A 52,904-nucleotide genomic window follows, 5' to 3' on the forward strand; every position below is an offset into this window, starting at 1 on the left:
TCTCTAATAACAGTTCATGTCCCTGTTGCTACAGGAGTGGGCTTGTGACACAAATCTGGCCAATTACAGTGTCCCTGCCTCTTGATGACAATGATGGGCCTAGGAGGTGGGAACATGATCCAAGGAAAGACCAATGAGAATCTTCCCCTGAGATTTACATATTTAGATATCAGGAGAGAGAATCTGGTGTTGTCTTGCTGCTACAAAGCTTGATGGTTCTCTGGCCCCATGAAGAAGGCCTTGTGCAATAGGAGAAAATGAAGCCAACATACAAAGAGGGGCAGAGATGAGAAATGAAAGGAAAGCAAGGGTGTTCTAACAGTGTCCAGTTCCTGAAGCTCTGGTTCTTGTTGCTCTTCATCCAACAAATCCCCCTTTTTGCTACAGCCAGTTTGAATTGGGTATCCATTTCTTATAACTGAAAGTAGCCTCACTGGGTCAACAAAGAGAAAACAGTTCCTTGACAGCAGACCCTGTTATCACTTTAATATGTGAATAGACCTTCCAAATAGAGTCCCTCCTAATAGAGGGACCCTCCTAAATAGAGGGTCAAATATGCAGCATTTTCTAATGGAACCCTTATTTCACCTGGAACCCTTTTTGCTCTGAGTACCTTGTAAGGCTAATATTCTGAAAAGCATAATTCTGGAGAATTAGAGTCCCCCAGAGACCCCAGCTCCACCAGAGGCCAGAGCTCCCTGAGCCTTAGCCCCCACCTTCTTGCCTCAGGGGCCAATCAGCTACTTCTATGAAATACACCAAACCTGTGGTTAGAAAGTGACAGTTGCTGCCAGGATCAGCTACACAGTTTGCAGAATCCAGTGCAAAATGAAAATATGAGGCCCCTTTTTCCAAAATTAGTAAGAATTTCAAGATATCAAAAGCACAGCATCAAAGCAAACACAGTGCCCTTCTAGGCAGGGGGCCCCGGGGCAGTTGCACAAGTCATACACCCATAAGGCTGGCCTTGCCAGCTGCCATCAGTGCCCACGTTTAACCTCTAGAAAGCATTTTTTGTGCCCTCTCTGGCTCCCAGATCTCTTTTAAATTTCTTTTTCTCTTGAATTGGAGGAAGAGAAGGAATAATGTATGCACTCACTGGCTGGAAATTTGGTTACTTTATCTAGAGGTTTTAACTTGATTCTCAGGAAATCAGCCATTTCCTTGTCTTCTTCTTGCTCCCTGTGAAGACAGACGTACAAAGATAAGAGGTAAGCAAGGAAAGCATCAAGGAACCTATGAAATCAGGCAAGCAGCTAAGTGCCTGGGACCATGCATCAGGCTTTGTGGATGGTGCACGTATGCTGTTGTGTGCTATGTGTGAGTAGCACATGTGGGTTGTGTGTTAGGTATGGGTGGTGTGCATATATTGTTGCATAGTATGTGCATCCATTGTGCTGTATGATCCCGCTCTGAAGCAGAGACACATATCAATGATGGAGTAAATGTCTTCCTGGGGCTAGGGAGAGACCCCAGGGCAGAAAGCAGGCCATTACATGACTCAGCCTCTGCTGGTTCACTGAGCTGGGAAACATCTGATCCTGTACCTTTAAGTCACTCTAGATACCGGTGCTTCCATAAGGTACATGGCAGGTGTCAGAAAACAAGTCACCTGAGCTCTGCCTAGGGTCACCAGAGGCAAAATTGCGGGGACACACAGCCTACTCACCTTAACCATTCCACCTCTGCATCGTCTACCAGGAAGTCTCTCTTCTGCACCAGTCTGTGGATCTTCTGGATTAGCTCATCCTCTCTCTGCTTCTGTGGCTTCATTTTTTCTTTTTCTGGGAAGGAAAAAACAACAACAAAGAAACAGTTGAGTGGAACTGTTGAAAGTCCTCGAGTCTGAGGGGTCAGGGCTGGAATCCTAGCTCTACCATTTTATTCGCTTGGTGAACTTGGAGAAGCAACTTGACCTCTTCAAGCCTCAGATCCTTCTTCCATAAAATACACACAGTGAGGCTTAAAGGTCGTGATATTAGTAAATGGCTTAGCATAGAGCTTGGCCTGTGGCAAGCACTCAGCAAATGGTAATGATGCAGCCCGGGGTTCAGAATGCCAAAGGGAAAACAAGAGAGCCAGGGCTGGAAATAAGGATTGAGAAAATGAGGAGGGCCAAAACAAACCCACTTTGGGCAGACCCCTCTGCTCAGACCACTGATAAAGATAGCAAATGTGGGGCATATTGTCTACAGGCACCGCCCTCCTGCATCCAGGCTGTATGCACCTGTGTGTACGTACCACCACTTACTTGATGAGGTGACTCCTTTGCTTGCCAATATCACCCACCCACTTGTCAATGAGAGCTGCCAGTTTTCCAGCTTTACCCCTGCTTGCTCCCATCACACATCTGATTCCTAACATCTCCACGTGCTTGCCAGTGTAACCCTCCAACTTGTTTCTCATGTCCTCCAGGACACCTCCATAGCCCAGACCATCTCTGCTATGGCCTCCTGATGGTCTTTCTGGCTGATGGCCCCCTGTCACACTGTGAGTCCTCGCTGTAGAATCAGACAATTGTGCTTTGATGCCCCAGCCCCCTCCTCTCCCTAGCAGTGTGGTTCTGGGCACATTCCTCAGCCTCTTTGAGCACGTGATCTCCCAGCACATAATGTGAGGCTGTTGCAAGTTTTCAGCCAAGTAAAATACTAGGCTCATTGCCCGGCACATAGTAATGGCTCATGAATAGTCAGCTGCTCTTATTATAATGACCTCCAAATTAAATATTCACAGAAACATGTACAAAAGAAAGAAATAGTAATGAAGGAAAAGCAAATCTCATAGCATAAGTGTGTAAACAGTAAGTGTTTCATAGATGGCCGTTGTTATGGTTATATTTGTATTCCCATGAGCTTTGCATTTTCCTTTATTTGAGGTTTCTCAACCTTGGCACTATTGGTATTTGAGACTGGATGGTTCTTTGTGGTGGGGGCCATCCTGTGCACTGTGGGAGGGTTAGCAGCATCCCTGGCTTCTACACACTAGATACTAGTAGCTCCCCACCCAAGCTGTAACAACCAAAAATGCCTTGACATTGCCTAATATCCCCTGGGGCACAAAGTCAACCCTAGTTGAGAACCACTAGGTTAATCCTTTCCCACAACACTAGGAGGAAAGCACTATTTTTATATCCAAGGAGTGGGTACCACGACCTCTGCAGCCAAGTCTCAGCATCCCAGTTCTGAGGTGGGGGTGGTGGCAGTGGAGGTGGCATGTGACATCTGGGCTTGTCCTTGAGAAGCCCTTGGGACAGAGACAGTCCCACACCTCCTCTCTGATCACACTGACCATCGGGGAGCCTGTGAGTTATTTTCTGACCCTGGCTGGAGAAACAAGATTCTCTTGATTTTCTCGAGTGTTGTCTTTCCTTAATACTTTTATTGATGTGTTGCTGGGAGCAACATTGTTTTACCCTAAACTCAGCTAAATCCATCTAGAAACCTGGCCCAGAGATTACACAAAAAGACTTCCAACAAGGTGGGGAGAGGCAAGTAGGAACACAGAAGAAAGAAAATTTGAAATACCTGATTTTCTGTACCAAGGTGATTGGGGTGGAGTGGTTTCCAGGAATCAAAGTGACTGGTGTTAAGGACCCAGACTTTGCTGCTGATTGGACCTATGACCTTGTGGGAACCCAGTTTCTCAGCAGGACAATCAATGGCATTTTGGGCAGGACACCTTCTTCCCTAGAACTGTCCCCACACTGCAGTTTTAGCATCCCTTGCTTCTGCCCATTAAGTATCAATACTGATCTTGTCTTTATTTAAACTTCGGGTATTTTGTTCATTGCAGATTTTTTTTGCATGCATTTTGATATTTTAAATATTGCACTGAAATATTATTTATCCTGATGACTGGATTTTCTATGTTTCTGTCAAGTGCCTTGTTTTTCTCCTCACCGTCATCCCAGTCCTGGTCAGTCATGCAGCCCAGTGACTGTGCCAACCTAAGACCTCTGCTCCCGCCCATTTCCACCAGTGCTCTAGAGGCTGCTAAACATCCCAGTGCATAGGACAGCCCCCAAAACAGAATGATCCAGCCCCAAATGTTCCTGGTGTCCCTGTTCTAAAGCATACTGTGTTTTATTTGCAGCTCCATAAGAGCCACCACTTACCAGAACCCACTGTGTGCCAGGCCATCGCCTTCTACCACCTGTGAGCACCTTAGAATAGGGAATAAATTCCCTTCATCACTGCATGCCCAGCACCTAGCTCAGGCCTTGTAGTAGTGCAGCTGCTTGAAACGTACTTATTGAAAGGGTAGAATGGCAAAAATGTTCAAGTAAAGGCCAGCGGGGGTGCTTGTCTTGCCTGTGTTGTTCTTTGCTAAGGCCAAAGCAATATTCTTGAGATGGAGTTGTGTGTGTTCATTAATAAACCTTCCCTTAGCACCTACCAGGCCCTCATTCCTGCCCTCAGGGAGCATGGAGTCTACAGAGGAATCCGAATGAGTCAACACTATTTGGTAAGTAGTTGATAAGAGTGAGCCCTGCAGAGGGTACCTAACCCAGCCTGAATGGGCAGGGAAGGCTTTCTTAGGAGAAAGCACCAATAAACGACCACCTGAAGAGTGGGTAGAAATTGGTTTGGTTAATGATAACAATAAGAATACCAACAATCAATGAAGCACTTCCTATAGGAGGGGAACTGTGCTAAGCACTTACATGTTTTGCCCTCATCAACCCCGCAACCACCTTGTGAGGCAGATACCACTACTGTCCCAGCTGACAGATGAAGAAATTGAGTTTTAATGAAGTAACTAGCCCAAGGTCATGTCATTAGTAAGCAATGGATCTAGGTTTGACTCCAAAGTCAGAGTCAAAACTCTGTAAGCACCATACTCTGTTTGTTCCCAAACAGGATAATAATAGTAATAATTGGTAATTCACTGGACTCTCACTTTGAACCAGATATCAAGCTAAGTACATAGCTTGCATTGTTCCCTTTATCACAATGAGATTTATGCCTAGTAGTACTATTTCTATGACTACTCCACTCGTAGAGGAGGGGAATCAAGGCCCAGGGAAAGAAAGTGACTTGCCTGAGGTCAAGGAGGTGACCAGAATAAGGACTTGAACCTGGGTCTGCCTGACTGGAGTTGTATTTGAACTACGTGATCAAAGAGCACCGTATTGCAAGAATGAGGCCACATTAGGAGATGGACTCCGTTGTCCAGACCTAAGGGGTACATCCGGGCCAGCTGGAGGCTCTGAGCGGCTGCCTAACTGAGGTGGAGACCCAAATGGTTACCTGGGATGGCCACCAAGTTCTGAAGCTCCTGCTTCAGGTCCATGATGTCACTGCAAAGCTGGATGTCATCCATCCTGGGGAAACAGGACACCGCACAACAGCAGGTTACACTGATGGAACATTCTATACCCCGAGTGCCACCCCACTTTAAACCAAGAGTTTGTAGGACTGGCTATCTTTGGTGAAGGTCACACATGCTCCTTATAGAAGTTTTCCCTTCAAGGAAGAAAAACCAAAAGTCCCCATTATCCCATGATGTAGAAATGATCAATCAGTATTAATCAGTCCTTGATAGAGTCCCTCCAGGCTTCATATCCTAGCTTCTGTTTGCTTGTATGAGCGAGCTCATGTTTCAGGGTCCGTGTTTTATCAGCTATGTTAAAAAATGTTAGACATTACAGAAATTCACAGTGTAGAGAAAATCCCCCTCTATCCTTTAGAGAAAACCATTGTGAATGGTTTGGCATATAATCAGCCAGAATTTTTTTAATGTTTATGCTTATACTAGCATATATGACATCATTGTAATACAAAAACATTTTTGCAATTTGTGTTCTTTTTTTTTAACTTAATGATGTACTTGGGCATCTTTCCATATTGGTACCTGCGAATCTCATTTTGAATGACTGCATAGTATTCTGTTATTATGATATACACTGTATATGTTGATCACAGATTAACTATTCCTAGATTGTTAAACATCTGGGTTGTTTCCTAATACATTTCTGGGATAAATTCCTAGAAATAAATCCCTAGAAATGCAATCACAGGGTCAAGTGACATGAACACTTGCATTTTAATAGGAACTTCCAAATTGCCCTCTGGAAGGGTTGTGCATGATACTCCCTCCCACTAACCATGGGAAAGGCTGTTCCTCACTATAATTTCAGTAATTGGGCTGCATGTACAATTTTGCATTATGTACTATAGTTTCATGTGTATGTGCTTCAAATACTAACTCATCTTACTGCGAACAATATTTGCAATTGCTGCCTGGAATTTCACCAAGTCAATTTATCAAGGCTGTTTTAATTATGCCCTTGATTACCTAAGTGGGTTTTTCAGACTGTTTAAGCCTCTACAGGATGAATATGGATTCATAATAAGGCTTTTTCTTTATGTATGATTATTTGGGATGAGGGGCTATAAATTCTCAGAAGTGGAACCACTGAGTGCACAGGGCTTGACGTGTCTACAGCCATTGAAACATAGTTTCAAATTGCTTCCCCATGGGGGAAGTGTGTGTGTGTGTGTGTGTGTGTGTGTGTGTGTGTGTGTGTGTGTGCGTGCGCAAGGGCATTGCATGCCTTCATTTTGCACGTGTTTATTGAGCATTTATGTCCACCACTTTCTGCTTTCTTGAGCTGAAATTTAGGTTAAGGGTGGGAACACCGGTGAATACGAATACAATAGCATGTCAAGAGGCTCTGAATGCAAGCTGGGGATGGAGCAGCCAGTTTGGACACATCACCCTGTCCCAGGAAGTGACCCAGGGAAGCATTCATATTCTTAAAGGACCCTACTGAGTCCACACAGCAAGTGGGAGCGGGACCAGGACTAGAAACTGACTTAGATCTGAGTCCACTGACCTTTATGCCTCCTTCCGCAGGGTCCTCATCAAGAACCTGATCTGCTGCCACCGTTCGAAAGTGCCACCCACAGACCAGCTTGGGCCTGCCTGCCATTTGCTGGCCAAGAGCTACCCACGTTACCCATTTCAATGCCAGCATCCAGCTCCAGGACAAGCGGCATAACTCAAAGCATTTGTCAAGCCCTGCCCTGGAATGTCCTAACAGGTAGCAGCTGCCTCCAGTGAGCTTGGGGGCCTTGCCAGAAGGGCACATATTGTTCCCATGGGTTCCTATCTGCAATCATTCAACTGGAGAGGCTCTGGAATCCTTTTCCACATCTAGCACAGAAATCAGGCTACACCAGTGGCTCTTAACAAGGGCAGTTTTGTTCCCCGGGTACCTCTGGCAACCCCATAGTTGGTTGTCACCACTGGGTGTTGGGGGGAGTGCTACTGGCATCAACCAGGTAGAGGCCAGGGACGCTGCTGAACATCTTGAAATGCACAGGACAGCCCCCTCCTTAGTGAATTATCTGGTCCACAATGTCAATCATGCTGAAGGGGAGAAATCTTGGGTTATAACCACAGAATTGATCCAAGTACCTGATTGATTAATGTCAATAAATTTTGAAAGGTGAAAGAAGTAAAGAAAGCTAAAGGAATAAAAGAGAGGCAGGGAGTGGTTAGAAACAAGAATATTGGCATGGAACTGCTCTAATTCAAAGGGGCCACATGCCAGGGGTTTAACTTCTCTGAGTCCCATTTTCCTCATCTTTAAAATGGGAATGATGATGATACTACTTCCTAGGATTATTGTGGATCCAGTGCTGAGCACATGCCTGGGACATACACAGTAAAATGCTCAGCAAATGGTATCTCCTATGATCACTAGCTGTTAGGAAGAAGCAGGGAGAAAAAGAAAGAGAAAATGCCACTGGGCAAACAGTTGATCTGACAAGTGGACCTAATGTGTTCAACCTTAAAAAAAACAAACACACATACACCTTTATTGATTATATGCCTCTCGATAAAAGTTTTAAAATAACATGCTTATCGGATTGTAGAACACATTCCGGATCACCGCAGACATTTTGGAAAATACAAGCAAGTATGGAGAAGGAACTGAAAATTATGCATGCATGATCTTGCCCGAAGGGCTGTGGTACAATTCACGCCAGTCCTTTTCATGTAATTCAGATGTGGTGGGCTTGCCCTGGGGGGCCTTGGCCGTCACCCTCTGTCAATCTCAAAACTGTGCTTAGCATGATTTTGAGTCCTGGGACTGTCCAGTTTTAGCCCTGAAAGTCTCATGTCCTAGAAAAACCCTCAGTCCCAGGCAAATAGAAGCCATTGGTCCAGCTAGATTCAAGGCATTATTAATCAGTTGTTCTGTTACTTGCCACTGAAGACATCTTTGCAGATACATGTGCATGGGTATGTGCATTTTTAATAAAAGCAGGAGCAAACATATATACACCCCTGCTCATGGCGAGCATTATGTCGTGATGAATCTCCAGTGCCACAAATAATATTGCTCAGAAAACATTTAAATAGTTCACGAAGCGCACTTTTGAAGCTCAGCTGGAATTTCGAATAAGTCACATCCATCCAGTTCTCTGCATGTGTAGTGCTGAACCCTGGAAAGCAAACAACCGCTGCCAGCTGGTTCTGGAGAGAGAGTGGTGGCATCTCCAAGAACTGGATTAAATGCAGGAAGGGGAGGAAAGGCAGCCCGCGTCATTCTGCATCTCAGCCTTTCACACTGGGACGATGGATAAAATCGGTCATTGTACTGGCTTGGGCGGGGAGAGGTGATCAGGCTGTGTCAGAATAATGGTGCTGCTGCTTTACAAAATTTCTTTGAAAATGACATGGTCCTGGAGCCTAATGGAAACCCAGCAGAGACTGCAGTGTGGAGGCAGAAGTAGATTGACAGGGGTGACTTGTTAAAATAATATTTATTTGGTTCATTCTATAAGTCATGGAGGAGGAACGCTGATCTGGGATGTGGAGCCTGGATCTGAATCCTCTGTGACTAAGAAAAACTGTTTTTCTATGCGCTCTACGCTGCCATCACCAAATGTATGAGTTTTTCAAGCAATTCTCCAATTCTTGGTGGACACCAACTGGGTGTCCTACTGAAACAGGGACCATGGGTTTAGACAGAGTAGGGTGAAGGCCTCCGGAAAAGGCAAGGCAAGATAATTACAGTCAGAGCAGAGTAACAATATGCAAGGAAACTCCCTACCAAAACTCCGGGTTAAGCATTAAGCTCTAGAGTCATTCTTCAGTGATACCAGTTAATATTCCCCAGAGAAAGGAAAGTATCTCAGCATAGCCCATGTTTTTATCATGCTAATCATTTATAATCATGTGTAAGATCACTTTAGCATGCTAAAAGGCCCAGGCCTATGTGCTGTTTTTCCTCCTTTAGACCTGATCATGTGATTTGCAACCTGGGCAATTAATAATGGCAAGCAAGCCCAGCCATAAACAACATAGTAAAAGCAAGAAAGAGTCCATCTTAGATTGCCTTTAAATTCTTTAGCAAAGACAGATAATAACTCAGCCCACCTTGAGGGCAGGGCAGGCAGTCTTGATTGATGATTGATATGCTCCCAGAAAAAAAGCTATTATCCCAGGAAAGAAATCTGCAATAAATTTCTTATGTTAATTTTGCAAAATTATTGGGAAGATTGATAAGAAAAAAGACTTAATGTCTCCTCAAGGATGAACATTTTAAGACCACTTAACAGGTCCACAGCCCCAGCCCTTTATCACATTATAAAACCCCTAGACAGTGCACAACCACGGACTCTCTTGTCCCCTCCCGACTTAAGCCAGGAGCTCTTTCCTCTTACTTTATCTCTAAATAAAAGCGTCTCATTTGCTCTCCTACTTTGAGTGTTTATGAAGTTCAGTCTTTGACTCTGTGAACAAGAACCCCAGCATCACTACCGTTTAATTCAGTTTGATACTTACTGCCTGGCGTTAGCACAGACATCACGGGTTAAGGTCTTGGTCCCATGCTTCAGACACCAATTGCAAGTTCAGACCACCTGTACTTCTAGCCAACTGTCTATAAATCAGAGATTCCCATGATCCCCTCTTCAGTTCAATAGTTTGCTAGAACTACTCATAAAACTCAGGAAAACATTTGCTGGCTTATCATAAAGGACACAGATGAGCAGCCAGATGAAAAGTTACATGGGGCAAGGTATGGGGAAGGGGTCTGGAGCTTCTGGGCCCTGTCCATACCTGTCACCTTGGAGCGCCTCCATGCGTCCTCCAACTTGGACATTTCCCAAATATACTTTAGGGATTTTTATGAGGCTTCATCAAGTAAGCACAATGGATTATTAAGTCAACCTCCAGCTTCTCTCCCCTCCCCATAGAATTGGGGCGGGGGTGGCTAACACTGAAAGTTGCAAGTTTCTAAGTCTTATCATGCTGGAAAGCCAGGTTATTGGAAGCTCTTGTGTCCAGAACCAGGGTCCAGGACCAAGAGTAGGACAAAGAGGTTCCTAGCACACCTATCAGGAAATTACAAGAGTTTCAGCAGCTCTGTGCCGTAAACTGGGGACAAAGACCAAATATATTTATTACACTACAGTTACTTTGGGCAAATAATTCCTTAACCCAGACCTGTTTCCTCAAGTATAAAATGAGGGGTTTCCATGATCCCTGGAGCCCTTTCTGCTAGCACATAGAGGAAACCACATGCTAGTCCAGCCAGATGTGGGTGTGGATCTCAGCTCCTCTCTTTACTGGCTGTACGATGAGGGCAAGTCCCCCCTCTGAGACTGTTTTAGGTCTCAGTGCCTTCACTTTTGAGAAGAAGGAATAATTCCTTTGTCTTGAGGTGGGGTAGGGATCCCAGTGCTTGGCACACACACAGCAGATGCTTGGGAAAGGCTACTTCCATCCCCCCTTCCACCTTGGGTAGGAGGTGAACAGCAAGCTGGCAGCTGGCAGAAACTCCTGAAAAATCTTAGCCAACATTCCTGCATCAAAGAATGAGCCTCACTTTTCACATGCTACTTCAAGTTCCTCAAGTCTAATGGCACCGAGAGTGTGTGCATTTGTTTAGCGTTCTTGGATTAATGAGTTCAAGTGCTATCCCTGGGAGAGAATAAATATTGAGCCATTTCCAGTGAGCCCCTGAGCTCAGTCATCTCTCAGCATCATGCTGGGGACCAAGGGACCAGAGAAGTTCCTGCCAGCAGTTCAGGTGACACATCTATGTGGGACAACGGATGCCTTTGTGACACATCACTGAGGATCCCACTGCCTGTTCTCTCCCTGAGGTACCATTAATGGCCTGCATGTTACCTGGCTTCTCCCTTGGATAAAACCACACTCTCATTCCTGGATATGATATATTTTGAATAAATACAGTCTCCTGGTAAAAAATGTCAAGCAATACAGAAGTATAATTGTAGCTGGCATTATTAATGTGTTTGTAAGTATTGGTGCCTGGCTCTAGGCTAAGAATTTTCCACAAATCATCTCAATTAACTCTTGCAGCAACTCTGTGAGCTGAGTATTATTATTATCATCCCTCAGAAGGTGTCAGGAACTTGCTCAAGGTCATAGAGTAAGTGATAGGCAGTCTGATCTCACAACTGGGAATATGAAAATCCCACCCCACGTGGTGGATCGAGTTCAGAGAAGACAGAGCTCAGAGTAGTTTTGGGGAAAGCTTCCAGCTTGAGATGTCACAAGACAGACACAACTCGGATGGTCCAGGAGAGGGGTACCAAGCACTCAGGCAAAGGGGGCAGCTCAGTCAAATGTTGATGCTAGAAAGGGGTGTGGTGTCCCTGGGTATGTCTCTATATGTCTGATAGAATTCAGTGGTGAATCCATCTGGCCCAGGGGTTTTGTTCTTGGGTAGTTTTTTTATTACAGATTCAATTTCTTTGCTGGTAATTGGTCTGTTTAGATTTTCTGTTTCTTCCTTGGTCAGTCTTGGAAGGTTGTATTTTTCTAGGAAGTTGTCCATTTCTTCTAGGTTTTCCAGCTTGTTAGCATATAGACTTTCATAGTATTCTCTAATAATTTTTTGTATTTCTGTGGGATCCGTCATGATTTTTCCTTTCTCATTTCTGATTTTGTTGATGTGTGTAGATTCTCTTTTTCTCTTAATAAGTTTGGCTAGAGGCTTATCTGTTTTGTTTATTTTCTCAAAGAATCAGCTCCTGGTTTCATTGATTTTTTTCTATTGTTTTATTCTTCTCAATTTTATTTATTTCTTCTCTGATCTTTACTATATCCCTCCGTCTGCTGACTTTAGACCTCATTTGTTCTTCTTTTTCTAATTTTGATAATTGTGTCTTTAGACTATTCATTTGGGATTGTTCTTTCTTCTTTAAATATGCCTGGATTGCTATATACTTTCCTCTTAAAACTGCTTTCGCTGCGTCCCACAGAAGTTGGGGCTTTGTGTTGTTGTTGTCATTTGTTTCCATATATTCCTTGATCTCTATTTTAATTTGGTCATTGATCCACTGATTATTTAGGAGCATGTTGTTAAGCCTCCATGTGTTTGTGGGCCTTTTTGCTTTCTTTGTACAATTTAGTTCTACTTTTATACCTTTGTGGTCTAATAAGTTGGTTGGTAGAATTTCAATCTTTTGAATTTACCGAGGCTCTTTTTGTGGCCTAGTATGTGCTCTATTTTGGAGAATGTTCCATGTGCACTAGAGAAGAATGTGTATCCTGTTGCTTTTAGGTGTAGAGTTCTATAGATGTCTATTAGGTCCATCTGTTCTAGTGTGTTGTTCAGTGCGTCTGTGTGCTTACTTATTTTCTGTCTGGTGGATCTGTCCTTTGGAGTGAGTGGTGTGTCTCCTAAAATAAATGCATTGCATAATATTTCCTCCTTTAATTCTGTTAGTATTTGTTTCACATATGTTGGTGCTCTTGTATTGGGCACATATATATTTATAATGGTTATATCCTCTTGTTGGATTGACCCCTTGATCATTATACAATGTCCTTCTTTATCTCTTGTTACTTTCTTTGTTTTGAAGTCTATTTTGTCTGATACTAGTACTGCAACACCTGCTTTTTTCTCCTTGTTGTTTGCCTGAAGTATCTTTTTCCATCCCTTGACTTTTAGTCTGTGCATGTCTTTGGGTTTGAGGTGAGTCTCTTATAAGCAGCATATAGATGGGCCTTGCTTTTTTATCCATTCTATTACTCTGTGTCTTTTGATTGGAGCATTCAGTCCATTTATATTTAGGGTTATTATTGAAAGATATGTACTTATTGCCATTGCAGGCTTTAGGTTTGTGGTTACCAAAGGTTCAAGGTTAGCTTCTTTACTATCTTACTGTCTAACTTAACTCACTTATTGAGCTATTATAAACATAGTCTGATGATTCTTTATTTCTCTCCCTTCTCATTCCTCCTCCTCCATTCTTTGTATGTTAGGTGTCTTGTTTTGTTTTTTTTCTCATGCTCTTTTGTGTTTCCTTTGACTGCTTTTGTGGGTAGTTGATTTTGTTTTTTGCTTTAGTTAGTATTTGATTGTTCTGCTTTCTTTGCTGTGATTTTATTTTCTCTGATGACATCTGTTTATCCTCAGGAGTGCTTCCATCGAGAGCAGTCCCTCTAAAATACCCTGTAGAGGTGGTTTGTGGGTGACAAATTCCCTCAACTTTTGCTTGTCTGAGAATTGTTTAATCCCTCCTTCATATTTAAATGATAATCGTGCTGTATACAGTATCCTTGATTCAAGGCCCTTCTGTTTCATTGCATTAGATATATCATGCCATTCTCTTCTCGCCTGTAAGGTTTCTGTTGAGAAGTCTGATGATAGCCTGATGGGTTTTCCTTTGTAGGTGACTTTTTTCTCTCTCTGGCTGCCTTTAATATTCTGTCCTTCTCTTTGATCTTTGCCATTTTAATTATTATGTGTCTTGGTGTTGTCCTCCTTGGGTTCCTTGTGCTGGGAGTTCTGCATGCTTCTGTGGTCTGAGAGGCTATTTCCTCCCCCAGTTTCCCAGTTTGGGGAAGTTTTCAGCAATTATTTCTTCAAATACACTTTCTATCCTTTTTCTCTCTGTTCTTCTTCTGGTACCCCTATAATGTGGATATTGTTCCATTTCAATTGGTCACACAGTTCTTTTAATATTCTTTCATTCCTGGAGATCCTTTTATCTCTCTCTGCATCAGCTTCTCTGTGTTCCTCTTCTCTGATTTCTATTCCATTAATGCCCTCTTGCATCTCATCCATTCTGCTTTTAACTCCTTCCAGAGATTGTTTTATTTCTGTATTCTCCCTCCTTAGCTCTTGCATATTTCTCAGTAAGTCCATCAGCATGGTTATGCCCTTTATTTTGAATTCTTTTTCAAGAAGATTGGTTAAATCTATCTCCCCAGATTCCCTTTCAGGGGAGGATGTCTGCTTTATTCTGGACTGGATCAAATTCTTCTGCCTTTTCATGGTGATAGAGGTAGTCATAGGCAGTTGGTGTGTGTGTCAGCTGGGAGAACCAAGTCCCTTTCCACTTGCTCCTGGCCTTCCTTTCCTGGGAGAATGGCAACCCCTAACAGCTTGTGCTGTGCAGTTGCACGCAGACAGGGTCTCTGAGTCTGGCCCAGCTGCTGTAGAGTAAGCTCCATGCAGTTGCTGTGGGCGTGGTGCTTTCAGACTGCTGCTCTGCTATGGTGGGGCCGTGCTGAAGGGGAAACGGGTTGGAGGCTGTTTATCACCATGAAGGGTCTCAGAGCTGCCCTGCCACCCCAGGGGTTAGTGCACCTGGAGTTCCCTGGGATTCCCAGCTGCTGGGCTGAGTGTGCCGGGACACTTCTGTCCAGCTGTGAGGTCCCTGTCCCTTTAAGACTTTCAAAAAGCACCCGCTTTTCTTTTGTCCCAGGGGTGCTGGCTGTAGGGACCTGCTCGCAGGTTTTACTGTTCCTTTTCCCTAGTATCCAGCACACCATGCACTGTGTGTCTGTGCTCCCAGTGTGGATGACTAGGGCTGGGTATTCAGCAGTCCTGGGCTGCCTCTTCCTCCCTGCTCTGGCTCTTCTCCTCCTGCTGGGGAGCTGGGATAAGGGTGGTACTCAGGTCCTGCCAGGCCGCGGCTTGTATTTTACCCCGTTCGTGAGGCTCTGGGTTCTTGCGGATGTAGACGTAGCCTGGCTGTTGTCCTGTATCTTCTGGTCTCCCTTTTAGAAATAGTTGTATTTGTTGTATTTTCAAAAATATATATGTTTCTGGGAGGAGATTTCCACTGTCCTACTCACACCACCATCTTGGCTCCTCCTTATTAGTACTTTTAGTAGATTAATTTCCACAGATTTTCATTTGTACCTTATACATCTTATATTAAAAAGATATACAGCATTTTGTAGTTGAAGCCTACTGTGAGCATTGTTTAATTATTTAAATGTTACTTATCCTGATTTCATTACATGTAGGGTTTGCTTGAGGAGTTTTTTGAAATTGAAAATATCTTTTTCCTGAGTGTTTTCTGGTGAGGCTTCCTTAGTCAAAAACAGAATTTTGGATCAAATAAAACATAATTTTAATTCTAAGTCCACTACTTACTGACACTGCTTAAATATCTGAAGAATCCCAATAGAAAGATGATGTGAGCCACTTATGTAATTTGGAATTTTCTAGGGGCCATATTATAAAGTAAAAATACTCTTAATCATATATTATTTCAACCTATAATTAATATGTAGAGAAGGCAAAAACAGGAAAACTAATTGTGATATTTTGAGTTCAATTCTTAGAGAGAAGAACTAGAAAACATCCTACCCAGACCCTGAGTACATCCACGGGGCTCAAGCAGGGCAGGGCCAACAGATGGAAATTCTTTCACCTGCATCCTTCCCAGACCCTTGGGAACATCCACTTAGCTAAAGACTGATTAACATAAAACCCCAAAACCTTTTCCTTTCAGGGCTGTAGTCTCTCCAACCAAGCCCTTCACTACCTCTGTAGTGAAGGCTTCTATTAAATCTTGCTGTCATCAATCTGGACTCCTGCATTTCCTTGGCTTTCATGACCTAACATAACTAACTTAAGGAGGTAGAATTAATATTGATTGCATGTGGGGACATGAGGATGTGGTCTAGGATGGTTTTCCTGATTTCATGCTTGGGCACCCGGAGGGAAGGGTGTTGTCTGCCATTTAGTGGGCACTCATTAAATTTGTTCAGTATTTGTTGAATACATGTAGGGATAGGAAATAATTTGAAAATAAGGAAAAGGGTCAGATTGTAATGAATCATCAATTTGAGTTTTAAAAAGATGAGTTTGAGTCACCACTAAGATACCTCCTAAGACCTCAAGCTTTTCTTTCACAGCCCTCATGACAGTATGTAATTATGTATTTATTTGTGAGAATATATATTTAGTGTCTATTTTCTCCACTAAGACTATAAGTTGCAAGAATTCAAGTCTCATGTCTACTTCACACATATCTATTACCTGTAGTATCTAGTAGAGAACCTTGCACATAATAGAGACACTGTTTACAGAATGAATGGATGAACCCAGATGGAAGATGTCCAGCAGTCAGTTCAATATGAAAAGCCAGCTCTCATGATAGATCTGGACCAAAGGTAGAGATTTATGTGCATGTGGTTAGCACTCAGATCAGAGTTGAAGTTGTTACTTCAAACAAGGAGGGTATGCACAGTGGGAAGAGAAAGGCCAAGAAAGAACTCTTAAGGATAGTGACGTTAAAAATTGGGTAGAGGAAGAAAAGCCAGCAAATGACTATGAAAACAAATAGAAATAGAGTAGGAGAGCTAGAGAGAGTGGTCTCCAAGGGGCCAAGAGAAGAGAAAGTAAAGAAAGGGTTCTGAAGGATTCTGATACCAATTCTGTCACAGGTTGGGTTTGTTCTTCTTGGTTCTTATCCCCACTGCAAAAAAGAGTTGAAAAGCAGAGATACAGTTATGAAGCAGAATGAGAGTTTTATTTGAATACCCTCCAAAGGATAAGCAGGCCAGAGTCAAGGTAGATAAAGGCAGGTTTATTTGATTACAGTCCAAGGGAGGAGCAGGCCAGAGTCAGGTACACAAAAGCAGGCTGCTTACCATGAGGCTTCTTTTATGGGGTTTTTGTCAGGGCAGAGAAGTCCTTGATTGACATTCTTTGTCCTTCGGAGCTTGATGTGATTGGAAGACTGAAGATATGAGCTACACTCTGACATTTTTTTATCTGGGGAATTTTTGCTATCTGGGGAGTGCCTATATTCTGAGGTTTTTATCTGGGAAGTGTCTGTGCCCTTCAAGTCACTCTTGGTCCCTGTGGCTTCATTAATCCCCTAAATTGTCTCTGGCTCTCTAGTTTTATCTGATTAACTCCCTAAGTTCTTTGTGGATTCTACCCTCTTTTCATCCTGCTCATATTTGTCTTTCTGTCTAAAAATTCCAGTGTGTGAAAGGTGTTTCCCCATGTAACTCTGGGGGAAAATCCCAGGGCAAAATACCTTTGAAACTGAAATCAGTCAAACAGAGAAATAAAGTAAGAGAAACCCATTTATTGCTTACAAGCCATTGCCCACTTCTGCTCTCCTGTGTCTCTCACCACCAGCAACAGAAAAAGGGGCCCCACCCAACCTCTTTGTCCCGATTTGTGCTGGCTTGCCCTTGTAATTACCTATTGATATGGAGATGGAATACTCCTCTCCACCTCTTGGAAACACCTATTAATATGGAGATGCACTAAGTCAAGGTGAGAGATTCTGGAAATATTGGAATTTTACCCACACCCCACAATCAAAACCAATCCTTTGGACACCAGCTGGGTGTCCTACAATTCAACTGAATTCTGACACTATTAACCTTGAGATAGCATCAGATTCCACAAATTAAGGTCAGTCCCACAAGATAGCCCCCTACTTCAGAGGCCAATCACAAGCCCAGGTTGTTATTTGTGCTTCTAACCCACTGGCTATAAATCAGAGGATCCCACAACCCCCTCTTTGGTTTCATTAATTTGTTAGAGTGGCTCACAGAACTCAGGAAGCCTATTTACTGACTAGACTGCCAATTTGTTATAAGGATATTAAAGGTTATGAATCAACAGCCAGATGAAGAGATACATGGGGCAGGTATGTGGGAAGGGGCATGGAGTTTCTATGTCTTCCAATAGTCTTCCTGAATCTCCACATGTTCGCTGACCTGGAAGCTCTCTCTGAACCTTCTCCTTTTGGGTTTTTTATGGAGGTGTGGAGGAATAAATTTCCTCTACCCCTCCTGGTTCTGCTAGCTAATTTAAGAATCAAACTGACATGAGGCATATTAACAGAAGGAAAAACCAAAGCTGAATCACGTACACAGAGGGATGCCACAGGCATGGGTTCCAAAGACAGTCAGGGAGAATGAAGTCTGTGTGTCATCCAGAACCTAGGAGAAGGGGGTTGAGGCCTGAGACTTCAACAGAAAAGGGAAGTAATTCACAGAAATATGAAAAGAGTAAATGCTTGGTAAACAAAATACTTGTGCCCACACAGAAACAGTGGGGCACAGAGAGAAATTTCAACAGGCTCAGCCACATCGCTCCCTACTGCCCCCAGCTGAATGTGGATAAAATTGTAATATTTCCAAAATATCTCACCTGGCTTTAGTACATCTGCATATCAATAGGCATTCAGAGGTAGAAAGAAATAATGGCTTTACTGCATTTGCATCACTCCTCAGGGGTGGAGAGAGGTGCATCTCCATATCAATGGGTAATTACCTGGGCAACAGAGGGCTTATCTGTACCTGAGAGGTGAGGGGTGGTGGGGAAGCTGGTTTTGCTTCTGCCAGAGCAGGAAAGACCAACAGCCCCAGACTGCAGTTTGTAAGCAGTAAATAGATTTTAAACTTTATTTCTCCCTTTGACTGATTTCAGTTTTAGAGGTATCTTGCCCCAGGATTTCCTCTCCCCGGACTTACACTGACACTGTAATATAGCTCTCTCTAGGGTGATAGCTCTCCTCCTGGAGCAGGTTCTCCATCTGAATTCTTTTTATGCAGTTGTGGGTAGTGGAGGAAGTCAAAGTATCTTCCTGAGTTTTTGAGCCTTGATGTTTTCAGTTCAAAATAATCTGCATGCAAAAGTGGCACATCTTGGGCCTGTTTGCCCTTGGACCCCTGTTTGCAATGGGATAAATCGCAGAATTTCCAGAATCTCCCGCCCCAGCCTTGTTTCATTTACATATCAATAGGTGTTTACTGCTGCAGCCTTTGGGGCAAGGGGTAGAGAAACAGCCATTCTCTTCTCCCCTCTGTTCCTGGTACATAAATGGTCTGGCATCTGCCAGTCACCAAAGACCTGCCTAAATAGTTCCTCCTGGAAGAGGTGAGCAGGGAAGTGAGTGGGCCCTGTGGCTACAGAGACACAGAGCACCAAGCAGTCTTTGCTAGTGGGGACCAGGGAGAGTGCGTGGTAGCCAGAGGGGATGAATGGAGCCAGGCCTCATTGTGAGCAATAAAAAGGGTTTCTCCCATCCTGCTCTTCCCTTTGCCTTACTTTGGTCTCACCAGATTATTTGCTCTGGGAAGGGGACCCCTTTCCCCCACCCCCAGCTACAGTCCCTTCAGTATAGAGTCATAATTATATAACCAGGGGTGATTGAACTCAATAACCAGCCCCTCTCTCCTCCTTGGAAATTCGGGGATTGGAGTGAAAATTCCAACTCTAATCAAGATTTGTTCCCCTGGCAACCAGCCCCCATCCTTAATTGATTTCCAAAAGTCATCTCATTAACATAAACCCAGTGTGGTAAAAAGGGACTTGGCATGAATAATAAGATACCCAGTTCAGATTTCAGGAACTGAGGACCAAGGGCCAAATATTATAACAAAAGATGTTCCCATTGCTCTAATCACTCAGGAAATTCCAAGGGTTTGGGAAGCAGTGTGCTGGGAAGGTAGACAGATGAAGACCAAATATATATGAAAAGGTTATTTTGGTCATCTGAATGACCAAATACATATTTCTTATAAATCATAATATTACATACTGATATATGCTACAATATGGATGAAACTTGAACACATGCCAAACAAAAGAAGCCAGTCACAAAGGGCCACATATTATGTAATTCCATTTATGTGACATATCTGTAATAGTGTAATTCTGGGGGGGGGGGGAATCCTGTGGCAAATACCTTTGAAACCAAAATCAGTCAAAATGGAGAAATAAAGTGGGAGAAACTCATTTATTTCTTACAAGCAGTCATCCACTTCTGCTCGCCCGAGTCTCTCACAACCTGGCTGCAGAAGAAGAGGCCCCCTCCCAACCTCTCCAGTCTAGATATTCCCTGGCTTCCCCTATAATTACCTATTGATATGGAGATGGACTAAGGCCATGTGAGAGATTCTGGAAATATTTCAATTTACCCACAAATAAACAAATCCACAGACTTGGAGAGATTAATAGTGAGTACTAAGGACTATAGGATTTTTTTCTGGGGTGATAAAAGTGTTCTGAAAATAGACCTAACAAGGAAAATTACATTTTTCAAACATGGCTGTGTAAGAATGGAAATAAGTTAGCATAAGCATAGCCATCTTAAGGGCCTAGAAGCCATTTTCTGAGTATGTGACTTAGAAAAAAAACTGGAACTGGGTAAGGCCTTGAAAAACAAGCTAATCATGAACACCAGGTGGTGGGCAGCTGTGAACCTTGGTCAGCTAACCTTGGTCAGCTAATCTTACATACCAAGCTTATCATGCAGAACCTCCCTAACAATTGAAGAGTGGTCTTCTCTTGCTCTCGCTTAACCCCAGGATGTATGACTTGCAAAAATAATGTGCAGCTGTGGAAAATTACTATGAGTTAAGTGTTTTGAAAATGCTATATGAACCCTTGGCTTTGAGTGCTCGGGGTCCTTGTTGAAACCCGCTGCGTCGGGTAGACACTTGGACCCCAGCTAGCTGGAATAATAAACCTCTTACTTGTTGCATCGATCTGCCATGGCCTTCGTCTCCTCACTGGGGGGAAGTGCAGACCGGAATAAGGCCATTGGGTCTTACATTTGGAGGCTCATCCGGGATCGCGTGCCCCCCCCACCGGAGGAACGACAAGCCAAGGATCAGAGGCTTGCCCTGGCCAGGTATTACTGTGTTTGTGTCCGTGTGTCTCTTGTCAAACCTGTAAGAACATTCTGTGTTTAATAAGAAAGTGCCTTGCCAGATGGTGAGCGCACCCAGTGTTTTTGTTCGCGAACAAGCAGGAAACCTGTATAAAGCCTGTGGGAGCTCCAATCTGTGTCTGGGTCGGCATTGACTTAGGCAGATGCGCTGGCAGGTCACTGGCCAAGGGTCTTGGGAGACGTCCCTTGCCCCGGTCTGGAGGACGAGGTCCTCATCTGTGAGGAAAGTCAGCTGCCGCTGCAGTCCGACAGGTCCTCAACTCAGTTTCAGTTTTGCCTCCGTGGCCGCGGTAGATTCTTTTCTGTAGGCACCTGTTTGTTAGCTATTGTGTTTATCCTAGTTTTGTTGCTGATGGAAGAAATGGGACAGATGCAGACGACTCCTTTAGACTTGACTTTAAGACACTGGGGGGACGTAAAGAGTAGAGCAAATAATATGTCTGTTCTTGTTAAAAAGGATAAATGGAACACTCTGGCCTCAGCCGATTGGCCGGCCTTTCAGGTTGGCTGGCCTCCCCGGGGGATCTTTCTCTCTTCCCCTTATACAAGCAGTCAAGAAGAAAGTTTTCGATACCGGATCCCGCGCACGCCAAGACCAGACTCCTTATATTCTTGTTTGGGAAAGCTTAGTCACAGAACCCCCCTCTTGGTTTCAGCCCTTCTTACCCCACCCACCTTCACAGGTTTTTGCGCTTGGCAAAGACCCGAAAGAACCTAAGAAAGTTCTGCCTTCACCCCCCGATGCAGATCTCCTCCTCCTCGATTCTCCCCCTCCATACACTCCTACCGCTCCTCCCCAACCTGCTGCCCCCCCGGTCCCTATTCCTTCCCCCCCCCTCTCTCTTGTTCCTCCTGTCCCTCCCATTCCCATCGTTCCCCCACCTCCTCCGACCCCTCAGGCCAGCGGAGGGCAGAACATTGGCCCAGCCAGAGGGACAAGGAGCCGCCAGGCCCCCTCACCAGGGGCCACTGTGGCACTTCCCCTTTGAGCCCTCGGCCCCCCCCCAAGGATGGCCAGCAACTCCTACAGTATTGGCCTTTTTCTTCCTCAGACCTATACAACTGGAAGGCCCAAAATACCCCTTTTTCAGAAAATCCCAGAGGGTTGATCAATCTGATTGAATCTTTACTTTTTACCCATCAGCCCACTTGGGATGACTGCAACCAGTTGTTACAGGTCCTGTTTACCACAGAAGAAAAAGACCTGATCCTCCTAGAGGCCCAGAACAATGTACCGGGGGCCAATGGGCAACCCACTCAGAACCCAGCCATTATCGAGGAGGGGTTCCCCCTGACCAGACCTGATTGGGACTTCAACACCCTGGAAGGTAAGGAGCACCTGAAAGTCTTCCACCAGGCTCTGATGGCAGGTCTCAGGGGAGCAGCGAGGCACCCCACCAATTTGGCTAAGGTAAGGGGAGTCCTTCAAGGACCCGATGAATCCCCCTCAGTATTTTTAGAAAGACTCATGGAAGCTTTTTGGCAGTACACTCTGTATGATCCAGTCAGTGAGGAACATAAAGCCACAGTTATTGTAGCTTTTATAGATCAATCTAGTAAAGACATCAGGAGGAAATTGCAGAGGCTAGAAGGACTGCAGGACAAAACCCTGCAAGACTTAGTACAGGTGGCAGAGAAAGTGTATCATAATAGAGAGACTGAGGAGGAAAAAGAAGGTAGGAAGCTGCGAGAGACTGAGGAAAGAGAGCTGAGGAAAGAAAGATGGCAAGAACGCAACCTCCATAAAATCCTCACCACTGTTGTGAGAGAGACCAGAGAACCTAAACCAGGGCCAGGCGGCAGGAGACAACAGCTAGATAAGGATCAGTGGACATACTGTAAAGAGAAAGGACATTGGGCCAGAGAATGCCCAAACAAGAGAAAGAAACCTCAGCAGTGGGAAAAACCCGTTGCCCACCCTAAGATTCTGACCATGCACGAAAACAGTGATTAGGGGAGACAGGGTTCGGAGACCCTCCCCGAACCTAGGGTAACCCTAACTGTGGAGGGGAAACCTACTCGATTCTTAGTAGACACCGGGGCACAGCACTCAGTATTGCAACAAGCTGATGGACTGCTCTCAAATCGGAAATCATGGGTCCAGGGAGCCACGGGAAATAAATTGTACTCTTGGACCACCGCATGGACGGTAGACCTGGGAACAGGATTAGTGTCTCACTCTTTCCTCGTGATCCCGGATTGCCCATATCCTTTATTGGGAAGAGACTTGCTCACAAAAATGAAAGCCCAGATCCATTTCCTGCCAGAGGGGCCACAGCTTAAAAGGCCCTCAGAGGACCCCATCCAGATATTGACTGTGATGTTAGAAGATGAGTAGAGACTCTTTGAATTTGAAAAAGAGAACCCAGGCTCCAGAGACCTCAACCTGTGGCTAAGAAAGTTCCCTCAGGTGTGGGCAGAGATAGCAGGAATCGGGAAGGCTAAATATAGGCCGCCCGTCTATGTTGAACTAAAACCACAAGCCACCCCCGTAGCCGTTCACCAGTACCCTATGCTGAGAGAAGCCAGAGAGGGAATCTGGCCCCATATCACCCGATTCCTCCAGTTGGGGATATTGTGCAGATGTCAATCTGCCTGGAACACCCCCCTTCTTCCTGTCAGGAAGCCAGGCACAAATGAATACCGCCCAGTCCAAGACCTGCGAGAAGTTAACAAGCAGGTAATGGACATTCATCCCACGGTTCCTAATCCTTATAATCTTTTAAGTTCCCTGCCACTTCTCCGAGGCTGGTATACTGTTTGAGACTTAAAAGACACCTTCTTCTGCCTCCAACTTGCGCCGAAGAGTCAAGAGCTTTTCGCCTTTGAATGGAGAGACCCGGACGGAGGAGTGACGGGGCAACTCATGTGGACCTGGCTCCCACAGGGATTCAAAAATTCCCCCACCCTCTTCGATGAAGCTCTCAACCAAGACCTGGCGCTATATCGAGAAGCTAACCCCCAGGTAACCTTGTTGCAATATGTTGATGATCTTTTGCAATATGTTGATGATCTTCTGCTTGCAGCCAAAATGAGAGAAGATTGCCTGAAAGGGATGGAGAAACTTCTGGCAGAATTAGGAACTCTAGGGTATTGGGCATCAGCCAAGAAAGCACAAATCTGCAAACGACAGGTAAGCTACCTGGGCTATGTGTTATGAGAAGGGAAGAGGTGGCTGTCAGATGCAAGGAAAGAGACTGTTCTCCATATCCCCCCACCTGAGACCCCTAAGCAAGTCAGAGAATTCCTGGGGACTGCAGGATTTTGCAGGCTATGGATCACCGGGTTCACAGAGATGGCAGCCCCCCTTTACCCTCTCACCAAAGCTGCACTGTTCTCTTGGGGAGAGAAAGAACAGAAGGCGTTTGATGCCATTAAGTTGGTATTAATGTCTGCCCCAGCTCTGGGACTCCCCGATGTCACAAAACCCTTCCACCTGTTAGTGGCGGAGAACAGGGGGATAGCCAAAGGGGTGCTGACTCAGAAGCTCAGACAGTGGAAAAGACCCGTAGCATAACTGTCTAAAAAACTAGATCCAATAGCCACCAGCTGGCCTGCATGCTTAAAAATAATCGCTGCAGCAGCAGTACTGGTAAAAGATGCGGACAAATTGACCCTAGGGCAAAATCTAACCATGACTGCTCTGCACGCACTAGAAAGCATAATCCAGCAGCCCCTGCATCGGTGGCTTACGAATGCTCAGATAACTCACTACCAAGCCCTGTTGCTCAACTCCGACCGGGTGACATTCTCTCCGTTGACCAGTCTCAATCTGGCCACTTTGCTGCCAGACCCTGATCTTGAACCCCCAGTGCATGACTGTCAGCAAGTGTTAGCCGAAGCCCATGGGTGGTGTAAAGACTTGACTGACCTGCCTTTACCAGACGCTGAAGCCACCTGGTTCACAGATGGAAGCAGCTACCTAGACCAAGGAAAGCGTAAGGCAGGAGCGGCTGTGGTAGATGGAGAAAAGATAGTGTGGGCTCAGCCCCTCCCCGAGGAAACCTCGGCACAGAAAGCTGAGCTCATTGCTCTTACGAGAGCGCTAGAACTGGGGTCCGGAAAGAAAATTAGCATCTATACAGATAGCAGGTACGCCTTTGCGATGGCCATGTGCATCTACCAACAAAGAGGACTCCTCACCTCTGAAGGAAGAGAAATAAAAACAAGCAGGAAATCATGGCACTCTTAGAAGCTCTGCACAAACCAGCCAAAGTAAGTATAATTCATTGCCCCGCTCACCAACACGGGAGGTCCTACATCGCCGTAGGCAATAATATGGCTGATCAAGCTGCCCGAGAAGTGGCCTCAAAGACTGTAGAAATCTTCCTCTCTGAAACTCAGCCTGAGCCAAGTCTGCCACCCTATCAATATAGCCCAGCAGATTTAGAATCTCCAAAGATCGTACTCACTATTTTGATGAACAGAAGAGAGCCTGGTGCACCCAAGATAGAAAAATCATCTTGCCCCAAGCAACTGCCAAAGCCATAATCAAACAGATGCACCAGTGGACACACTTAGGAGCGCACAAACTTACTCAGACTGTTTTAAATTCTGGGTGGTATGTGCCGAACCTGCAGCAGATAGCTGAATCTGTAGTTAAGCCGTGCGTTCCTTGTCAAGAAACAAACTCGCCCGGGAAGAAGAAATGGACTAGAAAATGGGCAAGGGGGAACCGGCCTGGAAAGTTTTGGGAAATAGACTTCACTGAAATTAAACCAGAGAAGTATAAATTTAAGTATCTCCTAGTGTTTGTAGATACCTTTTCAGGATGGGTCAAAGCCTTTCCAACAAGGCAGGAAACAGCTGCAGTAGTAATAAAGAAAATATTAGAAGAAATATTTCCTCGGTTCGGGATACCTAAGGTAATAGGATCTGACAACGGACCCGCTTTCATCACCCGGGTAAGTCAGGGAGTTGCTAAGTATTTGGGGACCGATTGGAAATTACATTGCATGTACAGACCCCAGAGTTCAGGGCAAGTAGAGAGGATGAATCGAACCCTAAAAGAGACCTTAACTAAATTGACCATAGAGACTGGCTCAGACTGGGTGGTGCTCCTTCCCCTGGCCTTGTTCCAAGCTCGGAACACCCCTACTCAACTCAATCTAACCCCCTTTGAAATCTTGTATGGCTCCCCCGCCCCACTTACTTGCCTGCATGACCCCCTCCCCGTTACCCAGACTGACAACTGCGATTTATATAATAGGTTGAAAGCTCTCCAGGCAGTCCAAAGAGAAGTGTGGACCCAACTAAAAGCAGTCTACGAGCCCAGCACTCCAGAAGAAGCCCACTCGTTCCAAGTTGGAGACTTTGTGTTTGTAAGGCAGCACCGAGCGCAGACCCTCGAGCCACGGTGGAAAGGACCCTACTTAGTGTTGCTGACTACCCCAACAGCAGTCAAAGTCAACGGGATTGCCGCCTGGATTCACGCATCTCATGTGAAACCCGTTATCTCAGCCGAGACAGCTGACGACCATCTCGCGTGGAGAGCCCAGTCTCCTGAGAATCCTCTCCAGCTTAAAATCACCAGAAGACCCCTAAAGTGACCAGGTGCACGTCCGGAGACACCAGCGCCATTCAGCTGACCCACGCACCGTTCCCAAAAACTCTATTCCAAGATGACCACGTCAGCTGGAAAAAGACAATTTACAAAAGCTAAGACTGCGCTGCTTATCTTATATATATTGTGCCTTTCCCCTATTGCACTCAGCGACCCTAACCCCCATGTCCCCTATCGGCTCACCTGGGAAATAGAGAACTGGGAAACTCATGAAATATACAACCACACTTCCCACACGACCCCCTTAGGCACGTGGTTCCCTAACCTGTACTTTAACCTAGATAGAGTAGCAGACTTAGAAAAGAGAGGCAGAAAGGGCAAGAGTCAGCATTCAGGCCCCCCTCTTCCCTGCGCCCCTCAGTTCTGTCCAGTTGGAATGGGAGGGGGAGACTGGCAAGAAAAGCAGCTCCGAGTCTCTGTGAGTCAAAATGGGTTTAATGCGTGCCCGGGGTTTCGAACAGGACCAGAGAAGCGGCAGTGCGGAGGGGCCGAGTCCCGACACTGTGCACAATGAAGTTGTGTTACCACCAATGATGGAGAGTGGAAGTGGCAAGTAACCCCCCAGCTCGTCACTCTCTCATTTGTTAAACCATGTACCCAAACCAGGTACAATCCAGACTGTAATCTGCTCAGGCTCCAGTTCACAGAACAAGGTAAAAAAGACACCCGATGGCAGTCAGGGTTAATCTGGGGCCTATATCTTTATCAGACCCCTCCTTTTGGAACCCTTATCCGAGTCAAATTAAAAGTTGAGCCAATAGTTGAGATAGCCTTAGGTCCAAATAAATTATTGAAACCTGAAGCACCCAAAACCCCTAGACAGCCCCTCAAAGTGACACAGCCCCCTAAGTCCCTTCCCCAGAGCCTGAGCCCAGCTTGGACACCAGCCCCCGCTATAGCAAGCCAGCCAGCCCGGCTTCTTAGTCTAATCAGAGGCGCTTTCCAAGTTGTCAACAACTCCCATCCCGAGCTAACTCGCTCCTGCTGGTTATGCTATGATGTTGCTCCCCCTTACTATGAAAGTATAGCGTTTGTTAATGCTCTCAACCAGTCTTCTGACCCCTCCCAGTGTAGATGGCAGCAGAAAGGACCAAGACTCACTTTATCCTCTGTAAGTGGGAAAGGGACCTGCATTGGGAAAGTTCCTAAAACTTACACCTCCCTCTGCAACAAGACAGAATTAATAAGCACAACCCCAACTTATTATATTCCCCCATCTAACGGGTAGTGGGCCTGCCAAACCGGAGTCACTCCATGTGTTCATTCCCAGAAGTTAAGAGAAACGTCTGACTTTTGTGTTCTAGTACAATTAATTCCCCGCCTTATTTACCATCCTTATGATGAATTCCTGTCCCAACTAAGCCAGTCTTCGCTCCGAGTCAAACGAGAACCCGTGAGTCTGACTATCTCCCTCTTACTAGGCCTCCGCCTAGGGGCAGCAGGGGCAGCCACAGGAGCATCCTCACTAGTTCTCCAGAACCAGCATTACCACAGTCTCAGAGAAGCCATAGAAGCAGATTTAGAAGAAATAGAGAAATCCATATCCACCCTGCAAGACTCTTTAACTTCTTTATCAGAAGTAGTCCTGCAAAATAGAAGAGGGTTAGACATGTTATTCCTCCAACAAGGCGGACTGTGCACTGCCCTTAAAGAAGAATGTTGCTTCTATGTAGATCATTCAGGAGTAGTAAAAGACTCCATGGCCAAAGTTAGAGAAGGGTTAGCTAAAAGAAAAAGAGAAAGAGAACAAAACCAAGGGTGGTTTGAGTCCTGGTTTAACTCCTCTCCATGGTTCACTACCCTCATCTCTACTTTAGTAGGGCCACTAATAATCTTAATATTGATTCTAACTTTTGGCCCCTGCATCCTAAACCGCCTAGTTACCTTTATCAAAGAACGCATTAGCACCATGCAAATCATGGTGTTGAGACAGAACTATCAGAGTGTTGACCAAACAGATGACCTCTAGTTTCATGATTGAAATAGATACAAGAAGAAGAGGGGAATGTAAGAATGGAAATAAGTTAGCATAAGGGTAGCCATCTTAAGGGCCTAGAAGCCATTTTCTGAGTATGTGACTTAGAAAAAAAACTGGAACTAGGTAAGGCCTTGAAAAACAAGCTAATCATGAACACCAGGTGGTGGGCAGCTGTGAACCTTGGTCAGCTAACCTTGGTCAGCTAATCTTACATACCAAGCTTATCGTGCAGAACCTCCCTAACAATTAAAGAGTGGCCTTTTCTCGCTTAACTCCAGGATGTATGACTTGCAAAAATAATGTGCAGCTGTGGAAAATTACTATGAGTTAAGTGTTTTGAAAATGCTATATGAACCCTTGGCTTTGAGTGCTCGGGGTCCTTGTTGAAACCCGCTGCGTCAGGTAGACACTTGGACCCCAGCTAGCTGGAATAATAAACCTCTTACTTGTTGCATCGATCTGCCGTGGCCTTCGTCTCCTCACTGGGGGGAAGCATAGACCGGAATAAGTCTGTTGGGTCTTACAGCTGATAGGGCTAACAGGAGAATCTCAGCCCCCCAACACCACCTTGGGGCCCTTCTGGGTTCTTCTTCCACCCTGCTTGCCATGCACACCAAACTGCCACATATATGGAAGTAGAAAAGTATAAATTGCTTCCCTTGCCTGTGCTCAGGGATCAGAACTTTGGAAATCACTCTTCTCTGAGACTGCTGCTGTGAAATAAATCTCCCACCCCCCAAGACCTCCAAGTGCCTCTTGGTTCTTCCATCAGGCGATCCAGACCAGGTTCAGTGTCCCGTCCAGCGGGACCTAGTTATTTGTGGGGACGAGGGGGATCCGACCTGAAAGAAAATGGGGGCGAGAGAAGAGCGAAGGCAAGACAGTATTCTGATCAAGCCCTCAAATTTTATTGTAAGACGGGGGTAGATATACACCAGTGTTCAGGGGCAGAGTGGGCCATAGGATACTTGTAAGCAGGGGATTGGCTGCATAGCAGGGATGGCGCAGCGAGTTACATTCTGATTGGTATATGATAATGGGGAAGGAGGGGGAGAAGAGTATCTCTTGGCGCGCGCGGGCTTTCTTGTTGGCGCGCGCGGGCTCGCAGCTAATCTCCAGGAAGTGAAGCAGGAACCTCATGAACTGTGGCCGTCTTGTTGTTTCAGTGGCCATCTTGTTGCCTTTGTGTGGCTCCCAACATCTCCTCCCTTTCTATTTATTTCAGAAAGGTGGGCCTTAATCGAGTGAGGGAATAGAGGCCTGGCTCCTCCAGCAGGGTAACATTTCGCAAATGCTCTCGGTATCTTTTAGGGAGGAGAGGCAGAGCTGAAAGCTACATTGATCTTAATATATCAAGGCTTTATGTACATATGGATACCAACCTCTATGCAAGCCAGGCGTATTCTCAGGGAGGACCAGAGAGGTTCTAGGAAGAACCCTCCCTTGCGGTACTTTGTCTCGCACTCATCTCGATGCCCATACCCTCATAGTTAGGGGTATGTCTGGTTCTGGCTGACCAGCATATGGGCCACATTAAGTACGGTGCCAGAATCGATGGTACCATGGTTGAGGCGCCTGTAAAGTTGAGAACCGGAGACCGGGAGCATTGGTTGGTTCGGTGTAAGACTCTTCATCACAGGCTGTAAGTCTGTGATAATGAACAGCAACCGCTGGCTTGACAAGCTGGTCAACCTGCTCTCGAATAAAAACTGTCAGTTTTCTTAAGGCCCAAGGGCCAAGAGACACTAAAAGGAAGAATCCTGCCAAGGGTCCAAGGATGGTGGGGATCAGAGTAGTTAACCAAGGGGTGGCAGAGGTCCAGTTTTTATACCAGGCCTCATCCTTTTCTCTTTGTTTTTGCCTGGCTTCTAGGTTTTTCTTAACCTTATCAATGCTATCTTGCACTAACCCTGTTTTGTCTTTATAGAAGCAACATTCTTCTTTAAGAGCAGCGCAGAGGCCTCCTTCTTTCAGGAAAAGGAGGTCTAACCCTCGGCGATTTTGGAGCACTACCTCAGAGAGAGAGACAACAGATTCTTTCAGGCTGTCTAAACCTTCTTGCAGATTTTGTATGTCTTTATCAATAGCCTGACTAAGAGCATAATATTGTTGTTTAGAAGTAATTATGGAGGCAATGCCTGTTCCAGCCCCAGCTGCTCCTAATCCTAATATTACAGATAAGGTAATGGCGGTTACTGGCTCACGCTTAGTGCGAGTAGAGCCCGAGTAATATGGAAGGAGGTCTTCGGTGGGATGTATGGAAATCTTGGGCATGAGCATGACTAAAACACAATATTCATTGTTAGATATTAGCAAGCGCGGGTTAACAGAGGGCGTTATGCCAAAGGAGCAAGCAAAATAAGTACCGTTGGGCGCGACAAGGAATTCATAGGACAGCGGGGGTGAGAAGGAGCTGTTACAAATGGGTATTAGCTGAGGGGGTAGACGCAAGATGGGGCTATGTATACAGAGGCCTATTCCCGAAAGCTGCGTCAATGTGAGACCCGGAGAGGTCTCTGAAAAACGGGAGGGGTCTGACCAGCGAGTCTTGCTGGAGTCATTGGTAAGTATGAGGTCTGCTGAGGTGTTTACTAAAACTGCTATCCCTTCGTAAAACGGGGGAACGGGGGAGAAACATAACCAGCACTCGCTATATCCAGTGGAGTTAAGGGATTCTGCAGTCACATTAGCCAGGCCTTTAAGGATTTCGCCTGTAGAGGGTAAAACTGGGGGGAGCAAGGCCTGGAAAACAGTACTAGTAGACAGGGGAGAAGGGTTAGAAGGTCTTGGGTCTCTTGCCTTAGGGGCAATAGGGCCAAGGACAACGTGCTTGTTGGCGTTTGGAATGGATCGAATTAATTTGATTTTAAAAGTGAGCCCAGGGTCCTTCCCTGAAACATAAAGCCTTAGCCCCCATTCATGTCCCCTGAGCCATCCATCAATAGGGGCCCTTTTTCCCTTGTCAGTAAAGGCAATGGAGAGCGGTGTACATCGCCCCCTTGTGGATTGGGTGCTTTGACATTCTGGGGTAACAGTTGAGTTAGGCTTGGGATTCCAAGCCCTACTTACAGTTATATAATCCCAGGTGGAGCTAGGCTTCCAACTAGCATCTCCTGTAGTCTCACACCCCCAGGAGTCACAGAAATAGGAGTCTCTATATCCACATTTATAGTTAAGGGCTCGATCTCTATGAGCTCCCGGGCAAACATAAAATTCTGTTTCTCTGAGGTAGGTTCTCTTAGGGGTGTTGTTACACCCAGGAGAGGTGGTAGATTGTCCCTCAGGGTAGGTCTCAGGGGAGGTGGAAAAAGGAAAGTAAATGTCTGGGGTCCCCCAGGCCGCAGAAGCTCTAGCGGCCAAGTCACAGAGGTCAGGGGCAAGAACAGGCCATGGGGGGGAACTTGCTAAAGTGGAAGAACTGAAAACGACGTCTCCTGCTTCACTGGTGACTGTCCAAGTGAAATTGAAAATCTGATGGGTCCAAACGGGGCGAAAGGTCATGACGAGGGTCAATAGTGTACATATCTTCATTTTTGCCTCCTGAAAATAAACAGAAAGGGAAGGCTTCTCAGGGGTTAATATGCCCTGGACTGGAATTATTATTGTTTTTGCCTCTATTTGTGTCTAGAAGTTTAATGAGCCTATCTGGGAGCCATCGGGCATTTTGTGCCTTAGCATCATATATACAAGCATGTCCTTTCCCCCATATGAGCACAGGGTCAGGCCCGTGCCATGTGTTGGTCATCGGATCTCTCCACATAGCCTGTGCATAATTATCTGCCGTGGAGGGATGCCAAAGGCGATCAGCAGCGGTTTTACCCGCGGAGTCATAAGTAAGGAAATTAAGAACAAACAGTGCATGATTTAGGAGTGTCTTTGCATTACCTGTTTTCGGATAGAGTACTTCTCCCCCCGACTGAAATTTGAATAACATGTTTTTAAGGGTTAAGTGGGCTCTTTCAACAATGCCTTGGCCTTGCGGATTATAGGGAATTCCTGTTATGTGCTTAATACCTAACTGCGCACAGAACTGTTTAAAGCTAGAGCTGGCGTATCCAGGCCCATTGTCAGTTTTTAAGATTTTAGGTTGTGGTAGATATGCCAGGCATGAGAGAACATGGGTAATAACATTTTTAGTTGCCTCTCTCGTTTGCAAGGATGCACATAGGAAACCACTACATGTGTCAATAGACACATGGATATATTTTAATTTACCAAAGGGAGGGTAATGAGTGACATCCATTTGCCATATCTCTCCTGGAACCAACCCCCGGGGGTTGATTCCGTTATGAGGCTCTGGGAGGAGAGTTAGACATCCTTGACATTGCCGAACTATTTGGCGGGCCTGTTCTCGGGTGATTGAAAATTTGAGTCTAAGAGTGTGAGCATTGAGATGATGTAGTTCATGAGCCCGTTGGGCTGCAGCCAAGGGTGAGTCTGACGTGACAGAGGCTACTAATTGAGTCGCCAGATCAACTCTGTCATTGCCTTTGGCAAGCGGCCCTGGAAGGCCAGTGTGAGCGCGTATGTGCCCGATGAAAAAAGGGGCCTCGCGGTTTAGAATTAATTTTTGCAATTTTGCGAATAGGGGGGAAGCATTTGTAGAGGGACGTATGTAAGGCACTGTCTCTAATAGGGGAACAGAGGTTGCTACATAGGCACTGTCAGTGTAAAGGTTAAAGGGGGCATCTATTAAAAGCTCAAAAACTTTGATTATTGCAGTTAGTTCAACAAGTTGTGCAGAAGAGAGGTCTGTCTGTATTCGGGTAACTTGCCCATTAATACTGAAAGCGGCTATACCGGAGGAGGACCCATCAGAGAACACCATTACGGCCCCAGCAATTGGCGTGGTTTTAGTCCTTTTGGGAAAGACAACCGGGGTCTTTTGAAGGAACTGGACTAATCTGTCTGCAGGGTAATGATTATCTATTGTCCCATGGAAGGAGGTGCAGCTAATTGCCCAATCATCATCATGTTGAATAAGCCATTGTAATTGAGATGTATTGTATGGGAGGGTTATAACTTCAGGGTCTCTCCCAAACAACTTGAGAGCTGCCTCTCGGCCTAAACGTAAAAGGGCAGCAACTAATTGAGGATAGGTAGCTAAGACTCTAGGGGGGGAGGCTGGCAAATGAACCCAAAATAGTGGATGGTTTTGCCAAAGGACTCCTGTAGGGGAGAAGGGGGTAGGGAAAATGAGCAGCCACAAACTTAGATGTGGAGAGAAGTAGCTAATGGTCTGTTCAGAAATAGCCCGCTCTACAATGGTTAATGCCCTTTGTGCTTCTGATGAAAGCGAGCGGGGGGGAGGAAGGATCAGGGTCTCCACGTAGGACATCAAACAAGGGCTTTAACTCTCCGGTGGTCAGCTTTAAATAAGGCCTGAGCCAGTTGATGTCTCCTAGCAGACGCTGAAAATCATTAAGAGTGTTTAAGGAGCTTCTCTTTAACTGAATTTTTTGAGTGAGGATTTTATTAGAAAATAATTCAAAGCCTAAAAAAAGTTGGGGGGGGTGGACCTGGACTTTTTCTGGGGAAATTTGTAGTCCTCGATCTCGGAGGGCAGTGACTAGCTGTTGACTGGCCGCATAGAGCTGCTGCTGGTCAGGACTGGCAAGAAGAATATCATCCATATAATGGATAATATACAAAGTGGGGAAGAGCAACCTAAAGGGGTCTATAGTCTGGGCTACAAACTTTTGGCAAAGAGTAGGACTGTTGGCCATTCCTTGTGGGAGAACTCTCCACTGAAACCGGGGAGAAGGCCCTACACAATTGGTAATGGGTATACTAAAGGCAAAACGTTTGCAATCATCAGGATGCAAAGGTATGGAGAAAAAGCAATCTTTTAGATCAATTACTAATTTGACATACCCTTTAGGGATGGCTATTGGAGAGGGAATTCCCGGTTGTAATGCGCCCATAGAGACCATAGTCTTATTAACCGCCCTGAGGTCTTGTAGGAGCCTCCACTTGCCTGATTTCTTTTGGATTACAAAGATTGGGGTGTTCCAAGGGGATGTAGAAGGTTCAATATGTCCAGCAGCCAGCTGTTCCTGCACTAACTCTATGGCTGCATTTAATTTTGTAGTGGTAAGGGGCCATTGATCGATCCAGACAGGAACATCACTTTTCCAAGTAATCTTGTCTGCCTGGAGTGCAGGAGGAGCAACGGCCCTTACGAAAAATGTTTTTCAAACCCTAAACCTGAGCGGTCTATCTTAGGCGTGGCCAGTATCGGGTTGGGATCTCCCTGTTTTAGTTTGCCCAACCCCTGACCAGGGAGGTAACCCTGTGAAAGCATCTGCTGTGTTACAACTTCATTAGGGCTACACATGATGACCTTCATTTGAGAAAGGATATCTCTTCCCCAAAGATTTACCGGCAACCCAGGAACTACGAAGGGTTGAATGAATCCGGTATTTCCTTCTTCATCTTCCCAGTTTAATAACTGTGAGCTCTGTAAGGTGTTTCTTGACTGCCCAATTCCTTGTAGATGGGTCAAGGAAGCGTGTAAGGGCCAGCTGGAGGGCCATGAAGCCTGAGATATGACCGTAGAGTCGGCCCCCGAATCTAAAATTCCTTCAAATACTTTTCCTTGGATCTTAAGTTTAAGAGTGGGGCGTTCTTTAGTAATAGCTTGGATCCAATATAAGTCTGAAGAACCTGGGGTAGAGGAGCCTCGCTGCTTATGAATAGCAGGGTGAGATGTACTTAAAGGGAGGGGGAGCGCCTGCGCAAGGCGCTGACCTTTCATAATGCTGACAGGGCACTGGGGGGCACTAGCAAGAATTTTTATTTCTCCAGTATAGTCATTGTCAACTAAGGAAGGGTGGACAATAAGGCCGTTTATTGTGGTGGAAGCTCGCCCTAAAATTAGAAAATAAGTATCTTTGGGAGGTGGGCCATAAATTCCTGTGGAAATAATTGTAATTCCCTCTTCAGGCGTTAATATTGTTGAGGAGGAGGCACAGAGGTCAAGTCCTGCACTCCCGGGTGTGGCCCGATAGAGGGCGGGAGTGCTACAGCTAGGCTGTTCCCCGAGGCCGGCTGAAATGGAATTGGCTGGGGGGCCCGGGGCTGGCCCCTCAGCCCGTTTCCCTGAAAAGGGGGGGTGAAAGGATTTGTGGTACTGTAAAAAGGATTTGTTGGATTGTTACGGCACTCTTTGGCCCAGTGCCGCCCCTTATGGCAGCGAGGGCAAATACCGGGGACTGACCCAACTCTAGGAGGAGGAGCTGTGGTAGGGCATTGGCGAGCGAAATGGCCTGGCTGTCCACATTTAAAGCAGTTACGCATAGGCGGTGCGCCCTTGGGGAAGGAAGGAGGATAAGAAGCCGGGGGAGTTTGAACAGCGGCACCTACAGCTAAAAGGGCTTGGACTTTGGATGTAAAAGGATCGACATCTCTACACATTCTCAGCATTTCATCAAGAGTTTTGTCTCGAGTCTTACCGCGGAGGACGGCTCGACATGCCGAATTGGCGTTTTCATAGGCTAGCTGTTTTACAATCTTATCATTGGCAGCCGCGGAACCAAGGGTCCTTTCGGCGGCCTCTAACAGTCTGCTAACAAATTCGCTATAGTCTTCTTGCGAGCTTTGAGTGATCTTAGTTAGAGGAGTGTTAGCAGTCCCGGAAGCAGGGAGTGATATCCAAGCGCCCAAAGCGGCATCTTTCACTTGAGATAAAAGACCAAGGGGAAGGCGCTGCTGCCTGGTTTCAGAGATATATCTGCCCTGTCCCGTAAGCTTATCAAAAGTCTAGGACGCTGTTGGGGAATGAGGGTCTTTTACATTGGCAGCAGCGATGGTCTGACAGCGGTCAGCAAAATCTGCCTTCCAAGTTAAAAACTGACCACGGGTAAGCACAGCCTGGACTATACGCAGCCATTCACCTGGGAGTAAATGTCCTCCTCGAGACAGCGAATCAAGAACAGAAAGGGTAAAAGGGGCATTGGGGCCATAAGCTTTAACGGCCGCGTTCAGCTCTTTTAAGCTTTTGAAATGGATTTTGTGAAATTCTCTAGGGCCATCAGCAGGCTCGGCCGGCTCTGGCTCAGCCTGCTCCTCTCCCTCACTTTCTATTTCCTGAGCAGCAGGGGCGTCTTCGCCGTCGCTTTCAAGATCGCCCTCCTCCGGGCTATGTGTTGTGGAGGTGGGGCCAGAGCGGGCGGAGGCCCGGGTAAGAACAGGAAAGAGCAGTTTTTTAGGTTGTTTTTTAGGTTTTGTGGCTGTAAGCGGTTTCTTAGAGAGGCCCCTTTGCGAATATAATGCGGGACGAACTGGTTGGGAGACAACTAATTTTTGGAGATGGCAAGTTATTCTTTGTTCTACTATCTGTGCTATTAGGTCTTCAGTGCTGGTAGGGGGGCTAACAGGACCGGGAGCCGGAGGGGGTAGCGGAGGGGCCGACGGGGGCAAAAAGGCCGGGGCGCAAACATTGGGAGGCTGAATAGAGGGAGTGTAAGAGGCTCTTTTCAAAACTGGGGGTGTGTAAGAAGGGGGGTTAAGCGACGGGGCGGCAAGGGGCCAATCTGGGTTGTGATACCTGGCCGCCTCGTCTTCTAGTTCAGCCGCGTCTCCCGGATCTAAAGGTTCGCCATTTTGGCTCTTAGTCACGACTGGAAAAACCTTTTGTGTATCGACAAAGTCCGAATCTCGAGGGAGAGGCGGATAAATGCAACATTTGGGAGGGGTATCATGGAGGGCACCGAGCAAAGATGGTGTCGGGCTAGGGGAGGGGGATTTAGCTGATTTTGGGGCAGGGGGATTACTCGAAAGAGACGATTTTGAGGCCGCCCGAGATAGGGGGCGGAGGCAATATTCTGCCACTGACAAGAGTTGACGTTTATCAGGGTCAGTATTTTCAACAATATCTCTGATAAGACCCCAATAGGAAAATACTGAAACAGGAACAGAGTCAGGGCCGTTTTTGATAAGATAATCATTTAAATCTCTACCTACTTTCTGCCATTTTTTAGGATGAATTTCGGGGCCATTAATGATAAACCACGGACAGACTTCATCAACAAAAATAAAAAACTTTACCAAGTCTTTCTTTTTAACTCGAACTCCTCTCTCCCTAAGTGAACTTTTTAGGTCTCTTATGAAGACCGCTTCTTTACTTAATCTAGTTCCCATTTTCTTGTAAGGCGGCTGGTACTCACCAGGGACGACGACCTCCGTGAGCGGCGAAAGGCGTCTCCTATTGTTTCATCAAGAAGGGGTCTGGCCAGACGATATCTTACTCGGGGGTCCGCCTGCGAAGGATCCGCGCCTCGAGCCCCACGTTGGGCGCCACTTGTCCCGTCCAGCGGGACCTAGTTATTTGTGGGGACGAGGGGGATCCGACCTGAAAGAAAATGGGGGCGAGAGAAGAGCGAAGGCAAGACAGTATTCTGATCAAGCCCTCAAATTTTATTGTAAGACGGGGGTAGATATACACCAGTGTTCAGGGGCAGAGTGGGCCATAGGATACTTGTAAGCAGGGGATTGGCTGCATAGCAGGGATGGCGCAGCGAGTTACATTCTGATTGGTATATGATAATGGGGAAGGAGGGGGAGAAGAGTATCTCTTGGCGCGCGCGGGCTTTCTTGTTGGCGCGCGCGGGCTCGCAGCTAATCTCCAGGAAGTGAAGCAGGAACCTCATGAACTGTGGCCGTCTTGTTGTTTCAGTGGCCATCTTGTTGCCTTTGTGTGGCTCCCAACAGTTCAGTAACATTTGGTTCCCTGACTGGGTAACCTAACCTCACTGGCCCATTGTTGCCACCAGTTTGGGGCAATGGCAGGGCGGTGACAGAACGGGCGATTGTAACGGAGAAGTTGCAACACGCATAATCTTTTTGCAGCCTCCCACTAAGTCGCCTCGGACCAGCCTCACTCTGCTGTTACTGCTGGACTCAAGAAGACTTGGCAGGTGAGGAACTGGTTCCAATGTTGTATTACGGAAAGGCCTGGGGCCCCTGACCCGGTCAGACACACCTGACAGGGTGGAAGGGGAGCCTGATTACCTCCCAAAGACCACTGAGAGGTCTCACAGGTAGGGATTCCCAGCGAAGGAATGTTTAGAATCTGGCCTGAGTGTGCAGGGCGACTGAAACCATTCAGTTTGTGCTGAATTTGTGATTCCACAGCCTGTGCTACAGAATCTGAGTGGGTCTTTCGATGTATTCGCGGTCAGCCACCACAACATAATGGTGACTCAGCTTCAGCTGACCTGGCCCAGGACTTATACGGGTGCATCTTAGACAAGGCTGACCAAAGTCTCCACGAGGAGCACGAACAGATGGGCATCTAACTGGTCTCCTCTCTAGAGGGGGCACCTCTTCCTTGTCTGTTGTCACAGCACCATCCACGGACACGTCATGGGGTCAGGACACAGCAAACCCACAGTTCTCAAAACCATGATCAAAAATTTCAGGAAGGGATTTCCAGGGAACTAAGGAGTAAAAATGACCCCTGGCAAGTTTAAAAACCCGAGCTGAATCCAAATGGCCCACCTTTGGTGTAGGATGGCTCCGGAAGGAACTCTAGATGTCCCAATGGTCCACCAAGTCTGGTGGATCATCACTGGAGATCCAGGTCACTCTGATCAATTCCCATATATTGACTCCTGGTTAGGAGTTGCCCAGACCCTTCCCCCTTGGGGTGTGATTCACTTGCAACAGGCAGGGATAAGGTAGGGTCTTATTCTCCTCCACAAAGCAGCCAACAAAAGACCAACAGAAGCCTGAGCCTCTGCAAATTCTTGCTGGTGATCCAGATGAAGAACCAGTATTGCCCCCAGCTTATGTGTCCCCAAGGCCATCAACACCCAGCCCCCAGGCCCCGGACACTGTGCCACTGTCGGTATCCCCGCCACCTCCACACCCAGTGGACTGACTCTCCCCTGGATGAGCAGCCAGACTGCGCCCTCAACCAGTTGCAGGCACCCTTCAGATGCTGGTACGAGAGACAGGAGCCTGAGAGGCGTGATGAAGACAGGACTATCCAGCCAGTCCATGTTTTACTATCAACCCTTCTCCACGACTGACTTCAGTTGGAAGCACAACACCCCATCATACTCAAAGAAGCCACAAGCCCTGGTTGATCTCATGGAATCCCTCTTCCAAACCCATCAGCCAACCTGGAAAGACTGCCAACAGCTTCTCTGCACCCTATTCAACCTGGAAGAAAGAAGGTGGATTATCAAAGGGGCCCTCCAATGCCTGGAAGAACACACACCAGCCAGGGTCCTTGATATGGGGTGCATGGGCTGAAATCACCATCCCCAAGGAGCACCCTGGGTGGAACTTCACCACCCCTGAGGGACAGCACCAGATCCGCAGATATCACGACGCCCTCCTCCAAGGGATCAAAGCTGGGTCCAAAAGGCCCATGAACATGACTAAAATATCTTCAGTCTCTCAACAACCAGGAAAGTCTCCTGGGGACTATTATGAGAGGCTGTGTGAAGCTTATCGTATCTACACCCCTTTCAACCCTGAGTCACAAGAGAGCCAACAAATGGTCAACACCTCATTCATGGATTACACTGCCCCTGATATCAGATGGAAGCTCTAGAAATGTGAAGGCTTCGCCAGAATGAACATCACCCAGTTGACTGAAATTGCCAACAAAGTATGAACAGAGAAGTTCAGGCCAACAGGGAGGCTGAAAAATGAATGAAGAGAAAGGCCAGCCACCTGGCAGCAGCCCTAAAGGAAAGGGGTGACCAAAGGCAGAAAGAAATCGACCACCAAGAGGGGGGAAGCCTAGGACCCCCCTAGCCAGGGACCAGTGCACTTACTGTAAAAAGAAGGGGCATTGGAAGAACAAATGCCCCAACCGAAGGAAAGCCCCAAAGCCTAGTCACTCCTGGGAAGAACCTCACAGGGAGAAGCTCATTGGCCTGGCAGGGACAGACTCAGATTGACAAGGACCTGGCTCTCTCTCACTCTCGGCCCCCATGAGCCCACAGTCAAAATGAAGGTCGGGGGTGCCAAAACATGATTTTTATGGTTGACACAGGGATGGAACACTTGTGGTCACTCTCCCTGTAGCCCCCTTCAGTGGAAGGACTGCAACTATTCTCTGGGACAAAAGCAGTTCAGCAGCACTCCTGCCAAGCCCGTCAATGTAAACTTGGGGGCCACAAGGTCTGACATGAATTTCTCTACCTACTTGAGTGCCCCATTCCCCTCTTCAGCCAAGATATACTCTTGAAACTCAGAACCCAAATAACTTTTGAACCAACTGGATGCACCAGCCTCAAACTAAACCCAGGCCAAGAAGAGCCAGGGTTCCTCATACTGGCAATAACCACACCCAGGGAAGAGAAATGGAGGCTATTCTTTGCCCAGGCCCCCTCAGATAGCCCACCTGAATTCAGAGCTCCCTTCCCCTCAGTATGGGCTGAAGACAACCCACCTGGACTTGTCCATAACCGAGCCCCTGACATTGCAGATTGACTCCAGGGGCCCAGCCACAGAGACAGCAGCAGTAACCCCTCTCACAAGAGGCGAGAGCAGGCATCCAGGAACACCTGACCAGACTCATAGAAGCAGGCATTCTAGTTGAGTGCCAGTCACCTTGGAACACCCATCTCCTACCAGTCAAAAATCCAGGAGGAGGATACTGACCATTTCAAAACCTGTGAGCCATCAACAAGGTGACTGTTTTTTTGCACCCAGTAGTTCCAAACCCATACACCCTCCTCAGCCAGATCCCAGGGTCTGCCAAATGGTTCACTTGCCTGGACTTAAAGGATGCCTTTTTCTACCTCCAGCTGGCCCCCCAAAGCCAGCACCAGTTTGCCTTCAAATGGACTGAACTGGATACTGGGCAGCAGATGCAGTTAACATGGATGCAGCTTCCACAAGGGTTCAAGAACTCATCCACTCTCTTTGGAAAGGCATTGGCTGCAGACCTTGCCAGTTTTCCGAGAGAAGCCACACTCTGCGCCCTCCTCCAGTATGCAGATGACCTCCTCCTTGCCAGTGACACCCAAGAGAACTGTGCAGAGGGCACGAAGGCCCTCCTGCAACTCCTGTCAGGCTCAGGATACTGAGTCTCATGGAAAAAGGCACAAATCTTTCACCAACAAGTCCAGTGCTTAGGCTTCTCCTCACCCAGGGGAAGAGGGCACTGGGGCTGGAGAAGAAAAGAGTCATTACCTCCTTACCCCAGCCCCAGAAAAAGAAGAGCCTATGAGAATTCCTGGGGGCTGCAAGGTTCTGCTGAATCTAGATTCCCAGATTCTCAGCAATGGCAAGACCCCTCTATAGCCTCCTAGGGGGACCAGGCTGAGAGCCCCCTGTCTGTACAGAAGAGGCTAAAGCCACCTTCCTGTAAATAAAGCTGCTTTATGACAGGCACAAGCCCTATGCCAGCCAGATATAGAAAAGCCCTTCAATCTCTTTGTACATGAAAGGAAAAGATGGCCCTCGGGGTTCTCACACAGACTGTTGGCCCCTGGCAGTGGCTGGTCACATTCCTGTCAAAGAGTCTGGACCCAGTTGCAGCAGGATGGCCACCCTGCCTCAAGGTGCTGGAAGCCACAGTTCTACTCATTAAGGAAGTAGACAAACTTACAGTGGGACAAGAACTAAATGCCAAGGTCCCCCATGAACACACAGGGGTACTGCTTCCTTTCCAGTTCTTGACTAGTATAATACCAAGGGCTCCTCTGTGAAAACCCATGGGTCACCCTTGAAACAGTACGGACACTGAATCCAGCGACTTTCCTCCCCACCGAAGAGGAGAAACCAGATCGTGACTGTTCCGAGGTAACTGACAAAGTCTACAGGAGTCATCCAGATCTGCGGGATCAAGCAATACAGAACCCAGAACTCGTGCTATTCAGTGATGCCAGCAGTTACTTATAAGAAGGTATCTGGAGAGCAGGTTATGCAGTAACCATTGCCACTGAGGTCTTAGAAGCTAAAGCCCTACTGGCCGGATGGTCAGCACAACAGGCCAAATTACATGTCTTAATCTGAGCCCTCACCATCAGCAAGAGCAAGCGAGTCAATATCTACACTGACTCCCAATATGCCTTTGCCACTATACACATACATGGAGCAATCTATAAGGAAAGAGGTCTCCTCACTGCAGCAGGAAAAGCAATCAAGAACAAGGAAGAGATACTGAAACACCTCGAGTCTGTTTGGCTGCCAAGAAAAGTAGCAATTCTACATTCCAAAGGACACCAAAAAGGAAAATGACCCTATAACACCTGGCAGATGAAGCAGCTAAAGCAGCAGCCAGTAAGGAGACAGGTGAAGCTCCTTCCCTCACCATGGCCCTAGATACCGCGTTCGCCCCTTGTGGCAGTGAGGACAGCGATACGTACACAGACCTGGTTCACTTCAGTTCTTTATTGTTGCTCGGAAGGCCGGGAGAAGGTGAGTGAGAAGAAGCAACAGCCGGGGGGAGCGAATGAGAAGAAGAATGAGGGGAGAGAGGGAGACAGAGATTGAGAGAGTGGGAAAGAGAGTGAGTGCTTCTTTCCTGCTTATGCCTTATATAAAGGAAGCTGGCCTATGGTGATCAAGCCTATAGGAGCAACTTCCTTATGCTAATGCCACCAAACCAGGCAGGGTGGCGCCCAGGAAGCGTGCGCCATCTTAGGGCATTGGTCAACTACAGTGGAAGGGCGGTGTTTAGCCATAGTGGGACTCAGCCTCGGCCGTAGGCCGGCCCCTACATCTCCCCCTTTTTTGTTTTTTAACACAATGAGGCTCGGGGACCATGCCTGTCTTAGGTTGTCAGGGAGGTGCAGCATCCTTACCCGTCATAGGGCAACAGACAGCTAAGGTCTGCGCCCTGTCTTAGGTTGGTATGCGTACCTCCTGATCTTACCCGTCTTTGACTACTGGTCCAACATATTGTGCTACACCCTAGGGGAGATGCCTTCTTCTATAGCTGCCATGGCCTGCACCAGAGCCATCCGCACTTTCCGATGTTGCCATTGCATGGAACAGAACACCCATGCCTGACCAGGCTTTGGTGGCATTTAGCACGGCTTCAGCAAACTGAGCTACAGACAGCGCCTCTACCTTTTAGGAACTAACATTCAGTATTTCTAGCCATAGCTGAGCGGTGAGCACGTCAAACTCACTGAACCAATTGGTGGATAGCATCTTGCCTAATTCCCTGGACAGATTGGCAGCTTTAGAGAGGTTATGAAAAGAAATGCCAGTAACACATAGAGCTGTCAAAAGGCAGATATGGGAGATTAAGTGTACTATAGGTAGAGAAAAAGGCAGGAAAGGTATGTGCAGTTTCAGTCACCGGGAGTGGAATAGGCCAAGCCTTCACCAGACCCCATAGTTCTCTGGGTTCCGCTATCGCCTGCTGAAGAATCAGTAGCAGGATGAGCATCAGTGGCATCGGCATCTCGCACTTCCGGTTCTGGTCTTGCCACTCTCCGTGTCAGGCGTTCAGGCACCCAGATGGGATTGTTTCGGTCCTGTGGGAAAACACAAACAGAGCCTCGGCTCCAGATTAACACTGGATCCGGGCCTTTCCATGATCCTTCCAATACATCCTTCCACATAACTGCGGGCATGTCTTTAGGCCTGGAACGGCGATTATGCCGCTCTGCTGCACTGTGGCCATCTTTGTCCAATGTCAAAAAATTTAAAATGAACAATATGATGTTAAGTTTGTCTCTGGGGGATCTGAAGTCTGCCCCTATTCCCCCTTTTTGTTTATAGAGAGTATTTTTAAGGGTCAGGTTGGTGCGCTCTACCACGCCTTGCCCTTGAGGGTTATAGGGAATGCCCGTGGTGTGGGTGATATCTATTGTTTTTAAAAAGCTGAGGAGCGACTGGGATGTATATGCTGGCCCATTGTCAGTTTTTAAATGTTTGGGCTTTCCCCAGGCCGAAAATGCCTGGAGGCAGTGAGATATGACATCTCTAGATTTTTCTCCTGTATGGCAAGAGGCAAAAATGATGCCTGAGCAGGTGTCTACAGACACATGGACATATTTCATCTTACCGAATTCTGGAATATGGGTAACATCCATTTGCCAAATGTGATTGGGGAGTAGCCCCTTTGGATTAACTCCTTCTGAGATGGAGGGTAGGAGTGTGACACACCATTTGCAACTGACTACTATGGCTCTTGCTTGGTCTCTAGTAATATTATATTTTAGGCGAAGGGTATGTGCATTGACATGGAATTGTTTGTGAAATTGAGCAGCTTGTTCTACATTGTCAAAAAGAGATTCTCTAAGATGTACACAGCATTCACTACATACTGACTATCTGCTAAAAGGTTAAAAGGTTCCTGTGAGAAAAGCGTAAAGGCTTGTGCTACAGCCAACAGCTCTGTTTGTCGGGCTGAAGTGGCTGGAAAACTGAATGTCCAAGATTGGTCACCAGTGACCACAGTCCCATTGCCATTCTTTGACCCATCAGTGAACACCACCTTGGCTTTGGGTATGGGATTACATCTTGTGTTTTTAGGAAAGATGACGGGATTAGAGAGGCAGAACTGTAGCCAAGGATGTTTTGGGTAGTGGTTGTCAAAGGAAGCATTGGTGATGGTGTAAGCAACAGCCCATGCATCACAGCATGCAGTAAGACATTCAATCTGCTCAGCAGTATAAGGTGTTATTATCATGTTTGGGGGAATCCCAAATGTTTTTATAGCTGTCCTGATTCCCTTGATGATCAAATCAGCTATACTCTGAGGATACCATCTTAATGTTTTTCCTGGAGAGTGGGCCAGATATACCCAGAGAATTGGCCCTTCCTGCCAAAGTACCCCTGTTGGGCTATTATTACTGGGTATCACTATAAGGAATAGCAATTTGCCATAGTCTATTCTATCTACCTGGGCAAGCTGCAAGCGGGATTGGACTAGGCTCAAGGCATCCTTGGCTCGCTTACTGAGAGAGCACGGAGATGATAAATTAGAATCGCCCTTCAGTGTCTCATATAATGGACTGAGCTCTTCATCTGTAAGCTTTAGGAATGGCCTTACCCAATTTATATCTCCAAGTAGTTTTTGAAAATCATTAAGGGTTTTTAATTGATCTGTTGTTATGGTCATTTTTAATGGCCTAGCAATAGTATCTTCCAATTTAATTCCTAAATACTGTTTGATGCAAGTTGCCTGTATATTCTCTGGTGCTAGTTCCAGACCCCATATCTTAAAGTGTGCTTGCAAGAAGCAGAGGGCTTCTTCTACTTTACTATTCTTTTCATGACATAAGAGAATATCATCCATATAATGATAGATAATTACATCAGGGAACTTTTTTCTAACTTCTGCCAGGGCCTCATGCACATACAACTGGCACCTAGTAGGGCTATTTGCCATGCCTTGTGGCAACACTTTCCACTCATACCGCTCATCTGGGCAATCATGGTTGATGGCTGGTACAGTGAAGGCAAACTTTTTACAGTCCTCAGAATGAAGAGGGATGGAAAAGAAACAATCTTTGATATCTATTACAATTGATTTCCAACCTTTTGGCAGGGCCATAGGCAATGGTAAACCTAATTGCACTGATCCCATGAGAATCATCTGATTATTTACAGCTCTTAGATCATGCAGCAATCTCCATTTTCCTGACTTCTTTCTTATGACAAATATGGGTGTATTCCATGGGGAAGTAGAACTTTGAAGATGCCCTGCGGCAATTTGCTCTTGCACTAATGTGTGGGCTGCCTCTTTTTTCTCTCTGGTAAGGGGCCACTGAGGAACCCACACGGGCTCCTCTGATCGCCATAATTTCAGGCAATCTCGCTTTAAATGACCCATCTGCTTGCAATAGAAGCATGCCCCGGAAGGGGTAGCCCTGCTGCGTGCATTTTGCAGTCCCTGAGTTATGGCTGCAGCCATTACCTGTCCTTGCACTACAGTGTCATTGATGTCCCTGCAAACTTTGAGGTACACATTTAAATCTTTATTTTTCCAAGGCCTGATAGCCTCCTTGCACCATTTATTTGCTTGCTCATAGGCCAACTGTTTTACTAGGGGCATTGCTGAGTCAACATCTCCAAATATACGGCCTGCAGTTTGCATCAACCTTGCCAAGAAGTCTGCATAAGGCTCATTTGGTCCTTGGAGTACTTTAGATAATTGACCCTGTAAATCACCAATGCCCTGGAGTGTTTTCCAGGCCTTGACAGCTGCTGTAGCTATTTGCATATACACAGCAGGAGGGTAATTTATCTGATTATGCTGTCCTAGGTAAGGTCCTGTGCCCATTAGCATCTCTAGGTTCCACTGATTGTTCCCTGCGGCAGCGTTGTGCCAGGCAGTGTCTTGAGAAAGCTCTGCCCACGCAGTTTTGAATAGCAGGTACTGACCTCCAGTAAGGCATGCTCTGGCTACATTAGCCCAATCATCTGGTGTTAGATTCTGAGTGGCTAATGACTCCACTATGGCCACAGTGAACGCTGCTTGCACTCCAAAGGTGGTGGCAGCTTCCTTTAGGCTTTTAACAAGCTTAAAATCTAGGGCTTGATGGTATCTTTGCTGGGTGTTTGGATCTTCTATTACTGGGAAGGCTGCATTCCCCTCCATGGTTAGCCATTCCCTCCATCTATTCTTGCCCAATTGTTCTTGGCACCCCTGGCCACCACAACATGAGTAACTCTGGTAAAGGGGTGGCTCTGCTCTATAGGTTGGGGAGCAAAATGGATAATTTGGGGCGGTTGGCACAATCTCTTCTACCTTACTGCTCTTATTGGGGAGAGGGGCTGAGCTAGTCTCTCCTTCCTCTCTGCTTATTCTCAGTCGGCTCAGTGAGGAGCACAATGTGGGCCGATGTCCTCTCTGAGCAGCCCTAGCCTCTAACTCTTCTCCTGATAATTCTTGGTCCTCTTCCTCATCAGAGGACCCCCCCTGTGTAGATCCACTTTCAGATGCTCTCGCAGAGTCTCTTTCCTCTTTCACTTCCTCAAGAATCTCCTCTCCCTCCCTTATGGCTTCTCTATAACTAGGTTTATTCTCCTTTAGGCAGCTCTTAACCAGCCCCCATATGGGGAGCGTCCCAGCCGGGAGCGGCTCCCTGCGATCTGCGTTGCGCAGATCCTCGCCTAACTTTTCCCACACGGGGGTAGTGATTCTTCCTGCATCTAGGAACCACGGAGCATGCTTCTCCACCGTGTGGAGGAAAGCCCTTGCAGTTTTTGTTTTTAATGAGGTTCCGTTGGCCCTCAGGAGTGCTCTCAAAGGCTCTTCTACTCTAATTCTAGACTCTTCAGATCCCATGTTAGCGATTAAAGGATAAAAGGCTACTTCTAAGTTTATGGGTAAAGGGTAGGTACTCTTATCGCTAACCTGCATTCGTCGCTATACCGCGAACTTTCCTTGCTTTGTCGCTATCCCGCGAACTTTCCTGGCTTCGTCGCTATCCCGCGAACTTTCACTGGCGCCCTAACTTTTCATAACATTTTTGACAAAACAAAACAGTACAACAAAGAACACTATGACGGACAGACAAAACAGAAATCCCCACCACAGCCGCTTGCTATCTCCTTTCCTACTTCTACATTTGCTGTCCCGTCCAGCGGGACCTAGTTATTTGTGGGGACGAGGGGGATCCGACCTGAAAGAAAATGGGGGCGAGAGAAGAGCGAAGGCAAGACAGTATTCTGATCAAGCCCTCAAATTTTATTGTAAGACGGGGGTAGATATACACCAGTGTTCAGGGGCAGAGTGGGCCATAGGATACTTGTAAGCAGGGGATTGGCTGCATAGCAGGGATGGCGCAGCGAGTTACATTCTGATTGGTATATGATAATGGGGAAGGAGGGGGAGAAGAGTATCTCTTGGCGCGCGCGGGCTTTCTTGTTGGCGCGCGCGGGCTCGCAGCTAATCTCCAGGAAGTGAAGCAGGAACCTCATGAACTGTGGCCATCTTGTTGTCTTTGTGTGGCTCCCAACATCTCCTCCCTTTCTATTTATTTCAGAAAGGTGGGCCTTAATCGAGTGAGGGAATAGAGGCCTGGCTCCTCCAGCAGGGTAACATTTCGCAAATGCTCTCGGTATCTTTTAGGGAGGAGAGGCAGAGCTGAAAGCCAAATTAATCTTAATATATCAAGGCTTTATGTACATATGGATACCAACCTCTATGCAAGCCAGGCGTATTCTCAGGGAGGACCAGAGAGGTTCTAGGAAGAACCCTCCCTTGCGGTACTTTGTCTCGCACTCATCTCGATGCCCATACCCTCATAGTTAGGGGTATGTCTGGTTCTGGCTGACCAGCATATGGGCCACATTAAGTACGGTGCCAGAATCGATGGTACCATGGTTGAGGCGCCTGTAAAGTTGAGAACTGGAGACCGGGAGCATTGGTTGGTTCGGTGTAAGACTCTTCATCACAGGCTGTAAGTCTGTGATAATGAACAGCAACTGCTGGCTTGACGAGCTGGTCAACCTGCTCTCGAATAAAAACTGTCAGTTTTCTTAAGGCCCAAGGGCCAAGAGACACTAAAAGGAAGAATCCTGCCAAGGGTCCAAGGATGGTGGGGATCAGAGTAGTTAACCAAGGGGTGGCAGAGGTCCAGTTTTTATACCAGGCCTCATCCTTTTCTCTTTGTTTTTGCCTGGCTTCTAGGTTTTTCTTAACTTTATCAATGCTATCTTGCACTAACCCTGTTTTGTCTTTATAGAAGCAACATTCTTCTTTAAGAGCAGCGCAGAGGCCTCCTTCTTTCAGGAAAAGGAGGTCTAACCCTCGGCGATTTTGGAGCACTACCTCAGAGAGAGAGACAACAGATTCTTTCAGGCTGTCTAAACCTTCTTGCAGATTTTGTATGTCTTTATCAATAGCCTGACTAAGAGCATAATATTGTTGTTTAGAAGTAATTATGGAGGCAATGCCTGTTCCAGCCCCAGCTGCTCCTAATCCTAATATTACAGATAAGGTAATGGCGGTTACTGGCTCACGCTTAGTGCGAGTAGAGCCCGAGTAATATGGAAGGAGGTCTTCGGTGGGATGTATGGAAATCTTGGGCATGAGTATGACTAAAACACAATATTCATTGTTAGATATTAGCAAGCGCGGGTTAACAGAGGGCGTTATGCCAAAGGAGCAAGCAAAATAAGTACCGTTGGGCGCGACAAGGAATTCATAGGACAGCGGGGGTGAGAAGGAGCTGTTACAAATGGGTATTAGCTGAGGGGGTAGACGCAAGATGGGGCTATGTATACAGAGGCCTATTCCCGAAAGCTGCGTCAATGTGAGACCCGGAGAGGTCTCTGAAAAACGGGAGGGGTCTGACCAGCGAGTCTTGCTGGAGTCATTGGTAAGTATGAGGTCTGCTGAGGTGTTTACTAAAACTGCTATCCCTTCGTAAAACGGGGGAACGGGGGAGAAACATAACCAGCACTCGCTATATCCAGTGGAGTTAAGGGATTCTGCAGTCACATTAGCCAGGCCTTTAAGGATTTCGCCTGTAGAGGGTAAAACTGGGGGGAGCAAGGCCTGGAAAACAGTACTAGTAGACAGGGGAGAAGGGTTAGAAGGTCTTGGGTCTCTTGCCTTAGGGGCAATAGGGCCAAGGACAACGTGCTTGTTGGCGTTTGGAATGGATCGAATTAATTTGATTTTAAAAGTGAGCCCAGGGTCCTTCCCTGAAACATAAAGCCTTAGCCCCCATTCATGTCCCCTGAGCCATCCATCAATAGGGGCCCTTTTTCCCTTGTCAGTAAAGGCAATGGAGAGCGGTGTACATCGCCCCCTTGTGGATTGGGTGCTTTGACATTCTGGGGTAACAGTTGAGTTAGGCTTGGGATTCCAAGCCCTACTTACAGTTATATAATCCCAGGTGGAGCTAGGCTTCCAACTAGCATCTCCTGTAGTCTCACACCCCCAGGAGTCACAGAAATAGGAGTCTCTATATCCACATTTATAGTTAAGGGCTCGATCTCTATGAGCTCCCGGGCAAACATAAAATTCTGTTTCTCTGAGGTAGGTTCTCCTAGGGGTGTTGTTACACCCAGGAGAGGTGGTAGATTGTCCCTCAGGGTAGGTCTCAGGGGAGGTGGAAAAAGGAAAGTAAATGTCTGGGGTCCCCCAGGCCGCAGAAGCTCCAGCGGCCAAGTCACAGAGGTCAGGGGCAAGAACAGGCCATGGGGGGGAACTTGCTAAGGTAGAAGAACTGAAAACGACGTCTCCTGCTTCACTGGTGACTGTCCAGGTGAAATTGAAAATCTGATGGGTCCAAACGGGGCGAAAGGTCATGACGAGGGTCAATAGTGTACAAATCTTCATTTTTGCCTCCTGAAAATAAACAGAAAGGGAAGGCTTCTCAGGGGTTAATATGCCCTGGACTGGAATTATTATTGTTTTTGCCTCTATTTGTGTCTAGGAGTTTAATGAGCCTATCTGGGAGCCATCGGGCATTTTGTGCCTTAGCATCATATATACAAGCATGTCCTTTCCCCCATATGAGCACAGGGTCAGGCCCGTGCCATGTGTTGGTCATCGGATCTCTCCACATAGCCTGTGCATAATTATCTGCCGTGGAGGGATGCCAAAGGCGATCAGCAGCGGTTTTACCCGCGGAGTCATAAGTAAGGAAATTAAGAACAAACAGTGCATGATTTAGGAGTGTCTTTGCATTACCTGTTTTCGGATAGAGTACTTCTCCCCCCGACTGAAGTTTGAATAACATGTTTTTAAGGGTTAAGTGGGCTCTTTCAACAATGCCTTGGCCTTGGGGATTATAGGGAATTCCTGTTATGTGCTTAATACCTAACTGCGCACAGAACTGTTTAAAGCTAGAGCTGGCGTATCCAGGCCCATTGTCAGTTTTTAAGATTTTAGGTGGTGGTAGATATGCCAGGCATGAGAGAACATGGGTAATAACATTTTTAGTTGCCTCTCCCGTTTGCAAGGATGCACATAGGAAACCACTACATGTGTCAATAGACACATGGATATATTTTAATTTACCAAAGGGAGGGTAATGAGTGACATCCATTTGCCATATCTCTCCTGGAACCAACCCCCGGGGGTTGATTCCGTTATGAGGCTCTGGGAGGAGAGTTAGACATCCTTGACATTGCCGAACTATTTGGCGGGCCTGTTCTCGGGTGATTGAAAATTTGAGTCTAAGAGTATGAGCATTGAGATGATGTAGTTCATGAGCCCGTTGGGCTGCAGCCAAGGGTGAGTCTGACGTGACAGAGGCTACTAATTGAGTCGCCAGATCAACTCTGTCATTGCCTTTGGCAAGCGGCCCTGGAAGGCTAGTGTGAGCGCGTATGTGCCCGATGAAAAAAGGGGCATCGCGGTTTAGAATTAATTTTTGCAATTTTGCGAATAGGGGGGAAGCATTTGTAGAGGGACGTATGTAAGGCACTGTCTCTAATAGGGGAACAGAGGTTGCTACATAGGCACTGTCAGTGTAAAGGTTAAAGGGGGCATCTATTAAAAGCTCAAAAACTTTGATTATTGCAGTTAGTTCAACAAGTTGTGCAGAAGAGAGGTCTGTCTGTATTCGAGTAACTTGCCCATTAATACTGAAAGCGGCTATACCGGAGGAGGACCCATCAGAGAACACCATTACGGCCCTAGCAATTGGCGTGGTTTTAGTCCTCTTGGGAAAGACAACCGGGGTCTTTTGAAGGAACTGGACTAATCTGTCTGCAGGGTAATGATTGTCTATTGTCCCCTGGAAGGAGGTGCAGCTAATTGCCCAATCATCATCATGTTGAATAAGCCATTGTAATTGAGATGTATTGTATGGGAGGGTTATAACTTCAGGGTCTCTCCCAAACAACTTGAGAGCTGCCTCTCGGCCTAAACGTAAGAGGGCAGCAACTAATTGAGGATAGGTAGCTAAGACTCTAGGGGGGGAGGCTGGCAAATGAACCCAAAATAGTGGATGGTTTTGCCAAAGGACTCCTGTAGGGGAGAAGGGGGTAGGGAAAATGAGCAGCCACAAACTTAGATGTGGAGAGAAGTAGCTAATGGTCTGTTCAGAAATAGCCCGCTCTACAATGGTTAATGCCCTTTGTGCTTCTGATGAAAGCGAGCGGGGGGAGGAAGGATCAGGGTCTCCACGTAGGACATCAAACAAGGGCTTTAACTCTCCGGTGGTCAGCTTTAGATAAGGCCTGAGCCAGTTGATGTCTCCTAGCAGACGCTGAAAATCATTAAGAGTGTTTAAGGAGCTTCTCTTTAACTGAATTTTTTGAGTGAGGATTTTATTAGAAAATAATTCAAAGCCTAAAAAAAGTTGGGGGGGGTGGACCTGGACTTTTTCTGGGGAAATTTGTAGTCCTCGATCTCGGAGGGCAGTGACTAGCTGTTGACTGGCCGCATAGAGCTGTTGCTGGTCAGGACTGGCAAGAAGAATATCATCCATATAATGGATAATATACAAAGTGGGGAAGAGCAACCTAAAGGGGTCTATAGTCTGGGCTACAAACTTTTGGCAAAGAGTGGGGCTGTTGGCCATTCCTTGTG

At 46.6% G+C, this 52,904-nt stretch overlaps 1 protein-coding gene and 1 pseudogene across 1 annotated transcript; one reads left to right on the forward strand and one right to left on the reverse strand.

Annotated features, from left to right (window-relative positions):
* Positions 1–480: 480 nt before the first annotated feature.
* LOC118917304 (bMERB domain-containing protein 1-like) lies at positions 481–10,100 on the reverse strand (annotated as a pseudogene).
* Positions 10,101–16,342: 6,242 nt separating this feature from the next.
* On the forward strand, positions 16,343–41,529 carry LOC130679349 (uncharacterized). Its single transcript, XM_057487947.1, has 9 exons — positions 16,343–16,407; positions 20,829–20,900; positions 21,687–22,267; positions 23,562–23,619; positions 23,966–24,072; positions 24,824–25,031; positions 39,186–39,425; positions 40,523–40,598; positions 41,248–41,529. Exons 1-9 carry the CDS (start codon positions 16,343–16,345, stop codon positions 41,527–41,529), a joined length of 1,689 nt encoding a protein of 562 aa, XP_057343930.1.
* Positions 41,530–52,904: the final 11,375 nt, after the last annotated feature.

The sequence above is a fragment of the Manis pentadactyla genome, chromosome 10, assembly GCF_030020395.1.
Source record: "Manis pentadactyla isolate mManPen7 chromosome 10, mManPen7.hap1, whole genome shotgun sequence".
NCBI classification, from domain to species: domain Eukaryota; kingdom Metazoa; phylum Chordata; class Mammalia; order Pholidota; family Manidae; genus Manis; species Manis pentadactyla.

Coding starts and splice junctions, on each gene's coding strand:
- LOC130679349 (XM_057487947.1), top strand. CDS start 16,343: ATGGAAGATGTCCAGCAGTCAGTTCAATATGAAAAGCCAGCTCTCATG. Junction 16,408..20,828: donor ATGATAGATCTGGACCAAAG/GTAGAGATTTAT, acceptor TTACATTTGGAG/GCTCATCCGGGATCGCGTGC. Junction 40,599..41,247: donor CTCCTGCCAAGCCCGTCAAT/GTAAACTTGGGG, acceptor TTCTACCTCCAG/CTGGCCCCCCAAAGCCAGCA.